General features: G+C 29.6%; 6 protein-coding genes across 13 annotated transcripts; 3 read left to right on the top strand and 3 right to left on the bottom strand.

The window, feature by feature from the left end:
- Positions 1-1,413: 1,413 nt before the first annotated feature.
- LOC107068806 (uncharacterized) lies at positions 1,414-10,561 on the top strand. Its single transcript, XM_089173595.1, has 9 exons — positions 1,414-1,800; positions 2,410-2,553; positions 2,650-2,902; positions 2,980-3,074; positions 6,391-6,450; positions 6,538-7,078; positions 7,255-7,523; positions 7,593-7,943; positions 8,040-10,561. Exons 2-9 carry the CDS (start codon positions 2,428-2,430, stop codon positions 8,667-8,669), a joined length of 2,325 nt encoding a protein of 774 aa, XP_089029721.1. The 5' UTR covers positions 1,414-1,800; positions 2,410-2,427; the 3' UTR covers positions 8,670-10,561.
- Positions 10,562-11,354: 793 nt separating this feature from the next.
- On the top strand, positions 11,355-16,222 carry LOC107068801 (CUE domain-containing protein 2). 5 transcript variants are annotated; one of them, XM_015325567.2, is made up of 5 exons: positions 11,355-11,492; positions 12,754-12,843; positions 12,942-13,278; positions 13,352-13,525; positions 13,662-16,222. In XM_015325567.2, the coding sequence occupies exons 2-5, from the start codon at positions 12,755-12,757 to the stop codon at positions 13,920-13,922; spliced, it is 861 nt and encodes a 286-aa protein (XP_015181053.1). In that variant the 5' UTR covers positions 11,355-11,492; position 12,754; the 3' UTR covers positions 13,923-16,222. The 5 variants fall into 5 exon arrangements, with proteins under 5 accessions (XP_015181053.1, XP_015181051.1, XP_015181054.1 ...); XM_015325565.2 differs by having other exon boundaries at positions 11,406-11,722; XM_015325568.2 differs by lacking the exon at positions 11,355-11,492 and adding an exon at positions 11,785-12,218.
- Positions 16,223-16,602: 380 nt separating this feature from the next.
- On the bottom strand, positions 16,603-19,929 carry RIOK2 (RIO kinase 2). Its single transcript, XM_015325569.2, has 5 exons — positions 19,770-19,929; positions 19,546-19,687; positions 19,098-19,476; positions 18,718-19,002; positions 16,603-18,634 (listed from the first exon to the last, which is right to left on the bottom strand). The coding sequence occupies exons 1-5, from the start codon at positions 19,833-19,835 to the stop codon at positions 18,100-18,102; spliced, it is 1,407 nt and encodes a 468-aa protein (XP_015181055.2). The 5' UTR covers positions 19,836-19,929; the 3' UTR covers positions 16,603-18,099.
- Positions 19,930-20,450: 521 nt separating this feature from the next.
- Mpcp1 (Mitochondrial phosphate carrier protein 1) lies at positions 20,451-23,883 on the top strand. Its single transcript, XM_015325571.2, has 6 exons — positions 20,451-20,606; positions 20,692-20,863; positions 22,080-22,240; positions 22,357-22,593; positions 22,889-23,185; positions 23,270-23,883. Exons 2-6 carry the CDS (start codon positions 20,725-20,727, stop codon positions 23,495-23,497), a joined length of 1,062 nt encoding a protein of 353 aa, XP_015181057.1. The 5' UTR covers positions 20,451-20,606; positions 20,692-20,724; the 3' UTR covers positions 23,498-23,883.
- On the bottom strand, positions 23,884-28,098 carry LOC107068803 (prestin). The gene is made up of 10 exons (XM_015325570.2): positions 27,589-28,098; positions 27,190-27,462; positions 26,608-26,786; positions 26,356-26,520; positions 26,187-26,291; positions 25,921-26,054; positions 25,678-25,840; positions 25,388-25,588; positions 25,058-25,306; positions 23,884-24,973 (listed from the first exon to the last, which is right to left on the bottom strand). The coding sequence occupies exons 1-10, from the start codon at positions 27,692-27,694 to the stop codon at positions 24,536-24,538; spliced, it is 2,013 nt and encodes a 670-aa protein (XP_015181056.2). The 5' UTR covers positions 27,695-28,098; the 3' UTR covers positions 23,884-24,535.
- A 2,182-nt stretch (positions 28,099-30,280) lies between these two features.
- LOC107068823 (tyrosine-protein phosphatase non-receptor type 7) lies at positions 30,281-44,549 on the bottom strand. 4 transcript variants are annotated; one of them, XM_089173809.1, is made up of 8 exons: positions 44,183-44,549; positions 41,857-42,076; positions 35,043-35,235; positions 34,789-34,966; positions 33,780-34,418; positions 33,383-33,678; positions 33,079-33,288; positions 30,281-32,971 (listed from the first exon to the last, which is right to left on the bottom strand). In XM_089173809.1, exons 3-8 carry the CDS (start codon positions 35,063-35,065, stop codon positions 32,860-32,862), a joined length of 1,458 nt encoding a protein of 485 aa, XP_089029935.1. In that variant the 5' UTR covers positions 35,066-35,235; positions 41,857-42,076; positions 44,183-44,549; the 3' UTR covers positions 30,281-32,859. The 4 variants fall into 4 exon arrangements, with proteins under 4 accessions (XP_089029935.1, XP_089029931.1, XP_015181091.1 ...); XM_089173805.1 differs by having other exon boundaries at positions 41,863-42,076; XM_015325605.2 differs by lacking the exons at positions 41,857-42,076; positions 44,183-44,549 and adding an exon at positions 36,934-41,220.
- Between the last annotated feature and the right edge of the window lie 7,610 nt (positions 44,550-52,159).

The raw sequence follows: 52,159 nt of genomic DNA, 5'->3' as shown, positions 1-52,159 counted from the left end.
TTTTTCTAGAGTGTTATATTAATTTTTTAAGAAAAATAGTTACATTAATATTATAAAGTTTTTATTATATTACAAAATCAACATTACACACAAGTAATATAATAAATAATTGTAAATAACATAATACAAAGAAAAAAGAACATAAACTTTTAATCTGTACGACGAATATCACCTTAAAAAAATGTATCATCCCAAGCACATAAAGGGATTAATTTATGTTATATATATGTATATTATTTATTATATGTTAATATTTTATGTGTCTGTACGATGTATATCATTCTAAAATCGTCTAGAGGTATTATGCCATAAGATTAATTTATGTTATTTTTTGTGTATTATTTTATTTACAATTATTTATCATATTACTTGCGTCATATATTGATATTTGAATAAAATAAAAACTTTTAGAAATAGAATAAACTTAACACGCTCTATAATATTATAAATGCACCCATTTTTTTCATTAGTCCAATGTATAGTCCTCATGGACCATTATAAGTGTGCAAAGTTAGCAAAAAATCTGAAGTTAGAAATGATGAAGATGTCCTTGTAAGTCGGGGTGTGTGGGCTTCCCTTAATAATTATTTCAAGTTCTTACCATTGAAACGCTGCCAATATGCGACCGAAAGGGAAATACTTGAGACAAACGGAGGAGTGGAAAGATTGCAAAAAAAAAAGAGATAGATAGGAAAGGCTCCATTGAAGATATAGAAAAAATTATTTAGCAATTTAAGGTAACGTATAAATAATTAATTAGCCAGCGCCGGGGACGGAAGGCAAGGTAGCGCTAACAAAAATGAACACCTGCTAATCTCATCTGTATTGTTATCTGGTAACATAATGCATACAAAAACAACAACAATAACAAATAACGTTTAATATATAATTGATTTCATTAATATTGTACTGTACTATTATAAATTACTTTGAAAATGATGACAAAAAATTGAAGATTACGATTATCCAAACACCTGTCTAATCACCTTGCGACTTTCCTGAATGTCTTCAAATTTTTTCGAAAAGTGTAAGAGAAGAAAAAAAGAACCAAAGTGGTATTCTTTAAAAAAGTAAATTATCTTGTTCATTTAATGACGTTTTCTAATATTTTTTATCGATTGACATAAGATAGGCGTGAAACGCCACGTGCAGGACCTTTCTTTTGTATGGTAACGGCAGTGATACCAGCACGTGAGATTTTCTCCCACGTGGGAGCCTTGGTGCGCATGCGCATGCAACGTTACAGCTCAACGGTGGTTGTTTTCATGAACGTATCTATGTGCAACAGTAGGTACGCGTAAGGGCCCCTTCCCAGTCGTTTCCCGCGTTTTTCGTTAAGGTCGCATAATGTTATATAATATATCGAATTTTAGTGTAATATTAATGTATTACAGTGACAGAAACCAGGAGATAGATTACCAGCAACCTAATTCGAGTGAATTGGCGGATAAGAAAAGAAGTAATAAAGAGAAAATATTCTTATTATCCCTACTGTATTTCGATTGTCACGGGGTTCTAACGATACCCCATATTTGAGTGTAGTATATATGTTACTGAGGATTAGGTAGTGCGCATGCGTGAGAAAAATTCACGTCCTGGCACCACTGGTTAACGGTCTCGTTTTTCATTCGAGTTATCATTATATCGCGAATCTTATTTCATTCCGTCTTATAAATGTTGAAGAAAAACTAGTTTGAGTTTAATTAATTTGGAAGTTGATCTTCTTAAAATCGATCGATACAACATTCTTATAGGACTTCTCGAAACGAACGAAAATCGTTCGTACACTGAACGATTCAAGTAAGTTGGATGTCATTATAAAAAAAAAAATGTAAATACTCAAGAATAGTACTGTTCGCTTAACTGTTAGTTGGCAATTTTTGTTCTTTTTTAATATTATCATATTTATGTCGTTTAGAAAAAATTAATATAAAATTTATTATTATTATTATTATTATAAGATATATTATACCTCGAAATAAAAACATTAAGCCAAAGAAAATGCATATTGACTCTTCAAAAATAATATGTCGAAGAATAAGTTCTTTGATCTTATAGACATCAAAGTTTACCAAAAGGCAGAATGCATTTGTCGAACGTCGAGAAATATTTCTGACGATCTTCAGAAAATTAACCGATCATGTCAGATCACATGCAAATGTACGTAACCTTAAAAATCATCGAAAGCCAAACATCTGTCTATCGAAGTTATTTTAAGTTTGTGGAATATGCAGAAATATTCTCGATGAATTTCATACTAACCGAAACTTTGACTCTCGCATACCTCCCCTACTTCAGATAATAGTATCATTCAAATTTATTGCACACCTATATAAATAAAAGAAGTTAAATGTTTTGAATGCAATTCCATGTTCTTTAACATTTTTACATCAACGTTTTTCGTTGCAGATTGTACATTTCGAAAAAATGTCACAGAATATTCAATTATTGTTAAATGATTTTTTAATGGAAACAAATCAAGATAACTTATACGGTACCACGCTAATCTCATTTGAGTGTGAAAATGTGAACGTTGAAGATTCCATACCAGAGGTAGTAAAATCTTTGACTACTATTGCTTAAAAACCTAAATCACTTGAAATGTAGGTATATTTGATATACTTTTTATAGCAAATAATTTGTTAACAGATCGTATTATCGAATAGAGGTGGTCCAAAATTGATTTACGATAATTACATCTACACACTGCACAAAAAGCACTCAGAACACATCCGTTGGAGATGTGTCGGTAGAATAACCAATTGCAAAGGAATTCTCTTAACAACAACAGATTATACGAAGCCGGAAGTATGTGTACCGCACAATCATGAACCGTCTGTTGCAGCTGTTCAACTAGCGAGGGAACGTTATTTGGAAATTGACAAAACATACGCGTTGAAGAGTGAGTTATTAACATTTATTTAATTTAATTATTATATTAAAATCATGTACTACTATATCGAAAGCATTATTCATAAGATGATTTTTTTAGAAGTGCAATCCGAAGGAAAAAAATATTCATCAGTCATTCGTTGAAATGGAACGGTGGAGGAAACTTAATGCTAAAAAAAAAAGTAAGTATTTGAAATTATGACTATTGGCATGACTATAAATTAAACATTCTTTTGAATTTCCTCAACCTATCGTTCAATTCAGACAATAGTAGCATCGAATTATTCGAATATTTTAAATTTACGCGCCATAAAACAACGTGTATAAATTCAAAATAGTCGTTTGTCGTCGCTCGCACTAGATGGCGTTTAAATTGACTGTAACCGGCTCGATCTTTAAGAGATATGCTTTTTGATGAAGGATGAAGAGGGGAGATTAAAGGGCAAGAAGTGGTAATAGTGGGGTGAAGGAGCAAGAGGAAGTAAGGGTCTAGCGAAAGACGGTCGGTAGGCGATCGATGAAATGAGATAAAATGAGAATTGGCGCGTGAAGAAGACCGGAGAAACACCGGCCGGCCGGCAGATTCGGATTGAGTCGACTGGATTCGGGATTATTCGTCTCGACTAGACTCGGTACTCGCGATTGGCTAACGGGAGACGAGTTCGGTTAGTAGGTGAGTGCGCTCTCAAGAGAGACGCACAACAGGAGGCAAACTAGTAGGTAGAGAAACAAGCAAGGAATCAAGCTACGCAGGCAGGCAGGCACACGCAAGAGAGCGCGAGACGACACACGGGACGCGGACGGATAATATGCGTCGACGACCGGCGGCGCCGTCGCACATGCGCGCCCTGACGCGCCCCTATGTTCGTCCACCGATTTCGATTTTAGTCACTCCCGGGTTCGGCTTCGGGAAAAATCGTTCCGCTCTCTCGCTCTCTGTGCGCCCGAGGACACCACCCAAGTGCAGGACGCTCTTTTGTCGTCTTACATTTTCCACTTCCTGTCTCTCTATCGGCGATATTACGTGAGATCAACGACGTGTCCCGCCTTTTCTCATACCGGGACAACGATTTTCGCGGTATCCTTTCCCGACTGATCGTATATATACCTACATATATATAATATATACATATCTATATATACGTATATGTATATGTATATATATGTGTACATTATTGTATAGGTAAAGATACAGATACATAATGTTACTTGACGACGTGCATACATTTTTTTTCGTGTTATATGCGAGAGAGAACGAATTTTATGCAAACGATTTGATGAATATATATATATATATATATACACGTATATATATATGCGTTAACTCGTAACTATAGTCGTGCCACTGCTAACTTGACGCATTGTCGATGAACGCAAGCCGATTTTATGCGAATCGAAAATATGAAGGAGGGGGGAAAAAGGAGGAGAGAATAGCAGGCGTAATGATTATAAAAAGAATCGCGCGATTCAATAAAAATGAAGAAATCCTGGTGCGTGAGAGAAGAAAAAAATAACCAAGATGTTATTCGAATATTTGACATCGTAATTTAAAGAGAAAAATAGAACACGCAGTCTTCGTGAAAACGCACCAGGGTCGATAAAACCAACACTGCTACCGATCCGGTACGCGCACTAGTGATTGAACAGTCCAACAACGACGACGTCAGTGGCTTCTTCTCCCTTCCTCCTCACCCTTTCCACACAGTTGGCTTCGTTTTATCTTCTCTCGCGCGGGAATCTTTTTTGTATCTTTGTATGTTTCAATAAACGAACAGGAGCCAACCCTGCGTGGTGTGTTCCGTGTGTCATCGCAACGGTAGCCATTTTATAGCCGGTCGTGGCTTTTATTCGTACGTGGTCGGTATGGAGGGAGCAAGAAGGAAAATAGAAAAAGGGAGAGTAGTAGGTCGGTACGTGGGGTAGTATAAGCACGAACGAGATAGAACGATACGAGTGGGTGCTATAGCAGAGATATAGAAGATCACGCGACAAGGTATAAAGGGAAGGGCGGACGATAGAGAGGAAGGGGAAATACGTAGCGCGTGCTAATGTGTTCTCCTCCGTAAGCCTTGGGACTTCTCGAAATCTTCTTTAAAGCACACTTGCGTTTATATATTACTTAAATATAATAATCTTTGATAGGATATCGCGTGAGACTTACAAATATTGAACAGTATAATGATCGTCTTTATCGATAGATATCGATTTTGGAACTTACAATATTACGAGATGGCTATTTTTAATCTATGAAAGATTGCTTCAGAACAACATTTCAAATAAAACGTGTTAGAAATGATGAAAATATATTCGATATCTGTTAAACTCTTAACAATTGTTGAGTACCCGCTCCTACGTTTCGAAGAAATCGTTAACAGACGCTCGTCGCCTTGTTTTTTCGATTGGGGAAGGAGCTTCAAGGGGGTAGAAGACGAACGTTGCATGCTTTATCGGCTCGTCGAGGACGATTATCGTTGGTGCTTTTTTTAGAAACCTTCGCGAACGACTTCTACGATAGCTTCGAACGATGCCTTTTACTGCCGCGATATTTCCCAAAATTTCTTCGATTTTCTTCAAATGATTCAGTTCACAGCATTCGAATGACAATTTTGAAAATCATTCATATTATCGATTTGATTTGAAATCATCTTTATTTGGTAATAATTTAGAAGGAGAAAATATCATCATCACGTGCGTATATATGACCCACGAAAATCGTTTCAATCAGTTACATTACTTAAATATTTACATCGTCGTATACATTAGAGAAGATCGTTTGTTTTTATGAGACTAATATAAAATATTATTGACGTTATTTTGCATAGATAATTTAATATAATATCAATAGACGCAAATATTACTAATACAAATTGTGTCTATTTATTCTTATTTTGTAAATCAGTACAAAAAAGTATTAAAAGTATTATTATTCTAAAGAATGTATAAAGGGGAATCCCACACAGTGATTGATCTTAATATCAGATAAAATTATAATTGTTTCTTTTTTCTAAAATTCACTTGTGTTATTAAATATGCATATCGATGGCCGATTGTGTATCTCAATGTTGTAGAAAATAGGAAATGCGATGGACTTCATTGGAACGTACCCAAAATTTTGAGAAGATATATTGACGAGCATACCACCTAAGAGTTCAATAACTTTCTTAATGCATTCGTCTAATTTGGTCGAAAATTGTTGCTTCGAATTTATTCGCTATGTTCTTCTATTTTTCTTCACATATAAATATTAACAATAAGGAATAAAGTTATTTTTCCTTGCCGATACATTGCTCTGAAATTTTTTGTTCCACGGAAAATAAACGAACGTCACGTGACTTTCTTTTATCGATTTCAATTAATATAGCAAATAAATGTAAGGATCATATTAATCGTGCATAATTTTCTTTCTCTCTCTTGTGTACTAACCAAAGACTAGTCCAATTTAAAGATATTTAAGGATTTTTTTTCAAGATATAAATGCAATACTTCATTGCATTTTAGTTGAAAAGAATGCAGAAAGACGCAACTCCGGCCATAGCAGAGAACCGAGATAGTGCAAAAGTTTAAACGTTGACAAAAGGGAAGTAGAAGAATAAAAAAAGTAGTAAAAGAAATACTACTGATAACCCAAGCGTTGAATAAGAATAATTCAAGACGGCGAATACCGGTGCAACTACGACAGGTCGGCTTGTATTGGTGACCGGTAACGCGGATACCACCAAGCTGACTTCGCACAGAATCATCCAAGAACAAAAATTGAGTGCTCGAGGGAGTGGCGATAGTTGTGGTGCTAACACAAGTTCAAACGACGAGATCGTTGAGTCAGTCAAAAAACTTGAAGGAATAGCGATGAAGCAGGAACCGGAAGATGAGGAGGACTGTTATCTCGAGGACAATGGAATGCCTGTTGTGTCGCCGACTTCCTCTCCACCCTCTGCTGCTAGTAGGCACACCAATACGACCCACAGGGTGAGATCCCACGCGCGCAGTCTCCGAGCGATGGCCAATCCCAGCGCAGTTTGGGCTCACTTTGACCTATGTGCGAATGACCCATTGCGTGCTCAGTGCCGTATATGTGGTGCCGTTGTTGTCAGGGGTGGCGCAAATCCTCGACAATGCGGAACCACCAACCTCCATCGGCATCTCAGGGTACACCATGGTGGCAGACTCATCGGCAGAAGTTATCACGGTAAACAACAGAACCACATGCTGCAAAATTAATCACTGATTTTCGACGATTTCTCGTTTAATTTATTGTTACTATATACATTAATTCACAGAAATATTCATATTACTGATGTTAATTTTAAATAATTGATATATATATATATATATATTCTAATTCCTAGTTTTATTTTATTATAGTTTTACAGTCCAATACGCCTGTCTCACAATCTAATGCAACTACCACTAAAACCATTAGAATAGCACAGTCATTCATGAGGCCACATATAAGAAATATTGCGCCAGCACCCTCTCCTCAGCAACAACAGCAGCAACGACAGCCAAAGACTCTTGTATTAAAAACGATACCATTAAAAGTGAAGCAGGTTGCACCAACGACGATTAAGATGCCACCGAGACAGGCTTCACAAGGCGTGCCACAAAATATCGTACATCAACAACCTACGGAGGTATTTGAAACAAAGTTATACATACTTTACTTTGATCGAACAAATTCAAATGAATCGTATTAATTTCAGGTGTGTCTAAGGTGGAATAGTTACCATAGTAACATGCAGAATAGTTTTCCATCCCTTCTGGATTCGGAACAGTTTGTTGATGTAACCCTAGCTTGCGAAGGACGATCTCTGAAATGTCATAAGATGATTTTATCTTCGTGTAGCGATTATCTGGCAGATTTGTTGCGAGAAAATCCTTGTCAGCATCCCATAATCTTAATGAAAGATCTGAAATTTTGGGAAGTTGAAGCATTAGTTAAGTTCATGTATCGCGGTGAAGTCAATGTTGCTCATGACAAATTACCTCAATTATTAAATGCAGCTGAGGCATTACAGGTTAAAGGATTAGCTGGTCCGAGTCCTTCCTCACAGGTAATAAATATTTACTCGATAATATTGGAGTATGAATATAGAAACCGTATTTTGAAGCTAAGTAATTTAAACTTTGAATATATTATTCGTTTGCAGAACTCGAAACCACCGATGCTTATACCTCAATCAAAAACGTTAATATCTCAACCAGTAGTGCCACATATCGTAAACGAAACCAAAGATAAGCCTTCTACTTCTGGCGTTCCTACCCTTTCTAGTCCTAAACGCGCGCAAAAAAGACAACAAACGGAACCTCCTGAGCCACGACCTTTCACAAAAATTCGCTTACAAAGACCAATTACACCAGCATCTCCTCCCACAACAGTCAAAACTGAACCCTTGGATATACCTCTAAGTCCCACCGAAATATTTCCCGAAAGTAATGAAGATAACTCAAATCCTGTGAAATTTGAAAAGCTTATCAGTTTTCACGAAGAAGATGATCCAGGTGGTGATGATCTCAATGATGAGACCAGAGAAATTAATTTTTGTGAAATACCTGGCCCACCGGATTTGAATGATTGCGAAGATCAGATGGAATTCGTACCTACAGACTTTCTAGAACAAGAACAAGATATCGTTGAAGAATTGGAACCAGGTTGTAATAAAGATGGTAAAGATGATTTGACTGATCACAGCTCTATTGATATTGGAGAAGGTGATGATGAGCGAGATGGAGAAGAAGATGAAGAACCATGCTCGAAGGAGGACAACAAAACAGAGTAAAACGATTTTACTTGCAATTGTTAAAATGCAACTAAATGGTAATTCAAACCAAAACGACAAAACAAATACGTTCGAACAATGAATGATGATTATCTGCGAACATTGTCGTTAATATTGTTATGAAGTTTACAGTAAGTCAATCATAATATTATTCACTTTTCAAATTGAGTTTTTAAGATACAAATTCGTATAAACAATTCAATTTTTCCATACAAAGAAGATGATATCGAAAAATATGTTTCTTTGTTTTTATTTTTTTGTTTTATTTTTACATAGTAATATTTTTGATTATTGGTGAGCAGGTCGAAAAGTATGAGACAAAATTTGATCAAAACAAGATGAGTGCAACATTCTTCTACATTGTTGTCCTTTACTTATGGTTCTAATAGTAAAAGTCAATTCTCCTTTTTTACTTCATTTTAATTCACATTTATGCGTTGTTGTGTGATCTAAGCGTAATTGAAATATTTTAAGGAACTAGAAGAATATGATAATTACTTCCAAGTTACATATTAAATCATTGTCTCGTTAATTAATGATAAATCGAAGCTATTGGTAACGAAACCAGTTTGAGAAGACGGCTTTAAATGATACGCCAAAGAATCGAGCGTGATAAGATACAAAAAATATCTTTAAACATAAATAAAAAATCAAAGCTTCCGCACGAACTGAAACATTATCCTGTTACCGTTGATTTTGGATTTTAACCCTTATCGGTTATATTATTATCTTTGACGTGATGTTTTAATTCTAACAGTCGTATCTCACGTGAAAGGTGACAAGACTGAACAGGTAAAAACCTACTGATTACATGGTGAAATTTATACAAATTTTGGAGATTCCAATTTATAATAATTCTTAAAATGCTTAAAATCTTTCGAAGTTTTATAAAATATTTTTTTTCCGAGATTTTACGTTTAGAAATTAATTACTTTATTTGAAAATATTTGAGATTTTAATAATTAATAATAAATATTAATTATAATATTATAATTATATATATATATACGTATATTTTTATTTTTATTTTTTTTTTATATTTATTATTTTTAATTTATTTGTTTCTTTTTATTTAATTTTAAAGAGAATACTTTTTAATAAATATCTTGTATGCTTTATTTGAATTAAAATCAGTGTACTAATAATAATTCAAAAATAAGTTTAGATACAAATTTTTACTCGGAATGATCATATTAAAATATTACTAAAAATAAAAATCCTATATGAGATGATAAGTTCTTTTATATCAATCAACCCTTTGACCGATAAGGATTAAAATTAGCGAAAAATATTGTATTTTTCGTATTTAACTGAAAATATAGCTATAAAAACAATGTATAATATAATTATTTATTTTGGAAGATAAGTTATTTGTTTTTTATTTGATGTGCATATCGATAAAAAAAAACACGTCATAATCAGCATTCGATGGAAATGCATTTAAATATTATACGAATTTGTGAAAAAATTTATGTATCTTCTTTCGGTGTTAAAATTCTATTTGAAAATATCGATGCATTTATACAAATTAGAAATAAATTAAGGATGCATTCGATTATCTGTAAGTAAAAGTATTTAGATTGATAGCATGTCTACAAGATTTTATATAATATCTTCATTTAAATTTTAGAATCTAGATTGTTGTACTCGTTTATTTAACATTTCGAAAATCGTGCATTTCGTCTTATTGTAAAGATTCTAATAAATAAACAAAGAAGATTGATTTATTATTCAAAATATTACAGTATACGTGTTAAAGAACAGTATTGGGTAAATATTCAATCGATCGCACGATGTTGATTCTACAATTGGAAAATATATGTATATTGTAATATGTGAAATATTATGTCTTATAAATAAACAGCTATTACAACGTATGGCAAAATACATAATTTATATATTATTATCTTCCTTTTAAAAATATTCAGATTAAATACAGAATTTATCTATTTCAATAGTACAATAAAATTGTTTCGTCGTTAAACGTTGTTAAAATTAGCTGTTTCGAGGATAATTTATTATATTATATTATTATAATATTATTTGTACTTTTAATTTGTAATTATTTTTTTAATTATTAATTTAATTATATATAAAAATTCGCGCCTATTCATATGCAACCCTCCAGACACACTTTGAATATGTTGCTTGAGAGCGCTACCTACTGGAACGGAATTTTTTTGCAGTCAAAACTGTTTATACACGTATGTATGACGGGTTACCTATCTTTCGGGCAGAAAAAAATTCCGTTCCAACAGATGGCGTTCGCAAGTAACTTTTCAAAGTGTGTCTGGAGGGTTGCATTCATACAGGCGCGCATTTGTATAATAATTACAAAGAAAGTAAATAATAAAACACTTTAAAAAATGTTTGCAAATCAAAAATTTGTATAAATAATGATATGTTTGTCTCTTGTTCTCTTCTTACGTAGTATTAAGGCCATTTCTTTCCCCACTACATCACCGCATTTTATTTTTTTAAATCACACCCATTCTAAAGAAATTTTCACTTCAATAAGCTCGACAACACTAAAAGTATAATTCAAATGTCGTAGATTTAACGATTAAATTTATAAATATCGATCTAAAAGAATACTTACATTACCTACAAAACAAAAATGACATTACCGACCTAACCTTACGCCATATACAAAATACACTACAAGATGGCGTATGACTGATCCGAATAAGCCGTAACAACTTATATCGTAGAAATAATTAATATTTCTCAACAACGGTGAGGTCGCTTTTCTCTCTATTCATAACCCAACGGAGAAAACCAAGCAGAGAAACAAAAAGGGAGAAAGAAAAGGGATAGAGAGAAGTAAAACGAAATTAAACGAGTACTAAGTTACACCCGCTTTTCTTTAAGTCCTAGTACGCAGCCTGTCGACTATTGTGGAACGCCACTATACCTCCCTCTATCCCTTCTAACGTCGAACTGTCAAATCTAAGGAATCTTGTTTGTATACGAAATTTTTATCGAGCCTTTGGGGTTCACATCGCGTCTCGAAGAATACGACAGGTCAAACGAACGAGACAAACATAAAGCAGGTTCGTACTCGATTCGGGCATCCTTTATAAGAGGGATGAAAGGACCTCGACGTCGAACTAGAAGCTTTTTACACACCTTCACCAAAGTCAAAAAGCTTCGACCGTGATGTGACACCGGCGCTTTAACTATGGACCTGTCGCTTCGTTGTCTATTTTCTTATTTTCCTCTTTAATAATTGTCACTTCTAATCGCTATTATTATTGTGCACGTTCCAAACATTTCTTCTTCTTCTTAATTACTTTATTTATAAATTTTTCTCCTATGTGTTATATATATATATGTACATATATATGTATGTATGTACATATATATGTATGTATGTATATATATATATATGTATACATATATATAGATACATATATATATCAACAAAAAAGGATTCTATGCAAATAGCGTGAACTTAATTTATTTTGAACGCTGTCATGAATTTTTGTTTTTCTTAACCTAACATCAGATCAATGACTGATGATGATAATATTCGAAGATATACGTCACGTATGTATATATCCGTAGGTATACATGCATGTCATATATATTTTATAAAAGTCACTATGATTAGTGAAAAGTAGTATAACACGATGGCCTCTTTTCTTCACTTGTATACATTTGAAAAGTGCAATTTGTGTCATTACTGATAATATTAATTTTCTTTTACGATGTTATACGTAATCCAAATACTTTTTGCTTCTTTTTCGTCTCTTCCTTTTTACCACGACCTACTTTCTGTACTTTTAATATTTTGTTTAAATATAAATTTATCGTTCATTATATCATCTTCATCATTTCTTTAAAAAGAAACATTGTATCCACGACATAAATAATTCATTCTTTCTTTAAATCAAATATTATTTGACAAAAATAGTTTGATCAACTATTTCATTGGAATTAGGAAAATAGCCTCTGCTTCCTTTTTTTATTTGAGATTTTAACATCCAACGTGTAATTATATTGAGGTAATGATTCTTTTGTTTAGTCAATGATCAAAAATCAATGTATGCTGTTAAATGTTATAATCTCTTTATGTATACAGAATGAGCCGCATAATGGATGAAAAAGAAGAGTTAGTTAAAAAAGCTTTATTTAGCTTTGTAAGAAAACAAATACCTACTGCACAGTTAAGGTAACTTTATCATAGTATAATAATAATACTTCATAAATAAATCCATTACTTATTGCTTCTAAAATATGTATCCTTATATTGAATATTGTATTTCTTAGTTTAATCGACGACATTGTACTCAGTTATGTGGTAAGCATGGTAGAAGAAAATGCTATGGAAGAAGAATTAGATGTGGATGGTTTATGCGAAATGGTTTCTGCTTGTCTTCCGGAATTTTCAACTATCGAAAAAGAAGCTGTATCAACATGGTTACATGACGTTGAAAGTAAATTACGTCAGGGAAGTAAAGAAAATGAAAGTTGCCAACCTCATGATCCATTGAGTCATATTAGTTTGGCAGCTCTTTTACCGCCTGGTACTCAAAGAATGCGAGTACATCATCTCTCAGAAACTAGTGATGCGGGCAGCGATTCCAGTGGAGAATACTTTTCTGAGGTACATACAATCCAGACGCATCTCCTCCTTCTAATCTATAACTATAATCTAATTAACTTTCTTACCTTTTCAGGAATCATCTTGGAATCAAGTTGCACTCCTACAAGAAATGTTTCCAGCAGCTAGCCCAGCTGAAGCTCGACATTGTTTAGCAGTTGCTGGAGGTGATATAGCCAGAGCAGCTCAATTAGCTTTGCATCGTCAAGAAGCTGGTCAAAGTATTGTCAGCAATCTGACATTTTTAACGGTATGTGTTTATCCTACATAAATTCATATATATATATATATACGTATTTTGAATATTTGAAGTAATTTAACAGCAAATACATAATACTTAATATGTTTACATGAAAAATAAAGAAGGATAAATTTATGTATACTAGCCCAATGGTCGGAATAAAGCCAGGGTAAATGACGAAGAATTGAAGTCACGTATCATCGCTCGGTATAGTTACGTCGACAGGGATGATGATTCTCGGGAACATCGTCCGGTTGCGCCTAAAACAGAACCAAAGAAATTAGTGCGCTATCTGGACAATAAAATCGTAAGTGTAAAAGGTGAACGTTATACTGAAGTACGAAGAGGAGGCGAAGATGAGGAAGGCAACGAAGGCGGTAGAAAACGAGGTCATTGCCGTCCGTAACCAGTCCCTCTGCCTCCACCACCTGACCCACCCCCTTGGAGGCATCTGATTTCTAATTAAGCCTTCGACTTAGATTTTTCCCATCTCGCTTATGTAGTGATACGCGTGATACGTATTGATAGTATTGGATTTTAACAAATATCTCGGTGACATCTCTCTCACTCTCACTCTCTCTCTCTCTCTCTCTCTCTCTCTCTCTAACTGATATTATATTTTTTTTAATATTTGAAATGGTATATTTTTGTTTACATCTTATGACATGTTATAAAAAAATGAACAAATGTGTAGTACAAAATAAGTTTATGCTCGATTATTATGTATGTACTTATAAACAAATATGTGAAGTTGTTGAAATCCAATACGTAGTATATGGATACAGATTATGATATTTTTTTGATCGAGCGTACAATGGCCATGGAAAAAATACTTGTATCCATTATTTGGATATATATGGTTGTACAGTTAGTGAAAAATATTATATTGCAGGTATAAAGTGATGATTGATGATTAGAAAAGACTTGTAAGAAAAAAAAAAAAAAGATTTATCATAGTATGTCACATATAAACATAATCTAGCAAATGACAAAATTTTTTGATTCTTGCAGCTAATAAATATATAATAACATGTCTTATGGGAACGAGTTAAACATGCATTTTTGAAAATGTTAATTAACAATTATAGGTTCCTACGAGAGCAACATTTATATGTTAATTTATATATTAACATTTTATGTTACATTAACATATATATTACTTATATTAAGGTATATTACATATACTTGACAAAAGCGCATGATTTTTTTATGATTATTGTTACTTTTTTGTTCTTTTGTTAAATAAGTTTCAATCAAGTAAGTGAGCTGGCTATTGTAAACTCGGCTGTAGCCCATTTATTCCAACAATATTCTGTCAATGACCTTTGATATTTTATATTTTTGCATACCCTCATTTTTATTGCTTTTTGTGTCACATAATATTTATTAAATATGTAAGAAACTTTTGGTTCCTTACAATTTTTCTATCAACACGTATCTTCTTGCATTTTTAGTTAATCTATAAAATAATGTATCAAAATAAACCTCCAATAATACGAGAGCGTATAGTTTCTAAGTGTGATCAGTTGCTTCAAATCTAATAAATAAATAGACATCATGAAAAGTTTCTCTTACTGCATGTTCATAGTGCAGAGAAACTAATGTATTAAATTATTCCTATGATGATGATGATGATGATGATGTTTGCCAAGTAGTGGCAAAATGACGTATACAAAGTGAATTTCTGATAATTGCACACTCATGATAAAATAAAATATAAAAAAAAATAACAACATTTTTTTGACACATCTATTTACAGGATTAATAAGAAACAGTTATTTTAGTGTTACTACTAAACTAGAACTTTAATAAAGCATTTTAGTAAAATATAAGCCACTATAAAAAATATGACTGTAAAAAAAAGTCATTGTCCGTTAAATAATCAAAAATCATCAACAAAAAAATAATAATTATATTAAGATAAAAACATTTTCTGCTAACGGTATCGACAACAGCAGAAAATCTTGTTTATTCGGTTATAGTTAATGAACGTACATATGAAAATGTTTGGTATTATAAATTAATATAAAATTATAGAGATTTGAAATCATAAATCTTAGTATACGTCTTAGGTAGGCAAGAACATATATACCACACATTTAGGCGGGATAAAATTTGCTTACCCCACGCCATATGATTTATCAGTATTACTATTTTTACTGCTATCATCACTACTTTTAAAAAGATAGTATACACATAACCACTGTTATAGTCTTTTTGTGTTAGATAACATATAATCTATGATAGAAAATCTGATCAAACAATTTATAATAATATTCTCATGCTGTTAATTGTGACATGTACTCTTCGCGATACTATGTTTATATATTGCACGTATTGACAGCAAACTGATAGAAAAATGAAAATTGTCAAATAATGTATCATCATTGCTGTCAGTGTATGAAAAGATAAATTTTGTATTTCTACAGTTTTTTCATTGTGTATAAAATGATAGCATTAATCAACTCTTGAATTTTTATTAATAATACAATTGCAATATGTGCACATTTTATGTGTGTATATATATTTACTATTTATTCTGAAGTATGTTTAATCTTAGTAGATAAGAAACAATACCTATTTTCTGCTAACAAAATATCATTTAGTTGATGATTTCTTATATAGCTTATATAATTATTATATAATATTAATACAACATATATAAATTATATAGTACAACAATAAAGTCCAACATGCACGCATAGTTTTGAATATGTTTTAAAATATATTACTTTTCAATTCTATTTAGAAATATTAAATTTTTCTTTTTTATTTCCTTGTAAGGTTTTGCATACTTCATGAAAATGATTATAAAATAATATCGTACATGTCTCATAACGGGCCAACCCTTGCCATAGATAATTATAAATTAAATATACCCATAACATATAACTATATTAATAATTATAATCTCTGCAAAACATGTTCTTTGTAAACTAAATGTATTCTACTACCTGTGAATTTCAAAATTATTACTGCTACTCTAATATTTCAGAAAATATGCACATTAGATGGTTATATATATATATATATATATATATATATATATATATATATATATATATATATAATTATATATGTATGTAATATATATATATATATACAAATAGAGTAAAAAAATAGAAGCAAAGTAGAGTACTTTAGTTTTTTTGCAAAATTTCTGTAGATCTCAGCTTTATACGATATATATATGCATTTTGAACAATAATTTCTAGATTACCATACTATATTATATACAACATAGACACATTTCATTTTTATTATTTTCATTTTGAATGATGTTTTCAACAATCATCTCCATTGTTGTCCTTTATCAATCATATTGTCATGGCTCAGTTTTGTTTTATTATCGATTTAATAAATTCGATGATTCCATAGAATTTCAGTAATTCTTATAAATCCAATAATTTAACGAATAAACAAGCGGTATTGCATATATCAGCGACATTGAAGAAAACAAGATTGATGCAAAGTGCTTAACACGATTTTACATCCCGTTAAATAACATATGGAAACTTCGGGGCCTTATAAAATGGTTAAAAAGTATCAATCGGTATTAATATTTTATTTTTCAGAAGAAACAAGTTTCATCAAAATTCATTATTAATGAATTGACTTATTAGTATTTATTTGAAGATAAGAATAATTTGCACTAATTTATTATGTATTATTTCAAAATGAAATTTTGTTGTTTTTCCCAAAATAAAAACAATGTTTTCTTTTTTCTTTTAGAAGTATAATTCAAAGCATTGCTGTGAAACCTTATCGTGTAAAGTATCTTGTAGCTAATGTACTCATACATATTATGCTTCGTTAAATTTAAAAAATAAGTATATGTCAACACACAATAGTACTATTTCTAAGTGGTTTCTAAAAACTTACAGTCGTTCATAGTACATAATTAAATTTTTTGCAATTACATTTAAAACGACTTGTAAATTTCTTCCATCAAAAAATTTTATTATTTCTTTCAGTTATTATTATAAAACCTTCTTTACATATATACACCTTTCCTGATAGTAGCATTTGTGTAATCATTTATTAATAAAAATTACAAATATAAACTTTAATTAAAAATGAAATCACATGAACATTTAAAAGTTAGTAGTAATCAAGTTCTCTTGAAATTAAAATCGAGGCTAAAAAATATTTAATAATAATGTTCTTTTAATTTCATATTAAAAAAAAAAAAAAAAAAAAAAAAACTAATTATTATATTTTACCGAAATTTTGAATGAAGAAACGTGACGCCATCTGTTGTAAGAAAGCAAAATATATTTTCTACCGTAGATAATATGTCTTACAAGATCGAAAATATATGTATATAGAATTTTATATTTGAATAAAATAAAAAAAGTAAAACTAAAAAAAATAATTCATTTAAGAATATTTTAGTTACAATTTCAATTCAATCACGTTACAATTACATTACATATAAAATATAAGTTAAAAGTGTGATATGTACAATGAAATAAGTAAATTATACAAATCTAATTTATTACTTATTTACTTTTGTACAGTAAAAAGACATTAATTTTGTTATTATTATAATTATTCAAAAAAAAAAGAAAAATAATCTTACATTAATCATAGCCCCATATACCTTCAGTTGATTGTTTGATAACATCTCTATTTTCCCTTCTAACTCTAGTTACTGCACTAGCTTCACCTTTTACTAGAATCTTTCTAGATTGACTCTTTTTTTCTCGTTTTTCTAAAGATCGTTTTGTTCTCTTTTTTATATCATCTGGTGATATAATAGTACTAACAGCACTTCTAGTAGTCCTTGCATCTTCATTAACATTTTCTTCTGAAGAATCAACTTCTTTCATCGATTGTTCCACTCGTAATCTTAATTCATTTATATCATGTTCGAAATTGGATTCTTTACTATTATCATTAGCAATATCACCAGCACTAACATCGACAACATCATCATCATCATCATTATCATCATTATCATCATTATTACCATCATCATCATCATCATCATCATTATCAATCTTAGAAGTTTCTTCATCTTCATTCGTTTCAAAACCCATTTCCATTAAAACATCTTTTTCCATTTGTTTTGTTATACCACTAGCTTTAATTTCTATGTCAATACAATCTTCTCGTCTAAAAATATGTCAATATATCAAATATAATTAAACTGTATAGTAAAAAAATATATATTTACAATAAAAATAAATTAAACTTACAGAATATCTTTAAATGTTGGATAAAGTTCACTTTCATATCCAAACCTTCTTCTAAAGAAATCACGAATACAATTGACATCACGTTCAAAATAATGTTCTGCATTTTCATGCTCGGTAGAAATCATTTGTGGAAAATCAATAATAATCGGTTTACCATCATCCGTAATCAAAATATTAAATTCATTAAAATCACCGTGGATAACACCATGATTGCCAAATTTGATGATTAAATTCATTAATTCGTCATACAATTCTTCCACATCATTTACTTCATGAACTTCACACCTATACATTGAAATTTCATTTGTTACTACAGTGTAAACATTTTTTTTTTTTTTTTAATACAAATTATTAAAATTCTATTTAAAGTAAAAACTTACAAAGGTCCACCTTCAACCAGCTCCATAACAACACAATGTCGATTAAAATCAATTGGTTTTGGTACTGGAAATCCTCTATCCATGAGTGCTTGCATATAGGCAAATTCCCTTGTTGCAGATATTCGAGACAGATATAACCACGATGCAGATTTTCTGTGTTGATGATAATCTCTTTTTCCTTTGATGTTTCGGAAACATGTTCTACCTAATCTATGTAATTTCAAACAAAGTGGATTTCCTTCTTCGTCTGCCACTACGTAAATGTTAGACTCTTTTCCAATACCTATTTGATTTCCAAAAGAACCAACAACACCTCTTTGTGCCAGTACTTTTAAGGCTAAGTAATCATAACCAGCATTTGTCAAGCGATAACCATCATCTAAAATAATAATTAATTATATGAAATGTATCAATGCTTATTAAACGTAAATATTGATGAATAACGTACAATGTTTCCCTCTTTCATAACTGAGTAATCGATGTTTACATAATTCCTTCAACAATTTATGAACACCACCATAACGTAAATTTGCTATTTGCGCAGCAAGTGAAGCTGGTACAAGCTCATGATTTTTCATACCCATTTCAATCTGAAAATTTCATTATTATCCATACACACTATTTGATGTTATGATAAATCTAATAATATATTATTATATTGTTTATACTTACTGCCGTCAATACACGGAAATCTTCCCGCGTTAAATAACGTAACATCGTTACATTTAACTTCCCCATAATTTAATTCTAATAAATATACAACTTTAAAAGTTATTTGTGTACATGTGCTTCTACCTCTCTACCAATACCACGGAGCCTAGATAACAAGAGGGCGATCGCAATGTATTAGAAATGTTTGAAAATGACGGGACAGATATTTTGCCACTAGAGCGCGTTAGTGTGGCACTCACGCATACATGCGTTGTACGCATGTTGTATAAGAACGTGTTGTTATAAGAAAAAAATTAAAAAAAAAAAATGGAATTTGTTTAAAAAGTATAACAAGTAACAATTAATAAATTCATAAAAAAAACTTAAACGCGATATAATAATATTTATAATAATAAATATACCTTTTAATTAGTAAATATAAAAAAAGAAAAATTCTATTTAATAATGCCTAAGAACCAATCAAAATGAATATTAGATAATCGATGGCATTTAATTGTCTGCGATTGGTTGGATTAAAGTAATGGCGAATACTTAAATAAATTTCAATTTTTTATTATAGGAATATATCTAACTTTTGTAGAATAAATAAGAAAATAAAAATATTTAATTTATCATTTGATAAGATATTTTTTAAAAATTATAATTTAAAATATAAAAATTATAGAAAAGATAACTTAGCAAATAAAATCCTCTAGATGTCGCATTTTCATTCGAATTGATTAATTTGAATATTGTGCCATCTATGACTGTATTCGGTTCTGTCAGTAGAGAAAACTCCTTGGCCTTACCACTCTCTTTCATCTACGCGGCGTTGAGAGTTGTGCCTGCAAAGATCTTGTACGTTATGTTATAAATTAAATTTTTCTTTTCTTTTAAATATAATAATCTATATATATGAATAATCGTATGGTGTTTTATTCAGGTGAAGTGTTTCATTCAAAGGGAGACAGAAAAGATGTGGTCGTCATTATGGGAAACCGCTAAATTATCACCATTTTCCACACCTTTTACCAATGTTAGGTGTCAGGGTCAAGATGAGAGTATGCAAACGCTCGTTAAAAATCGAACCATTTCGGCTGCTTCCGCTAACGGCGGTCAGTATAATTTTCGAATAAATTTTGTTAATTAACAAAAAATTTTTTTATACACAACTTCTAACAGAAAAGATATTTCATTCTGATGGTTAAGAGGTTTATAAAATAATCTAACTAATAGTATTTTAATGTGTCAATCGTAAAGTTACGAAAGAAAATTCTTATTAATCGAATTTCCAAAAATTTACATGCTTTTCTTTTTAATTAACAAAAATGATCTCGATTACGGCTTTATTCGCATGTGACGCGATGTTACATAATATGTAATTCATGTAAAAATTATTACTATGGTTTCTTGTCGCAACGTTGACATAGTCTCGATACTTCGTTTTATCCTCCTTTAATATTTGGTAACATTATTATCGAGTTAAATAAATAAAAAGATAGAACTTCGATAATTTCATCGTTTATTTGTATTATTATTTTATTAGCTAATAATTATGTAACTTTTAACTCACCGCATTCAAATTTTTGACGTTAAATGAGGGAGTCGCTTTGCATGTGTCGCATTCTCTCAATGTCGCTTATAATAAAATCTATAAATATATTCAATACAATGAATTTTTTGCAAATACTGTATCAATAATTAAGATAAACAATTGTTTAGAAATAATTAATACGAATTAAAACATAAGAAAAATTGTCATTAGCATGTATTCCACTTATCATATCGGAGTAATGTGGGGTTGCATAAGGAGCGGCCATTTTGTCGAATATGCGTGCCGATCTTAGTTTCGGAATTTTTAAATGATACTCGAACTAAAATAATGATTAACATTGCCTTTGAATGATGACCGCGACCGAGTAACCAATCTAACGCTTTTCTTTTTACTTGAATGGTTTATTATTAGAATAGGGCAAGGTAGCAGATCCGTTAAAAACGGATCTTGAAATCTTGCCAAATTTAAATTCCAAATGCACGAGTTTGTCAGCTGATCGATATCGTCAATTCGATTCACTCGTTTTCTTTCTTTTTGTTTTTAACTCTCAATGAATTCGAATATGAGGGTGGGCTAAACATTTTTGAATCTAAACAAAAAGAATTTTGAACTTATATAAAAAAAAAATAAAAAAATTAAGTTTGATTAAACTGAAATTATTTCAATATCAGGCTTTTTCTATTGTCAGGCATTTTAATGTCAACGTTTCAACTCATTCACGTGGGTTATATGAAAGAGATATTATAATCATTTTGATATTTGAATTCTCTTTACAGATAGTTGCGAATTTGGTTCTAACAAATATTTTGCACTATGCGGACTTGGAGGCATTTTGTCTTGTGGTATAACTCATACCATGGTTACTCCATTGGATTTAGTTAAATGTCGTATTCAAGTAGACCCTGCTAAATATAAATCAGTTTTCAATGGTTTCCGTGTACGTGAATCAAATTTTTATTTCAGTATATATTTATATATATTCTCATTTATGAAAAATTAATCTATTGCAGACCAAAAAAATAGTATATATTTAAATATGTTATTTTTGAATAGGTAACTCTAGCTGAAGATGGAACTAGAGGTTTAGTTAGAGGATGGGCACCTACATTCTTTGGATATTCTATTCAAGGAATGTTCAAATTTGGACTTTATGAAGTTTTTAAAGTTTATTATTCTGCTCTTGCTGGAGAAGAAATGTCTTATGAATACAGAACTAGCTTGTACCTTGTTTCTTCCGCATCTGCAGAATTTTTTGCCGACATTGGTTTAGCTCCGCTTGAAGCTGCAAAGGTAATTTCTTATTTTTTTTATTATATAATAATTTTATAATAAGGTCAATGGAGTCAAAGATTTACTGACTTATATGCACATATTTAAATCTTTAATTTAATATCCCATTAACCCTCTCAATTTTACACCTTCGCTCAGTCCATACTACACTTCGTCCTTGTGTTGTCGTATCCTTGTCATTTATTTTGTAAGTTTCTTATATTTTCATTCTTTCTTCTTAGATAATTATATTTTTGAAATATATTCAAATTAATAATAATAATAATAAGCATAATAAAATATTTCATTTATATAGGTCAGAATTCAGACAATGCCAGGCTTCGCAAATACCTTACGAGAGGCATTCCCAAAGATGTATGCAGATGAAGGCCTTGGCGGTTTTTACAAAGGTCTGGTACCTTTATGGTTACGTCAAATCCCATATACTATGATGAAATTCGCATGCTTTGAGCGTACGCTTGAATTATTGTACAAGTATGTAGTACCTAAACCAAGGTTAGAATGTACCAAAGGAGAACAGTTAGTAGTTACCTTCGCTGCTGGTTATATTGCTGGTGTATTCTGTGCTGTTGTTTCTCATCCTGCTGATTCTGTAAGTATATCAAATTATAAGGTTATAGTAATTACAGAATAATAATTATATCTATACTAACATTTATATTTAATTTCTCTTAAGGTTGTGTCCAAACTTAATCAAGAAAAAGGTGCTACAGCTGGTGACGTATTGAGAAAACTTGGTTTTGCCGGTGTGTGGAAAGGACTGGGACCTAGGATCATTATGATTGGTACTTTAACGGCAGCTCAGTGGTTCATTTACGATGCAGTTAAAGTTTGGCTTCGCATGCCACGTCCACCACCACCGGAAATGCCAGAATCTCTTAAGAAGAAATATGGTGTTGCTTAAATACCACTAATGGTCAAATTTTTTAATTGGATCATCAACAAGATCGCAGTTAGAGGATAAAATTATAGGAAAATTCAACTAATTTCATACGTAATAACATTGTTGAACAATGTCCAATGACAGTTTATTTTCTTGTGTATTTATTCATCAGTAAGTTAAACTTTCATCAGTGAAGGCAACACTGCCAGACTATATTAGAAGTGAGAATAAAATTAATAATATTCTTAGTTCTATAATTCCACGATGAAAACAGAATTAAAAGAAAAAAAACTAGCGCTTTCGTGAGACGGACTCGTGACAGCTATTGTTACACATTGTAACTGTATACTGTTACTGTATATATGAGTGATCATTGTAAAAATAAACAAAATGATTACTCGATTAAATGGTTTTTTTCTCATCTTTTATATTTTCATTCCTCCATATTATTTTTACTTTTGTGTACAAATTTTATTTTATGCTTTTCGACTTAATTTTTCATGTATAAATTATCCTTTGCTTGTTTGTACTACACGGTTTACAGGACATTTCGTAAAATATTTATTTATGTTTTTAAATTAAATATTTTTATTGTCATCAGATAAAGATCCTCTTTTTTTTTATTTGTAATAATTATTTTTAAGCTATACTATTCACAGAAATAATAATATTTTTACATAATTTCAAAAATATATTTGTGCAATTTTATTGTACATAATCGTCACGTATATTTTGTAGATAATAAGATCTAAGCACTTATTATAGCTAAGGAGTTTTCTTTTAAGTATGAATGTACATTTGTCATTCTCATGCCAGATGATAAAAAATATCTAAGTACAACACGATATACTTTGTACTAAAAATTTAAATTGATTTGTTTTCTATTAACATGTGTATATGATTAAAAATCTCATTATATTATGAAAGTGTAGTTAAAGAGTAAAATACAAAAATAATATTTTTACTTAAATTACACATTTCATTTGAATAAAATTACTTATTAATAAACAATATATATTAATATTGTTTATGCCTTATTAAGTAAAATGCGAGATACGGTCATCTTGATAAGATAGTGGATCGAACATAAGATACAGCATCTTCTATAGTTGCAAAAATTTTAAACGACAATTCTTTGTATATATACATTTCGCATTTTTTGATCATCTCAAATATTGGACTGGAACAATTGGCTAGATAAAAATTAATTTGGATTTCAGCAAATTCTGAAGCTATTGCGTGTATCGCGTTAACACCTGTCGGATCTATATAACTTATAGCACTCATGTTCATAATAATACAACGTAACCCATCCTTATGTTCAAAATCTTGTTCATCTAAATGAATCCCCTTTTGTCTAAGTTTCATTCTTTGTCTAATAACTTTCTGCGGATTAATACCAATCAGTTTATGGACTTCAGATTTGAAATGAGCGCTATTGACGAAATTTAAACATCCGCTGTAATGAAATATTTTAATTCCTTCTATTTCCTTAGCCTGTAAACACAATATAAACAAAATTAGTAATTTAATATTACATGAAATTATTTATATGCAACTTAAAAAGTTTTGAAATCTTACCGCTTTGTATCTATTAAGATCTAAATATAAATCTGAATTTGGTATGTGACCTAATAAACACGTATACGGTCTAATACTTTGTAATAATACACTTGCAAGTGAAACTAATAGTCCTGCTAATAATCCAATATCGATATTGACTAATATCACAATAAGAAATGTCACAATCCAAATGACAGCATCAGTTTTACTTAATTTCCAAAATTTAATTAATTGCGTAGCTTGTAGAAGCATTCCTTTTAAAGCTACCTAAAAAGATTATTCAATATTATATTATATTTATTTTGATATTTACATTATTTTATCATTTTTCCATTATATTTTACTTACTACTATAATCGAAGCTAGAACACATCTTGGAAGTGGTTCAAAGAAAGGACCTATCCATAAAAGAATGGTCAATAATATGCAACACGAAACAATACTAGCAATCTGAGAGCGACCACCTACTGTTTGTTGAATAAGAGATCTGCTTAAGGATGCTGAGAATGGCATACATGAAAAAAACGATCCAACTATATTGCTAATTCCCTACAATTAAAAATAATTCATATAAATATTAGTTTTATAAGTATAAAGAAGATAAAAGAAGTTATTTATTAAATGAAATTTTGTTTTACCATAGCAAATAATTCTTGATTAGAGTCAACTTTGTAATTAAGCTTCTGAGCAAATATTAAAGCCATAGACATGGTAATCGTATAAGAGACCATAGTTATCGCAACACTATCTACTACGACTAAAGGCAGTAATTCTAACGTTGGTAATTCAGCTGGTGGTAATCTGATTTAAAGCACCTTAAAACTAAATACAATTTAATCATTGCAAAACTTAATTCTAACGATTAGAAAAGATATACGTACCCCGTAGGAATGTCCCCCACGTTTTGGATGTTATATGTTTCAGTTAAGTTGCCATATTTAGATACCAAAGTACCGGTAACAACGGCAATTAGTTCTATGGGTATGGGAACACCACATTTTTTTCCGGCCCATGGCTAAGATAAAAGAATTAAAATATATATATATATATGTGTGTGTGTGTGTGTGTGTGTGTGTGTGTATGTGTGAGAGTGTATTTATTTTTATATAAAATATTTGAATATAAAAAAATAATAAAATAAGCTTACTTTAATAAATTCATTATTGAAGACCATGATAATAATTGCAATTGTTGATACAATCGCAGAAGCAACATTTATATTAGATATTTCTTTGGCTATATTAATAACAGTCTGAAATAATTCAAATAATATTACAAATATTAGGAAAAATATTTGAATTTTTAATTATACATACTTGAATAAGTTTGAAGTATCCTTTCTGTTTTGGAAGTTTTAATCCCAACAGATCTTTGATCTGTGATAAGAAAACATGGACCGCAGCACCTGTAGTAAAGCTATTGACTAATGTTTCGCTAAGTAACGTGCTTATAACTCCTAATCGAAATATATACATTATGATCTAGAAAAATTTCTTTGTTTAATTATATATACACACAAATAAAATTATATAGGAAAAAAAAAGATAGGATGATTTAAATAAACTTACTTGAAATATTCCAACTAATAATGTAACCGCTGTTGCAACTTGGATTGGCGTAAATGAATAATATTCTTTGTCTATTTGTGTAAAAGCTGTATGACTTGAGTTTCCATTATGATCGTTTAATGGTAATGAGTATGATGTTACAGCTTTACCAGTCATAAGACAGACAACAGCAAATGTTCCTATATATAAATGCATTTAATGATTACTAAAAATATAATATTTGTAGTATACAAGTTGTAACGGAATATGTAAGAAATGATAAAATGGAAATCATGCCGCCAATCATACTACATATAATAATTGATGCACACTATGATGTATAATAAATGAAAAACTACATAATGATACTATACAAGTTTTCACTGTAAGAGAGAAAATACAGTGATTATCTAATAGATACAAAATAAAAATGATAAACCATAGAATGGTCTATGAAAAGTTGACTTGAAGATAGAGTATATGTGTTCGCACACACACATGAATTTTTGAAATTATTTTAAAATGTACAATCAACTCCCAAAGTATATCCCACATGTTCTGTTACATTCTGTATATATAATCTATAATTTACTAGTTATTTACCCATTGATACATGCTTGGAAGTACCAAAAAAGAAATATATTAAAACTGGAAAAAACGCCATATATATTCCAACAACAGGTGGTACATTTCCCAAAAGTGCATAGGCCATTCCTTGAGGAATATGCATAATAGCTACAGTTAATCCTGCAATAATATCATAAACCAAATCTTCTGTCCATCTGTAACGTTTGAGCCATTTTACAGCTGGTATTGCTGAGCTCACGCATGATTTCAAATTTTTAGATTTAACAAATTCCTTCACATATTGAGTGACTGCAAATAACCAAATTATTATATCATTAACGTTAAAAGTTAATAATTAAAAACAAATTAGTAGATTAAGATTATTACATGTTATATTATAAATATAACAATCAATTTGTTTAAACATAAACTTACAAGATGTTCTTGGTCGTTCATAATGATAATCCAAATTTAAAGCTTCTTGTTCATAAAGTGGTCTTTCCACTCGTAATTGCAACAAAACATCATCCTGTTTCTCCATATTATTGTTCTTCTTACACACAAATAAAATATAATTATTCTAATTACAAAAATGAATACGAACTTTTATTAGTATTTTTATTTTTAAACAATATTCTCGTCATGTGACTCGAATCTATAACAATAATTGTACAAAAATATTTGCTATCTTTGAAAGTTGACAAATTTGATAGAACTGATCGCATGTCTCTCAAAGATTCTTGGTTAAGTTCTTGAAATTATATTTTCCAGCTATCAATGATTTATCATTAAACAATATTTTCACTGCTGTAAACATTTATTGTATGATTTATTTTGATAGTAAGGGCCACGTGTACTTAATCCGCCTAATCCAACGTTAGCTCGGTCACGAGTTACCTCGTGGTTTTAAACTACTACTCAAAAGTGTTTCTCTTTATGATATATCATTGATTATGGGTGTGTGTGTGTGTGTGTGTGTGTATTTCTTAGAACGATATACAATGGTAATTTTTTTTAATCATATTTCATTATCATTTCAATAATCAAAAATAATTTATAATAATAATAATAATAATAATAATAATAATAATAATAATAATAATAATAATTTATAATAATAATAATAATAATAATAATTTAAATAATTCAAAACACGATTGTAATTCAAACATTATTATAATATTATATAATAATAATTATAATGATTAATCTATTTTTATATTTTAATGATACAACTCTGTTTATGAGCGTGTATATATCGTGTATAATATTTAAAAATAAATTATGTCTAATGGGTATTTATAGCACAGATGTTCCGCGTCACTTTTTAGACTTATTGAACATTTCGAAATAATTTTAATAATTATTGTTAACTTTTTTTTGTCGTCGTATTTTAATAATTTTATCTTTTTATAAAACACTCTTTGTTCTTTCATGTTTATATAATCTAATTAAATACAATTATAAATCGGGATCAAAGATTACGAATTATCTTTCAGATTTCTTTTTTTATAACCCTTTATTTGCACTTATTCGTGTCAAAAGATTAATAATATCTTGTAAATAATGTACAATTTTTTCCTTGTTAGATAATGTAATACAAGTCTCCTATTTGGTTAAATGAGTTCAAAAATAAACGCAAATCGAGAGGATTTGAATTTAATAATGAAATGTGTTTAAAATATTATTACTATATTTTGGTAATATTTAATATTAATTATTACTTCAAAAACTGAGGAGAAAGAATATTTAAAAATAATTGTTTTAATTTTCGCGCTTATGACAAATTTAACATGGCGGATAAAATTTGATTGGCTGTTAGCTTTCCCGGGAATTAAAGCGTCGTTTAAATTTATATATTTGAGATTAATGTGTAACTAATAAATATGAAAGATTTGAAACAATTTGCGTTATAATAAGTTCGTATACAAACATGTAAGTAGTTATTATAAGAACGATGATTTTCACTAGTTAAACTACAAAGGTATACTGTGTTTTACTATCGGAAATGAGCTAATCTCCAAGGTTTTTTTTTTTATCAAAATAATTTAAAATTCATTTTAACACTTTGTTGACCGGCTATTTTTTTCAAGAATTTATCTCATGTCACCGGCTATTACTTCATAATTGAATTGTAAAGTAAAACAATATAAGTAATTTTTAATAAATTTTACTTATTATTAGACTTTAAATATTTCTTCTTCGTATGATAAACAGTATAACAATAGTAGAACAAAATCTGTTACTATTGTAATATTTATTTTCGCTGCGTTTTCCTATTAAATAGCGTGATGCGAAAAATAACGCATCACGAGTTAACTCGTGACCGGTCAGCAACGTTCGGCCACAGAAACACGAGTTAACTCGGGAACGGTCAACAAAGTGTTAAATATGGTATGTCTGATTTCAAATTAAAAGTAATTGGACGGTTATGACTTAATGACCTAACAGATAAAGTGGGTCACGTAAATTTATGTTTTTTCATTCTGACTTCCTTTAGGATGGATCACCAATTTTATGCTTTCGATTTGTAAATAAATCCACTTTAGAAAATTTTATCAAAAATAGTGTTGATTTAATCAAAATACAATGCTTTAAAACCATGCATAGATGTTTATTTCATACTAGATTGTCTAAGGAAGAGTCATTTTGACTGCTTCCTAATTTCGTTTAAAAAAATTTATATTTATTGAGACGATTTTTCTTAAATTTTATATGACTGTGATATAAATGCATAATTAGTACATTTATTAATATTGTATTTATCTCTCCACTCTTTTAACCTTTGCTTACCACCCTTCCTGAAGCAACACGCTTACCACACCCGGGTCTTTTGGACCCGGGCGAGAAAAATCGTTATAAAAAAGAAACTATTGCATAGATTTACTTCAACATTTTTTTGAAACTTCTTTAATACTTACTTAAAAAGACTATATAGGTTTTATAGCTTTAAATTAAATTTAAATATGTTGAAAAAATTACCAAAATTGAACAATTGAGAAAAATGACTCAAGTTGCAAAAAAGGTTTGGGTCCTTTGGACCAAGTGTGGTAAGCGAAGGTTAAAACGAATATTTTATATTTACAGATAAAATAGGTATTAATGTGATTAATACTTAAAACATAAGTGCGTGGATACTATAAACATTTATTACGTCACATAAGTACAATTGAACACCAAGGGGTTGCTAAATGATAATTATTGTTTATATTCTTGATACAATTAGTTAGTCATATGCGACTTTGCACAGACATTAATATATATATACACTTTCGTGTTTTGCTTAAACAAATACATACTCTCTTAAATATATTTTTTGCTCTCTGTACAAATGTATATACAATATATATATATATATATATGTATGTATATATATATATATATATGTATATAATCACAATATCTCTCTCTCTCTCTCTCTCTCTCTCTTTTCATACATTCAAACTTCTTTCTTTCTATCTTACAATTACAAACTTTAAGGAATAATAATTATGAATAATTCTGGAAGAGTAAATTAAAGCAAATACTGTAACATGTCGATGAGGTAAATATGTGGAAGGTTTTTTTGATTATTATATTAAATTCTTTTGTTCTCCATAGAACGAATGAGAATTAAAAAAAAAAAAAAAGTATGCGCATTTGGAAAAATGTTTCAATTTAAATATACTATTGAACACATTAGAATGTTGGAATTTTCATTTGTGATGATTAGATAAATATATATTTATATATACATATAAATAATATATTAATATATACATATAAATAATATATTAATATATTATTAAATATATATAAATTTAGTAGAGAATTTTCATTCAATAAGAAATAAATATACAATAATTTGTTGAGAAGATAAATATGTACATATTGATTTAAAAATAATCTACATACAAAAGAATGTATTTGATATAATCTAAAACTTAATGCGACCATTATTTATATGTTTTAAATATACATATTCATTTTACAATCAATTTAATGCGTGTATATATATACCGTATATATAATATACTAACAATGCAAAATAATGTACACGCTTATTGAAAGATCTTTAGAAATAAAAGTTTAATATAACCGTTTATTGCAATTCGTATGCCATCAAAAAATAGGCTAACATAAATCACATTTATTGTCAGCTAAATATTTTAATCCTTGTTACAATAAACAAGAGTTAATTGTACTCAAAGAAGACACTCATATGCCCAATATTTTCACATTAATTGCCATAGAAAGTTACACCCACATTCATCCATTATTATTATTATTATTATTATTATTATTATTATTACTATTATCATTATTATTATTATTATTATTACTATTATTATTATTACTCAATATTGATTGGCATGTGAAGCAACAAACGGAATAAATAATTCAATCTATTTACACATATTAGTAAATATAATAGTTAAGAGTTTCAATATTTGCTTTTTTTTCCCTTTGTTTGTATAATGAAAAGTTTCTTTTTTATATTATAAAAATTAACAAAAAAAAAATAAAAAACAATAAAAAGTAATGTTCACCTAAAATATTTTAAAATAATATTATTTAATAAACTATTGAGAAGAGCTTGTATAATATTATTAACCTTGAAAATTTGATTAGTGAAGTTTTCAAAAATTGTTTTTAACTACGTATTGAACTAATAGTCATATTGTACTCTTTGCATTCAGTCTTTGCTTGTAAGTTAAAATAAAAGTCATGTAAATCATAATCCATGTTAAATATCAAACTCCAAAATCAACTAGGAACTACAAATAGGATAAGAGCGTTTATACATATATATAAATAAATATATATATATATATATATAATATGACATGGGTCCCAAATTCTTCTTATCATTCATTTTCTATCATTCAAATTTCAATCATTCACAGTCCAATGAAATAATTATAATTAATCCCTGAAAGTTGCATAACAGGGTAGTTCAGTTATTCGTTTTTTTTTTTAAATGTTTGGTAGCATCGAAGAGCTAAAAAAGGATTACTTTGTATTTGAGATTATTGGGTGAAGTATTTGACAATTATCTATTACTTCATGTTTCTTTTCTTTTCTAGTTTTTGCTTATTTTTTCGTCAAAGCTACAAAAATTTATATTTTGTGCCACGTAAGGAATGTTCATAAATGTAAATTAACAAAAATGCAACAATCTCACAAAAATGGAAAGAAAAATAAATAAATATGTTAAATTTTTGCTAATTTTGAACATTAATTACGATTCTGATATAATATAATAATATTCAAATTGTTACAACAAAAGGGTCTTGATGTAAAGTTAGTCGATCGTTTTTTGTTTTTTGTTTGTTTTTGTACATATATGTTCCACACATTTAGTGCTTATTCATTAAAATGGCTTTTTACTTTGACTTTTTATAATGTTGCATGCAATTGCTTTTCTCTTTTTCTTTCTCTCTTTTTTTTTTGCTTTGGGATAAGTGATTAAAATGATAATTCTTTGAGAAAATTTTTACTCGACTCATATATCATTTGTCATGGCAGTATAGAATGGCAGCATAATTAGATGAGGCGAATTTCATTAAAGTATTGAAATAGTAAAGACCTCCTTTTCTTACCTCCAATGCTGACACAGAGATTCATTTAAAAGTATCTTTTGTTTTAATGGAATATCTGGACGAAAGTGGATTGTGTTGTAGGCAACAGTAATTGCTTCTAAAATAATTATTATTCGTAGCAACATTATTCTCTTGATTTAGATAATCTGCCATCGAGAGTTTTTTCAAATAGACAAAGTGCTCGATGAACAAATTCGTATTGTTCAGCAGTTTGAATCATACCTCCTCTGTCATACCTTGAATACAAATTATAATATTATGTGTCAAGGTTTTGATAAATAAATTGCATGTAAAGATTCGCATATATCGCTTAAGCGAATAATGAAATTTTAAGAAGACTCACCTCATTTGACATAGAATACCTAGTACATCTACGTTATCATTTCTTAAGAGTTGTGTCATTCCTATTGCTAGTGCTATAAAACATCCAGTGCGTCCAATACCTGCGCTACAGTGTACCACTACAGGTCCAGATAGAGCATTTATTTCTGCAGCTAAATTAACAAGCGCATCTGCTGCTTGAGGTACAGCATGATCTGGCCATGAATCATACCTATCAAAATCCAATTAGTTTTTATATAATATATATTTTCTTGATAACATACAATATATTACGTTTCATTTTAACTTAGACTAATATAAATTACCAGTAATGCTGTACATGGCGTCTTTCCCTTTCGTATCTAATTTCCAAATCTCTAACAGTATAACCATCTTTGTTGGTTATAGAGTTAACTATAATCGTGAAAGGACCAGCTTGTAAACGATTATTTTTATCTACAGGAAAGTAGATATCACATTTTGTTTTGGCAGCTTCGTGTAATCTTGTCATCATGACAATTACGGGAACTTTTTCTGCCCAAATCATTTGCCAGAAATCTTCTATCGTATGAGATAATGGTCCTTGGGTTGCGATATAGCGTGCATCTTCTCCATCGTATCCCTATTAATTAGAAAATGTTATACGAATTACATCATACGTGTCATTTTATGATGAAACACGACCTTTTGAAACGAGCGTAGAATATTGTATCGTTTACTTACCCTGATATAATTGGCGTTTATGTAACTAGAAAGTGGATCGTCAGAAGAACCCGGTAAAATCACTCGAGATTGCGGATTAGGTAATACAGTGCAATATCTATTTTTTACACCAGCTCCACATATATCAACTTTTTTGGGGTGGTTCAACGGTACTTCCCAAAATTCTTTCTGTAACGATGCTGGATCGTTCAATGTTTTTTTCAATTGTGCTCTGGATAAGACATTTCCAGCGCTCAATAAAAATTCTTCAGTCGTACATTCGCGAGTTGGAGTGACCATGTGTGGTGGATTTTCGGGTGTCGGTGCTGGTGCTAGTTCTATGGTTAAACTTGCACTCGAACTACGCCGTTCTAATAATCCTTTAGGTTTCACGCGAATTGGTTCTATTTTTCGTTCTGGCGTGGTCACAGTCATTATTTCTGGTAAACCAGAAGCAACTGTTGTAGAAGGTTTTGCTTTTTGAGTAGATTCCGATGGTTTGGCTACCGATTGAGGAACCCATTGCGCTTCCACTGAACTTTTAGTACTTTTGTCAGTTTTATCTGTTCGGCCAACCAATCCTTCTTCTACTAGACCTCTCCTGTCACCATCTTCAGTATCTTTTTCACGCGACATTTGTTTCCGTAGCCATAACAAGATCTATTTCAATAAATATTTCTATTAATATTGATTTTCTAATGTAAAGATCAATCAAAAGAAAAATATAAATGTAAATATTAGAATGCTTTAACACTTTGACTGCCATGTCGGTCATATATGACTGGAGCACATGAATCTTTTACAATTGTGAAAAACTACATGAAAATTGAAAGTTAGTGTATTTGAATATAATATAGAAGATACTTTAAAATAAAAAGTACCTTATTGAACAATTACAATGTTTGATTAACATCAATTTACTATTATTTTGCTATTATATTCTTTGGATAATAAAAGTAATACCATAGTGTCCTAGGCAAAACATATGATTTCGACATGGAAGTCATGGAGTTAAATAATAATGTCTTACCAAAAATGTAAACAAAATAACACCAGCAATGGCACAAAGTGCTATAAAAAGAAGCAACTGCCAATCTAGCCATGATAGAGTTGTACTAGAGCGAACCTCCTGACCTATACGGGTACTGAATTGAGCTGCTTGCAAGTCCATACCAGAATCATCCAGTCCCGTAGTGGACTGCCGGATCCTATACCATTAAAAACAAATTTTATGTATTGTTCTAACATCATTCAGTTAATATAGTGAAGGTATTTGTCATATACCTATGATGAGATCGAGCAGACATTCCCTCGGTAGACCGCAGTAAAGAAATTGGTAGCACGGTATCTGTGTGCCACCTTCGTTCTGTAATTAAGTAGAATTTCTCCAAATGCTTTGTATTATCATCATTGATCGAAGAGTCATATTGATCTGCATCATTTACATATTGATGATTCAACGATAATCCTGTACCTCCTACAACAACAGCAATAACATACCAAATTAAATTTAAGATACTTTTCATGGTATAAAAATAAGGGTTTTATAATTCTATAAAACAATATTTTGTACAATTAAAGATTCTCATTATTTTAGTATTTCAAAACTAATATAAAAGTTCTATGAAAATGATAACATTGAATATGTATTATGGACAGAAGAAAACATCCAATATAATATTATAATGATAGCTTGATTTTTTGAAATATATACATTTTTTGATCTATTTTCTTACACAAATGAAGATATAAATATTGACACAATCATGGTATCTTCAAAAATATTATTTAACGAGCAGTAGTCTGTATATAAAATAACAGTAGAAAGAAATCAGATAAGAAAGAATAAAAATACTAAATAGCAATGACTAATATAAAATAGTTCTGTTCGTAAACAGGATGTAAATATCACAAGAGAGTTAAATGTTTATGAACGAAGTATTAGAAAGATTTTAAAGAAAGAGAGTGGGGAAAGGAGAGTTCAGTATAGTAACACGGTAATGAGTAGATGCAGTCTACGCCAATGAAAGTACTGCATGTGACAAGTGGATGAAGAGCATCATTCAGTCACAAATACAAACTCGGTCAAAGAGAGAGAAGGGAAAGGGAAAGAGAAAGAAAGAGAAAGAAAGAGAAAGAAAGAGAAAGAAAGAGAAAGAAAGATTAAAAGAGAGAGAAAGAGAGGTGTATAACACGCGCATCCTCATTCGCGTTGATACATGGGCGCCTTTCACGTGAGAAAATATACACAACACATATATTCACACAAATAGGAAACCCTCACAAACAAAGTACATCCTGTTTGCCGTTAGGTACATAATGTTGTCATGTGTAAGTACGGAAGGAAGTAAATGATAAAATAATGAAGAAAAAAAAACCAAGATAGAAATGATTGAAAACACTGTAAATACCTTGAATCAAAATTACATAAGCTAGGACGATGAGCAACGTTTGGTTGACACTTAAGTGCACTTTGTGATTTAAAACTAGCGGTTGATTGTACGTCAAAATCGCCATGTTAAAAATATGAAAACAATCTATCTTAAACCTTCCTGCGCAAGCTCCGTTTTCGAACTGTCGCGAGGACGCGATCAAATGAGTCCTGACCTGCGCTTCGACTCGTCTCGGTTTCTTTCGGCTCTATTCGTACGCTCGGCTCACTTAACGACGAGGTAACGTGCCATGACCAATCATGACAAACGCGTGGCGTTAATGCCGACCAATCACGACACGAGTTTACTACAAGTATCGAGAATTTGGCGGGAGGGGACGATGTGAATGAACGTCAAGCACGTGCGAATAAACGATAGTAATGCACCTTTCCGGAGCGGGTTCGTGCGATCGTCCACTGAAGAAGGTGGACTTTCAAGGTCGATCTTTTGCCGTTACTCGTTCTTTTGTCTTTTTTCTTTTATTTTCTCTTTCTCTTACGAGACGCACTTCGTCATACATTCTGTACTATGTATGTATTTATGTATGTATATACTCATTATTTACTTACACGCGAGGTTGAGAAATAAGAAAATAATGAGTAATTAATGAGTAATCATTTTTCTATATAATATTTTATATGACGTCAACTTTCTATGGAGAACAAAGAATGTTCAAATTATAGGGATACCTTTCCTATATCGAAGATGACTCAACTATACGATTTAACATAAGATTTAGTTACCGTGTAAGAAAATAGCGTCCACGCATTGTCTCATAGTGATTCAAATTTAGAACAGTGCTCGTATTTCTTCCTAATCCAAAATTCGAAAGTTTATTTGTCTTCCTTGCTCGTATTTCTTCCTAATCCAAAATTCGAAAGTTTATTGTTCTTTCTTCTTAATAATATCTCTTCCTTGTTTCTTTTTCTTCTTTGTTCTTTTCATTCATTTATTTTCTTCTCCTCTTTATCTTTTAATAAAATCGAAAAATTAAACTTGTCCATTTAAAATTTCGTAGAATAAAAAATCACGTCACAATTATTTGATCTCGATCTGAAAAATCACTTCAGTTTCCACGATTTATGAAAATTCAAAACTTCTGCCTTACGTATTCCTCAAGAATATCTCGGTGATTCAGAAAACCGGATGCTATTCATTCGTCCCTGTGCCATGTGTCCGGAATCCAATATATTCGCTCTGTCGAATCCGCTCTTTTTCCAGTCTATGCTCATTTATCTCCGTGTTTCCTGTGCACCAGTCTCAACTGGCGATATTTATAATTTACGTTGCCCTTGCATGTATACCAAAATTACTCCTTTTCCGCTCTTACGATCAATTCTTTCAATTCGAATTTAATCGAATCTAATTCGTATTTTATTTACTCGTTGTATTTCATTCCAATTCTTCGAATTGCAAGTTATCCCTTTTTTTTTTTAATTATTATTGATTTTATCGAATAGTGCAAAAGCGAATATTTATATTATATATTATAATATAAAAAATTATAAATACACATTGAATATATTATTTCCACTCGTTCGTTCGTAACAAATTAATACTATTATTATTATTATTATTATTATTATTATTATTGGTATTATAAGTATTATTCATTATTTATATAATAAAATATATGGGAAGAGAGCAGCATTGTTGTTGCATATGCTCTATTTGATATATTCATTGCTCTCTGGTTGTTATCCACAACGCAACAAAGCTAACCGACTATCATTGTCGGAGTAGGTAAAAAAATCAATAAACTACCCGACAGAACTGAATCTGACTCTCGTGATATCTCCGTTTCTATTGTATCGTACATATGTAAGTAGTACGTATATGTACATCATATATGTACAATATGTATGTATATACATATAATTTACTATAAATAGTAATGCAGCTATTGCCTGTTCGTTCGTATACATACTTTTATCATCATCATAATCGTTATCGTCATCATCATCATCATCATCATCATCATCATTATCATCATTATTAATATTAATATTATTATCAAATGATCATGCGTATACGAAAACGAGTTGGAGACAGTTAAAACGTTTTAAAAAATTTATCAAAAAATATTTTTGTCTTCTTCTTCTTCTTCTTCTATTTTAAGCGTATCTTATAAGAATCTATATAATTCATATAAAATTCTTCTTCTTCTTTTTTCTTAGTTTTATCATTAATTCATTTTGCTCTTCCTCTTTTTATCCATTTGTTCCTTTTTTTATTCTTTACATTATTAATTAATAATCTCTTGTCTCTTAAATGAAATCAATAGGAAACAACGATGATCATCTTTCATAATGTAGATGCCAATATTAGTGCATTTTCATGTAGAAAAGATTAAAAACTCTGGGTGATATTCTTACATATATAGATAGAGGTAGAGAGAAAGCCAGTGGTTGTCATCCTAAGTTTGATTTCCATTCGATCGATACCGAAATGCGACAGTTAACTGCTTTCGGCGTACCGTCGATTGTGAATTGGACGTTGAGCCACCGAACATGTTTTCGTTGCAAATGTAAGTTCGCTTAAATTCGAAAGGAAAACGTTGGAAATAAGTGAGAATTAATTTTTTCTTGATAAAAATATAAATTAATTTGTACATATAATACAAATGTGTGTATATATTTATATATATAAATATATTTTGGTGTGTGTGTGTGTATATATATATATATATATATATATACACATATACTTTTTGGTGTCACGGTAAAAAAGGCTAGAAGCTGACGCGACTGCACCACTCGTAGGACGAGCGTAGAACTGACTGGATTTGAAGGTTCCATTCATCCTTCTTCTATGGGGTGCTTGCGAGCTTTCGGAAGGGCGCACGCACTTGCGTGAAATTCCTCGACGCCTATTGGCTTTCGAAGATTCATTCGTTTGCGTAGGCGACATCGAAATATCCTTTTTGGGAGAATCCTCGATGATTTTTTTATTGTCGAATTTTTATTACGAAGATAATGAATACCCGATGTGTAATAAATTCGTTGTTTGAATAAAATAAATAAAAAGAAAAAGAGATGAGTAAATAATTATCCTTTTTTTATTTTGCGATATAAATATTATCGTCGTTGAATTTGGGGGCATTGTTTGTTTCCTTAAAAAATATTTAAGATGGGAGTGATAAACAATTTGTCGAATTTCATTTTGGTTCTTAAAGATAAATGCAGATAATGAAATATTTTGTTCTCTTTGAATTTGATTCTGTATCAATGTTTACGTATAAATAATTTCGTTATTTGGTTAATCCGACCATTATGTATAGTTATTTTATTTATGCTTCTTTTTTTGTTGTCCAGAGATGGTAGATTTATTATCCGTTTTTGAAAGCATTCGTTAGAGATAATAGGCATATAATGGTATGCAATAATTTGTCTGGACAATTTGAAGAATTAACTCGATTATCGTATTAGTTGGTAGTCTTACATTAGTCGTCCGATATAGAAAATTATCTTTTTTTTTCCTTCATTTATTTCGTTTTATTGTGTAGGAGCTTTCGAAGGATGATTCTTATTCTTGCAATGGGACTAAAAATACCGATAGGAAAATGTAAGTAGGTGTATCAACACCGCCCACGCCTTTTTTATACTCAATGTAATTTCGTCCTGCCTCTTACGATTCACGCTTTATTTGAGACATCCGTTTCTCCTGGGAAACAGATTAGTTTAAGCCCCCTTGAAAAAATAATTCTTTGGATCGACGGATATTTCGTAATAACGTCTTCGAGACAAAATCAGCAAGTCCGAAAGATTTCTTTTTTTTTTTTTGAATAAATCTTCGACAAAAAAAAATGTATTGGATTGGCAAGAAAGTAATTTTGATTTTCTAGTGTGAAATAAAACTCAATTGTTTTTATACAAAAACATGTGTGCAGATCACACGTGTTAGAAGTAAAATCTTCAAAAAACTAAGTTTCGAAAGAATGAGATGAATACAAAATATCTGGTATAGGATAATTGTATTCTATTTTTATTTAGTATCGTTACATCGCCGCCTACCGATCCGTTACATTTTTTCAAATCACACCCATTCTAAAGAAGTATTCACTTCAAAAATGAACTTTCAATTAAAATAACTAAAAAATGGTAACATTAACAAAATAATAACGAAACAAACATAACGCTATTTATTGGTGCAAGCCAAAATTATTTTCTTGCCAATTCAATAATATGTATTAATTTTTGTTGTCGCGTAAAGTAATATTTAAATTTTATTTATATAAAAAAGAAAAAGAGAGAAAAAAACACACACACACACAGCGATTATGTTATTAAGAAAGCCTACGTTAAACTACCCACGTGACATAAATATCAATATTTCTATCCCATCCCTTTTATTTATCTATTTATTTATTTATTCTTCTTTTTTTCTTCTTTTTCTTATTTTCTTCTTCTTTTTGTTCCTTTACTTTATTTTCACGCTTCACGTTGATATGATGAATCGAGGTGAACCGAAAAGCAAGCGTTCGAGCGTTATCGATATCGAGGATTCTACATAGATGACATACATATGTACGTATACGTAAACATATGCATACATATAACAGAGATGGACCCATCGAGGTCCAAAGGGTTTTTTCCATTCACATGGATCGCTGATCATATACCTATAAAGTTCACTGAGCGCTCAATGAGATCTCGTTTAAAAGCAACGTGTGTCGACACTATAAAGCTTCTACTGTTTGTCCCGAGTCATTGGCCGCGAACGATCCTCATCCTCCTCCTTGCTCACTACTGCAAAAACTGCTTTTGAGAATCGCATGCAGGCCGGCCCTCTGAGGCCTTTCATTGTTCTTTCTATGCACGCGTTCTCTGCTAAATTATGATGCTCCATTTATTTGTTGAATATTTCAAAATAATCACTCTCACTTTCATTTTTTACCACTTACATTTTTCTTCTTACATTTTCATAGGATTTTACTTTTATTTCTTCTTATTTCTATTTCATAGTTTTCGTCGTATGAATTTTTTATACAAATTTATTATACAAAAATGGAATTGAGAAAAGTGAAACATTTAGAAACAAGTAATCAGAATTTTTTAATCAATTTTCTATCGGTTTTTTTTTTTTTCAAAGATCAAGCAAGAATAATAGAATAATCTTCGTTTGAAAATGTTCTCTTTAAATTTCTATTAGTTCAAATTTGAATAATTAAATAAGATTAAATTAACAAAATAAATAAAAATTAATAAATAAAAAAAATAAAAAGTTATTAAATATAATGATCTATTATATAATAATAATAATAATAATAATTATTATTATTTTTTTTATTTTATAATTAAATTATTATTTTTTTTATTAAATTAATTATTATTTATTTATTTATATTTTTTTAATTTAATTTTTTTAATAATGAATTTATAGAAAAAATAATTTAATTCTATTTAATTCAAATTTGTGTTGATTACAATTTTGTCTTTGAATTGATGAATGAATGAATATGAATTTGATTATAGAAAGAAAAAGGATACAAGAAAACTGTGCAAGAAATGTGAAATAAAATTGGGAATACAAGAAAAGAAATATATATATATAGTTAAGAGCTTTGTTTTGATATGCGTAGGCCGAAAGGAAAATCGGTATTCAGGTGTTGCGTAGGCGTGTCTCTCAGGGTAATGATCATAACGACTACAAAGCAGACTACATACAAGTACCTTGACATTCTCTTCCGAGACGTTCTCGGAGACAGTTGGAACGTGACTCTTTCTTTTTAAAAAAGCGATCGTTCCACCCTGTCGAAAGCGTTCACCAAGAGGACGATGAATTTATTTTTCCAACACATTCGTCTATTTCCTTTCTTTTTTGATTTCTTTTTCTTCTTCAATTTCTTTCGTCAAATTAAATTTCAATGCCTTTTTTTTAATATATCTGAAAAGAAACATACAATTTCTGATTGAAATTCAATTCTTTCTTTAGTGTAATAATTTAATATATTTAAAAAATCATATTATTAAAAAAAGTAATTTTCTTTTTATATTAAAAATATGAATTTAATATCATGGTGATAATAATTGAAATATTTATTAAATAAAATAATCTAGGAACGAGTAAACAATCGTATTATTTATAAAACAAAATATAACAATTTATTTATAAATAATTTATATAAACTTATATAGGAATATATAATATTGTTATATAAATAAAATAATTTTTTTTAAATTAAAGAATAATTAATTAATATATATTTAAAATAATATCTACAAATATATTGTTTTTTTAATATTAAAAATATTTTGATTAATATCATGGTGATAGTAATAAAAAAATTTAATAATAAAATAATCTACGAACGAATAAACAATTGTATTATTTATAAAACAAAATATAACAATTTATTTATAAATAATTTATATAAATCTATATAGGAATATATAATATTGATATATAAATAAAATAATTTTTTTTAAATTAAATAATAATTAATTAATATATATTTAAAATAATATCTACAAATATATATTTTTTTTAATATTAAAAATATTTTCATTAGTATTTATATAATTTATATAAATAAAACAATTTTCTTTTTTTTAGAATTAAATAATAATTAATTAATATATATATATATATTTAAAATATTAATTAAAAAATATGTTTTTTTTTTGGTTAAATTAAAAATATACAATTAATATCATGACGATAATAATCGAACTAAATGATTTAATCGATCTTTAATAATAAAAAGAGGATTACTCTAATCGGTGGAAGTGCGGTAGTACGAGTCATTCATGAATATCGGAAGAAAGTGTGAATGAGCCGAGCTCTTCACGCTTAAAACATCGATAAAAGAAATACAAAAAAAAAAAAATTCAAAGCTTACCACGTTTCGATACAATATTTTGATCTAGTTTGATTCTTTTATTATCGAAATTTTTATCCGGATTGTGATGTCAGCTTATCCGATTTATCTTTAACTTCCGTTCTGAAGAATAACATCGTCCAATCGCAAAGTCAATGATCTGTTTACTATTTTTTTCTTTTCTTCTATCTTTTTTTTTCTTTCTATTATTATAAAAAAAAAAATAGATTTAAAAATAATGCAAATTTGTCGAATAAATTAAAATTTTTCGTGGACGTAAATATAATAATATTTGATTAGTTTTATATATCAACAATTTTATTATCCAATGATTGAGAAATTATATTTAAGAATACAAAATATATATTTTTTAAATTCTTAAAAAATAAAAAAGTACATTAAAATATATGCTTGAAAAAAATAAATAAAATTTCACACTGATATGAAATTTCTTTTTTATTCAATCCATATTTTTCTTAATTTAAAATAAAAATGTGTTTGTAATGCAAAACTTATTATACTAAGAAAATAAATTTGATATATGAATTAAAAATTAATATGACGAAATGTTTAAAATAATTTTTTAAACTAAACAATAAATTAAAAAAAAATGTATTTACTGATTTAGTATGTAATATCAAATTTACACGATATTATAGAAGATTAAAATACAACAAAAATCAACATAAATCTTATTTTTATAGCAATACAAGATTAATTACCTTGTTTCATAACCAACTTACATTAATTGTAAACATTACAACCTGATTTATATTTATTATTAAAAAACTAAAAAGAAATTCAATCATTTTTGGTATATAAAATAATTATAATGTTTTTTTTCGTTGACAAAAATTAAAATAAGATTCATACAAAAATGAAGATACATAATTAATGTATGTTACTTATAAAAATTCTATGATACAATATAAAATATTAAAATATTATAAGAAAATTCACGTGAATTTATTTTCTATCCAAATAAAAAGAAGTATGTGAGAAAAAAATTAAAACATTGATAAAAAAAAAATAAATATATAGTCACATGAGTGTACATGATTTTAAAATGACATGATGATACAATATAGAAAATGAAAAAAGAAAATAATCAACAGATTATAATTTCATTTATTTAAAGAAAAAGTAAGAATGATTCATTCGTAGTCTCGTACCTTAGACTTTTCTCTCTCTCTTTCTCTTTCTCTTTCTCTTTCTCTTTCTCTTTCTATCTCTTTTCCTTTCTTTTTCCACGTGTTCGATAATTCGATCGTCACTCGGTTCCACTACCCATGTTGATAATAAACGAAGAAACGAAGAGACTTAGATGACGAAGATTACGACGACAAGGATGACGAAGAAAACGACGATGATAATAATGATGATGATGATAATGATGATGACGATGATGATGATGATGATGGTAACGAAGATGCAGAGTCGATGGTGACTCGCGCGTTACAACCTGCCAGTTCCATCGAACGCATCTGAATGGCGTCTGAACGGGTTGTAAAATGATGGCCAACTGCATTCACCTCTTTCGATGGTGGCCGTGGAGGGTAGCAGGAGGTGGATTGCAGACGCGCGCATTCGTGACACGGATACGAGCTAACCCCCCTTCGATACAGTGTCGTGGCCTCGGTTTTGCCACCCCTTCGAGTACGCTGCTACCACCTAACGACAAGATCTCTTATGTGCCGAAGCTTCCTTTAAATATCCTATTATGATTTGCGTTAACATTTTTTTTATCTCGATACTTCTTTTTTCTTTTTTCTTTTTTTTTATACATACATCTATTTTTATTTTTAGTTTATGAGACGAATGAGTGATTTTTTAGGGGTTGCTTTGCTATACAAGTCCGTAGGGGATGGTATGCGGTGTGAATACATTTTTTTTTTTTGTGTGACCTAAAATCGACGGGATGCTAACACTAATCTTTCTTTTTATTATTTAATCAAATTTTATCTTTTAGTTTATGATAGATCAAGTGATTTTTTTCGAAATGGTTTATCATACTTGTTTGTTGGTCATGATAATATTATATGGTTTTGATACAATTGTTTTTCTGTTCTAGAATAGACGAATTGCTGTTAGTTTTTTTTTTTTTAATTATTTTTTTATATTACGTATTAATTATTATAATTATTATTATTATTTATTTATATAATATATATATATATATTAAATAATTATTATAATTATTAATAAAAAAATATTATTTATATTAATAATAATTTTGTTCGTTTAATTTATTGTATGATCAAATGAATTTTTGTTATTTTTTATACGAGTTTAGTTTATAAGCTATGCTAATTATGATGAATACTAAATAAATATCAAATAAATAATTGGAAAATATTATATTATATATATATTTCTATAAAAATATAGAAAGATTTGCATATTGAATAGAACGAGGGATGGATAACGGTAAATGTATAATAATAAAATTTAAACATTAAATAAAGTGAAACTTACTAAAAGCGGATGCTTTTTGAAATTTTTTTATTTTCTCATGGGAAAAAGTAATTTCGGAGAAAAAGGAAAAGGAGAGAGAGAGAGAGAGAGAGAGATAAGTATTTTATAAAGGAAGAAGTCGATGACATTTATCTTTAAAATGTTAGATCGTCTCAGAGAGAAACCCCTCGTGTCTCTTCTTCTTCTCCTTATTCTTTTTTTATCCCTCTTTTACATTCACTTTTGTCTCTCCTACTACGATGGAATTGCATACGTGAGAAGAAAAAGAGAAAGAGTGAAAGGTACTAAAAAGTATCTTTGAAATTGGGGAAACATTGAATGGAATTTCGAGCTTCACAGTGACTTTTAACCCTCTATGGGCTTATGTAATTTTCAAGTTACACACTAATAAATTATAATTATTTTTTTAATCGAATTTTCTCTCCCAATATGGCGCACATTTAATAATATTTAATAATATTTATTTGTTAACTAATAAAAGATTGTTTATGTTGATTATAAACCTTAGTTTAAAATATAGGAATAAATTTAGTATCTTTGTTACAAAATGTTTCATTTGTATTTAGAGGTTAAATATTAGTTTAATAAATTCTTGTAATTTCTTGATAAATTCTTGTGTAATCATGGAAGAAAATCCGACAATAATAGGTTCAAGGAGTAGTCGTAGTACTCTCTTAATTCGTATTTAAAATAGTACAAATTTATTTGATAAGAGAAATAAATGTTTCTTTTTTTTATTATTATTATTTCGAAAAAAATAAAAATAATACAAAATAATAGAAATTTTAATAACGAAAAGATTCGTTCAAACATGGACTCTTCCTATCGATTGAACTATCCCTATCTTTTTATAATTCTCTCTCTCTGTATATATAAAGAAAAATGATATAAAATAAAAAACTATAATATTATTTTTAACAAATATGTATAATAATAAAGTATATATATATATATATATATTATCAGACTACGATATATTAAATATAAATTATTATTATAGACATAAACAAAATGACAAATTTTGTATATAATTGAACAATTAATCCAATGCTGATAAAATGAGATAACATTTGAAAAATACAAATAACGTATCTATAAATGTATGACGTCAAAGTTACATAGAATTAATAAAATGTAAGATTTAAATAGGATTAAATAATAATTAAATAATACAATTGATCAAAAGAACGTATTAAATATATTTAAAAGAAACACGCTTCTGATGTGCAGAAGTAAGGGTAAAAATCCATGATTAAAAAAAATATAACTAACACAACAGAGTTTTGAATAAAATCCTAATATACATAATAATAAAATGATTGAAAAAGAAATTTCTGTTTCGATCGTGAGGGAAGGAAAGAACTCATTTCCACCCTTTCGCTCGATAGTTCATCCCCTCTTGGTAAACCGTCGGAAATTCCCTTTTTTTTATCTCTCTCTCTCTCTTTTTTTCTACCATTTGGTTCGAACCTGCGCACGTAGTGGTCGAAGAGTCGGGGTCGAATGGGGTGCCTTCCTTGGTGGGAGGAAAAAGCTGAAAGGAGGAAACGTTGAATGAGGACTCAAGGTTCGGGAAGGTGAGAGGGGGTAAGCGTGGCAGTTCTCTCACGTTGTCACTGATTGTCAGTGCAAGAAAGAAAGAGAGAAATGAAAAGGGACGGAGATAATGCGGAGAACTTTGGAAAGACAAAACGAGAACTTTGGTCGACACAGAATGAGAGAATAAGGGAAAGAAAGAGAGAGAGAGAGAGAGAGAAAGTTAGAATAAGAAAGTATAAAGGGAGAAAAGGAAAGGGGGAAAAAAGGGAGAAAGTTCGAAATATTAAGAGGAGGATACTCATAAAGGATTAAGTATGTAATCCTATCTTCCCCACCATTCGAATATAATTTTTAATTATAGTCGTGTGCAATTAACAGTGTGTCCACACGTGTCCACATGTCGCCGAGAGAAAAATGCTTGTAATATTTTTACCTGTGCATATAAAAGGTGTCCCAGTTAAAGGAGACTATCTAAATATTTTCTCTCTCTCTCTCTCTTTGTTTTTGATAATATGAAAACTATTTAAAATATACGGTACTTACATATTAATGCCATGACACCGCAGCAAAAATTCCGCTAATGCGCCATTAAAGAGCAATCTTGTTGTTCGCACACAACAACCTTGTTGTTTGCACACAGCAACCGTCAGGGTTTCGTCAGGGTTTCGTCAGGGTTATGGCGACAGCATCAGGTGAAAGAAAATAGAGACTGTTTTGAATCTATATTAAATTCTATATCGGCCCATTTTCCACCGAAATCCGATTGACTACTTTTTATAAGTAAAATGTTTTGAATTTTCAAAGTGTTTTAATTTTAAATAAAGTTAATTATTCTATGATTTTGTTTCGCAACAATTTAAGGTGTAAATTGGCGCATTAGCGGAATTTTGCTACGGTGGCGTTAATATACGTAAGTAACAAATATACTTTGATTGGTTTAAAAAGAGATAAATCGTGATCAACAAAATTTTTTATAAAGGGGTCACTAATTTTATAAATGTTTTCAAAATTGTCAGTACTTTTTTACTCTATAAACGTGTATTTTTTTTTTCTATTGTACCTAGTAGCGGGTAAAAATTTACATTTAACCATACCTGCATCTTCAAATGACCTTGAACACCGAAAGTATGATAAAGTTGTAAGACAAGCGAGCATTTTATAGACTCTAGACGGGCTTAGGTTCTCTTTTATGATATACTTCTTTTGAAAATATGCTTTTAAGATTTTTCATATTATTAAGAACAAACAAACAAACAAACAAACAAAATGTTCATGTTTTTCTTTAGCTAGGATACTTTGTATATATAAGTATTGTATGGTATGTTTTTAAAAAGGAAAACGATTTAACTAGTACGTCATTTTCGACAGTCTTCTGCTAGTGCAAAAAAAAAAAAAAGAAAGAAGAAAATAAATTTAAAAGTAAGAAAGAAGAAAAATGGAAAAGAGAAAAAGAGAAAGATTGAATGAGAGAGAAAATGAATGAGAGAAAAACAGAAAGAGAAAATGAAAGAGAGAGAGAGAGAGAGAGAGAGAGAGAAAGAGAGAGAGTGGGAAATAAAGAATGGGAAATGAAAGAATGAAAGAAAGAGAGAGAAAGAGGGAGAGAATGATAGAATGAGAGAGAGGGTGATATAGAAAGGGGTGAAAAGGAAGGGGTTCGAATGTAGGCTAGTCTCGTCGGCGAACCGCGTCCCCAATCGATACACACGCAACAAACCTCTCTACACTTCTTGTCCTCTCTCTCTCTCTCTCTCCATCTCTTTCTCTCTCTCTCTCTATCCTTTATTCATGCATTTTCCTCTTTAGAGAAATCGAATCATTGTTTATCACTGATGGATTTTGTTTTCTATTTTTCTTCGCAATAAAAAAACTGTACAGAGAGGAGATAATGACGCACGTTCGTGTGTATATGCACATATGTAAAATGCATGCAGACAAGTGTTGTTTTAAACGAATAATAATGGAGATAAATATTTGTTTTTTTATTCTGTTTTTCTTTTCTTTTTTCTTTTTTTCTCAATTCCTATATTTAATTCATCAATCAATTACGAGACATTTAGATATTAAAACATACAAATTCAATATTACACCAGTTAAGCGTGTTTGATGACTATATCCGTCATGGAGATGTGGCAAAATTTGGTGTTTTATGACGTCTATATTCGTCATGCGTAAAAATTTGTTACAATTGGATGTTTACATTGTAATTTGGATAGCGAAAACTAAATTATATTCGTTTTACAGAATTTTCCAGTAGACCTAAAATATTCAAAAAAAAAAACAAAAAACACAAAAAAAAAGATACCTTAATCATAATCGATCATTAATAATATCAGTTATCTAATTTTTGCAATAAAGTTCAATTACTTAACCACTTAAACGTGTTTAACGACTATATCCGTCATGAAGATGCGGCAAAATTTGGTGTTTTATGACCTCTATATTCGTCATGCGTAAAAATTTGTTACAATTTGATGTTTACATTGTAATTTTGGCGAACATTAAATTATATTCGTAAATTTTAATATGTTTAAAATGTTTAGAGATGAAAAAAAAAGAAAAGTCAAGAATAAATTTGTAACTTCTATAAATATTCGATTTCTTTCTCTAATTTTTCCGTTTATGTATAAATATATGTTCATATTAAGAAACTGTGTGTACATTACTAACAAAATTGTTCATTTTTTAAAATAAAGTCGTCTTTTTGACTATCCAATATTTTAACAGCGTCACTTACTCTGTGTGTTTGACGACGACTATATCCGTCATCGCTTGATTATCGCGACACACACCGGAGCGCACTACTCTGCGCACAGATCGCCACACTTAACTGGTTAATTAGATTAGTTTGTCTAACTTATTAGAAAGATTTATTCTAATAATAGGAAAGATTTTCTCCTTACGATAGATAAAAGATATATATATATATATATATATATATATATCTGGTCGAGTCATTAGTAACTTCCGATGCGACTATGTAGAATCTATTTTTCGTATTTACCTACTATAAGTCACCGAAACAAACGGATTTTTGATATCACTATTTAGATGAGGATTCAGTTAGTCTTCTGTTAACTTTGTTATGTAGTCAATGTTACATTTAACCGTTTTTCTTAACCACTGAAATGGATAGTAAAATGTGCATATTCGACATGTAATACTTTAGGAATTGAAACAAGGCAATAGCACTAAGGTGACAGCTGAAAATATATGCAGCGTATACGGTGCAGGATTGATAACTGATAGGGCAGTCAGAAATTGATTTGTAAAATTCCGTTCTGGATATACGATCTTAAAAGATGAACCAAGTGCAGGACGTATTTTCGACTTTGATGAACTTTTTAAAGGTAATATTTGAGCAAAATCCAATAGAGTCGTTGAACAATTGCAAAGAGTGCAAACAAAACTCCATGAAAGGTGTCTTGCACTTATCAGTCGCAGAAACGCCATTCTTTGTCTCATAAAAAACGGAAGTTATTTATGACTCGACCTAATATATATAATTATATATATGTCTAAATAATAAATGAACCTTAAATTTTATTATGGATATCGTAAAATGTTTCTTTACATCTTCGACAAGTAAAGGTCGAAAACTATTTATGGATAAGTTGAATTTGATTACCGGATATTCTCTTTCTCCTCTCCATTTCTTTCACTTCCACTTTCTTCTTCATATAATCTTTCTCTTTTTCCGACCACCTTTTAGTACGATCGCCTGCGCGAATTCGAAAAAAAAGTGAAAGTGAGAGGAGTACAAGCTAGAATAAAGGAAAAAAAAAGAAGAAGAAGAAAAGTAGAAAGTTTGAAATGTCATGAAGAGGATACCCACATACGACTAGTACGTAATCCTATTTTTTGCATCGTTCAAACATGATTTGTTTATTTATAATCGTAAGCGATTGAGAGTACAGACACATTTTATTGAGAAAAAAAAATTTATTGATTATTCTTTTACATACACTTATTGTATGCACGTGTATGTATACAGTAAGTTACAGAAGTGTATTCGTATCCCCACTATCAATTGTAACTAATTAAATTGTTTATTAACAATTAACTTGTAAAACAATTAATCTAAATTTAAAAAATAAGGTTATATAAAAAGATATTTATTTAAATTTTTTATATTTATTTATATTTATATTAATATAATTATTAATATTATTTATATTTATATAAATTTTAAATCGATGTAAATTTAATTGCAAAAGTGTATTTTATTGAAAGAAAAGTTTAATTTTAAATATAACATAAAACAATTAATTTCACCAGACTATTCACAATCGTTTCAATAAGTATTGTAAATTACAAAGAAAGGGTTAATCAAAAGTATGACTTACAAAAATATTCATTGTATTTTTATTATATCTTGTGTAGGTATATGAATAGTCTTGTAAGATCAATTTTCTTATCATTGATTTAAAAATTATATTTCTCTAATAATGAAATGTCTATTTACAATAAAATTGAAAAATATAATAATCCTTAATTGGTTTCTATGTAAAAAAATGTTGAAACGACAGCTTCCTGCTACTACAAAAAAGAAAAAGAAAGAAAAAGAGGGAAAAAGGGAGAACAAGAGAGAGAGAGAGAGGCTAATGTTCGATAAAGAGAAACATGTCAACCCTGCGCATACGCAATGCGAATATCCAAGACACCTTCAATGGAACAGACGACCATTCAATGGATTAAGAGTACAGACACGTGCTACCGAGAGAAAAACACTTCTTGTTTACTTTTACCAATACTGTATATACATGTATTGTATGTATGTTTTTAAAAGGAAAACGATTTAACTAGTACACCATTTAAGGCGACCTCCTGTTACTGCAAAAGAAAAAAAGAAAAAAAGAAAAAGAAAGAGAGTGCAAGAAAAAGAGAGAAAGAGATGATATACAACGCCCACGATGTTAGAAAACCTTGGTAATTTTATATCGTTCCTGTACACGAGAGCAAAAGCTTATACAAAGCGTCATCTCTCTGAGGTCACTTGAAATCAATTTAGCCAGAGGGTTCCTATTATTAGAAGTTGCTATACTCGATCTCTTCATGTCTCTCTTTTACTCTATCAGCTTTCAAATAAACACATATCACATATAGGACGTATACGTGTACATGTTTTGTTCCCC

This window comes from Polistes dominula, unplaced genomic scaffold (genome assembly GCF_049000335.1).
Source record: "Polistes dominula isolate Pdom_NZ unplaced genomic scaffold, Pdom_raw_medaka contig_28, whole genome shotgun sequence".
NCBI classification, from domain to species: Eukaryota; Metazoa; Arthropoda; class Insecta; order Hymenoptera; family Vespidae; genus Polistes; species Polistes dominula.
The sequence above is the reverse complement of the archived record's forward strand: the minus strand, read 5'-3'. Positions and strand labels throughout refer to the sequence as shown.

What these genes read in the sequence shown, in the direction of transcription:
- LOC107068806 (XM_089173595.1), top strand. Translation starts at nt 2,428, where the DNA reads ATGTCACAGAATATTCAATTATTGTTAAATGATTTTTTAATGGAAACA. An exon ending in TTGAAGATTCCATACCAGAG is followed by an intron (nt 2,554 to 2,649) that starts GTAGTAAAATCT and finishes ATTTGTTAACAG; the next exon opens with ATCGTATTATCGAATAGAGG. An exon ending in CATCGGCAGAAGTTATCACG is followed by an intron (nt 7,079 to 7,254) that starts GTAAACAACAGA and finishes ATTTTATTATAG; the next exon opens with TTTTACAGTCCAATACGCCT.
- LOC107068801 (XM_015325564.2), top strand. Translation starts at nt 12,189, where the DNA reads ATGATGATAATATTCGAAGATATACGTCACGTATGTATATATCC. An exon ending in CGTCACGTATGTATATATCC is followed by an intron (nt 12,233 to 12,753) that starts GTAGGTATACAT and finishes TTATGTATACAG; the next exon opens with AATGAGCCGCATAATGGATG. An exon ending in GCAATCTGACATTTTTAACG is followed by an intron (nt 13,526 to 13,661) that starts GTATGTGTTTAT and finishes TATGTATACTAG; the next exon opens with CCCAATGGTCGGAATAAAGC.
- RIOK2 (XM_015325569.2), bottom strand. Translation starts at nt 19,835, where the DNA reads ATGGGGAAGTTAAATGTAACGATGTTACGTTATTTAACGCGGGAAGAT. An exon ending in ATTTCCGTGTATTGACGGCA is followed by an intron (nt 19,688 to 19,769) that starts GTAAGTATAAAC and finishes TGAAATTTTCAG; the next exon opens with ATTGAAATGGGTATGAAAAA. An exon ending in CTGGTTGAAGGTGGACCTTT is followed by an intron (nt 19,003 to 19,097) that starts GTAAGTTTTTAC and finishes TTCAATGTATAG; the next exon opens with GTGTGAAGTTCATGAAGTAA.
- Mpcp1 (XM_015325571.2), top strand. Translation starts at nt 20,725, where the DNA reads ATGTGGTCGTCATTATGGGAAACCGCTAAATTATCACCATTTTCCACA. An exon ending in CAGTTTTCAATGGTTTCCGT is followed by an intron (nt 22,241 to 22,356) that starts GTACGTGAATCA and finishes ATTTTTGAATAG; the next exon opens with GTAACTCTAGCTGAAGATGG. An exon ending in TTTCTCATCCTGCTGATTCT is followed by an intron (nt 23,186 to 23,269) that starts GTAAGTATATCA and finishes ATTTCTCTTAAG; the next exon opens with GTTGTGTCCAAACTTAATCA.
- LOC107068803 (XM_015325570.2), bottom strand. Translation starts at nt 27,694, where the DNA reads ATGGAGAAACAGGATGATGTTTTGTTGCAATTACGAGTGGAAAGACCA. An exon ending in GATACTTCAAACTTATTCAA is followed by an intron (nt 26,292 to 26,355) that starts GTATGTATAATT and finishes GAATTATTTCAG; the next exon opens with ACTGTTATTAATATAGCCAA. An exon ending in GTGGGGGACATTCCTACGGG is followed by an intron (nt 25,841 to 25,920) that starts GTACGTATATCT and finishes GCTTTAAATCAG; the next exon opens with ATTACCACCAGCTGAATTAC.
- LOC107068823 (XM_015325604.2), bottom strand. Translation starts at nt 36,275, where the DNA reads ATGGCGATTTTGACGTACAATCAACCGCTAGTTTTAAATCACAAAGTG. An exon ending in TTATTTTGTTTACATTTTTG is followed by an intron (nt 34,419 to 34,788) that starts GTAAGACATTAT and finishes TTATTGAAATAG; the next exon opens with ATCTTGTTATGGCTACGGAA. An exon ending in GGTATTCTATGTCAAATGAG is followed by an intron (nt 32,972 to 33,078) that starts GTGAGTCTTCTT and finishes TTTGTATTCAAG; the next exon opens with GTATGACAGAGGAGGTATGA.